At 43.7% G+C, this 72089-nt stretch overlaps 1 protein-coding gene across 1 annotated transcript; it reads left to right on the plus strand.

Moving 5' to 3' along the window:
- The first annotated feature begins 668 nt into the window (after positions 1–668).
- On the plus strand, positions 669–32116 carry Diras2 (DIRAS family GTPase 2). The gene is made up of 2 exons (XM_004668369.2): positions 669–790; positions 28353–32116. The coding sequence occupies exon 2, from the start codon at positions 28389–28391 to the stop codon at positions 28986–28988; it is 600 nt and encodes a 199-aa protein (XP_004668426.1). The 5' UTR covers positions 669–790; positions 28353–28388; the 3' UTR covers positions 28989–32116.
- Positions 32117–72089: the final 39973 nt, after the last annotated feature.

The raw sequence follows: 72089 nt of genomic DNA on the forward strand, positions 1-72089 counted from the left end.
AGGTGAATGGTTTCGAAAGAGAACCTTTGAATAGGAGCACAATGGTAGGGACACATATTTATCAGAGCACATTTGGACAATTGTAGGGAGAAACCTGCACTTCTACCTTGGAAGCAGCTCAGCACGGACACACTGCTGGCGATTCTGAGTTCATCTTTAGTTTAGATGTCATCCAAACGGATGAAAGTTCAAGAAGAAAGCAGAACTTAGTGGCCTTGGATGTGAACCCTCCCCAGCTACAGAGAAAAGGCCTTGAAACATATGAACCATCTCCAAGTCACCTGGCCAGAGGAAGAGACTGAGCTGTTGAACACCCACCCGGCCAGAAGAACGAAATTGAGCTGTGAGACCCACCTGGCCAAAAGGATAAGATTGAACTTTGAGTGGATGCACTGATTTTGCTCTGGCTCCCTATACAATGCTAAGGAGACAGCGATCAGATAAGACAGGCCTTTGGGATGTGAATCCACTGTGCTCTCCTTTTGCTAGCACTGACCACCAGCACGTTCATTTACCGAATTGTCAGGAAATTCCAGCCGTCGCCATCCGCTCCGGGCGCAGGCGGTAGGTGGCAGTCAAGGCTCCGCACGGAGCAGGCGCCATTGGAGCGGCGGTGGCTCTGGGGAGCGCAGTCCGGGGAGGCCGGGAGGAGGCCGGCGCGGGCCCGGGGCGCGCGGGCAGCTGACACAGCGTCACCGCGGGGAGCGCTCGGTCTGGGAAGCCGCGCGCGGGGGACCGAGCTGCGCTGCAGAGCGGCGAGCCAGCGGAGCGGAGCGGAGCCGGCATCCAGGTAACCGACCTCTCTGCCCGGCCCCGGGAGGGCCCCGACCGCGCGGGCCCGGGGGCTTTGGCGGGGAAAGGGCTCCCGGCTCTGAGTCGGGCGTCTGCATCCTAACCCCGGAGTTAGCAATGGGAACCAGGGAGCTGCATTTGCATCCTTGCCGGGGCGGGTGGGCACTACCTAGGCACCCTTGATGAAACATTTCTTTAAAAGAAAGAAAGAAAATCTGTATCTTACACAAGATTAGAGAGATTCCTTGAAACAGGAGTTTCCGTTTAGGAAAATCCTATGATTGCAGGTGTTTCTACGAATGCGGAAATGGGTTGAATGGATTTACCAAAAGTCAGGCTAAGATGTGGTCCAAAGTGAGAAAGATGCGGCTGTTAGAGTGTGTGGGCTTCCTGTGCTGGTCGGAGACCCGAGCCAATGTTTGATTTATTCCCCCCTTTTAAAGACAGAGCTCCGTGGTAGATAGTAGGGACCCACCGGGGCTTCCCGCTGGGAAGCACCAGCCACCAAGGGCAGCTTTGGTCCTGGATGGTAAGAATGAGGTGTTCCTGGGATGGCCTCTCTTTCCACCCTTAGCAGCCCTCCACAAATACTGCTTCTCATTTAGCGTTCCATTAGGGCTACAGGCTTTAGGAGGCAGTTACACCAGCAGCCCTGGGCAAGGGTTGCTGTTTGCTACGGTGCTGGATTAGTGTGGTATTCCGTGCTGGAATGAGCGTTCCTGCCTTCCTGAGACACAGCCCGCCTGCTTCGGAATTGATTTTGCATTCTGGCTCTTGTTATCTGTAACAGCCCCCCGCCCCCTGCATGCTGGTTTGGCATATTACAACTTTTTCAGCTTGACTTAAATAACACAAAATACTTTAAAAATACTGTTTTTAAAGGAATATTTTACGGGTAACAAGGAAAAGAAGATGCATTTTACATTCCAAATCAGTCCAAATGCACTTCTTTCCCAGTGGCATTTGGATTCCAGGAGGTGGAGTGGGAGGGAGAGAAAGAAAAAAAAAAGATGAGGATAAAATTAGAATAAATTTAATAAATTTGTCAGGGAATTATACTCTTTTTTTATGTAAACAGTTGCCAGTTTCATCTATGCTATGTCTGTATATGTAAGAGAGCCCTAAACTGGGGACCCTTTGGCCCCCAGTTCATCTCACAGAAATAGAAGAAGCCTGAGTCAAGGAAGCCTTCCCATCCCACTGGACCTTGGAGGGGGGCAACTTTAATTTGCTGCTAGTGGCTGCTCCCTGGAGAATGAAGGAGCGGGGAGAGCCGGGGCCAGCTGCTTGCAGTGGCCAGGCTAATGCTGTCCCACCTACTCTCCCTAACATGGGAATGGTGTGTATGGTTCACAGGGAAGCCTCTAGGATCTTTTCTCATGACATCTTGAGTGGGGTGGCTCCCAAGACCTGGGACATTAAGGCTGAAGGCGAGCTCTGGAAGGAGTCTTCTGCAGCTGGCTGGCCACCAGCCTTCCCAACAAAGCCATTTCAGCCTGAGGGGGGCAGAGGGGACCTGGTCACCAGCTGCATGTTGTCCTCACCCCAACCAGCACGTGCAGCTTCATAATTCATTAGAGTGAATTACTTCAGCAGTAAGTGGTGGACATGAGACAACAATTGAAACCCTTGGGAAACAATGGGCTTTTCTTTATCAAAGAGAAGTTGTACCTGTGATGACCAAAAACATATGCATCATTCCTTCTTCTCACTGGAGGTCATGGTCAATATAGTGGAAACTAACCACCCATCATGCCTTCAGCAACAAGGAACTTAATTTGTGACAAGGAGGAACATTTGGTTGTCTGGAGTGGGGAGGATGCCTGCCTTTGAGGATCAGAGAGCTCACATCTTACCACTTTGACTTGGGGAACCAGGCTGCTCATTCGCGTGCTCACTCTCAAGGTGGCTTGGATCTGTTGGTCATCTTCCTAGCTGGTGGGAGTATCGACTGTGGGTTGAAGTCTCTTCCAGGGTTGAACTGACTTCTATGACATTAATTGGTCTTACTAATGATTTCCCAAGAAAATAGCGGATCATCAAAAGGGATGATGACAGTTTTCACATTGCCAAATTTGCTGTTTGTTTAAATGTTAAATCTATTATTGTCTTTGTACACATTTAAGCACAAACTTAAAAAAAATTATATGTATGTGCAGGACACATGCATGTGCAGGTGTGCGCATGCATGCACATGCATTTAGAGGCCAGAGGACAATCTCAAGTGTCATGCTCAGGGATGCTGTCCACCTCTTTGTTTGAGACAAGGTTTCTCATTGGCCAGGGATCACCAAGTAGTCTAGACTAGATGGCCAGTGAGCCCCAGGTGTCCTCTTGTCTCTGCCTCCCCAGAGCTGAGATTACAAGTATGCACTACCCATCCAGCTTTTTAATGTGGGTTCTGGTTATTGAACTCAGGGCCTCATGCTTGCAAGCACTTTATTGAGTGAACCATCTCCCTAAGCTAAGAAATCTTGGAAGTTCTTAGAACAAAGGTTTTCTTGGTCATTTTCTTTGCTCTTACCTCTGGCAGGTTCTGGAAAGAGATTCCTTGTAGCCCTCTCCCTAGGAAAGCCAAATGTTTTCCCATAGATTAGTACTGTCCAGCAGAGACAATGAGCGAGCCACATGCATAATTAAATTGTGCTCTTTGCCACATTAGAAACGTGGAATGTAAAATAAAAATAGCCATTTAAAGAGGTAGTCAGCTTAAAATATTAATAAGATAGCTCTCTTTCCCCCCACACACTAGTGTGTGTGGGGGTGTGTGTGTACATGGATGTATGGATGTGCATGTCCCATAGCTCTCTTTTCCCCCACACACTAGTGTGTGTGTGGGTGTGTGTGTGCATGGATGTATGGATGTGCATGTCCCATGGTGTGCTTGTGGAATTCAGAGGACAACCTTGGGGTCCTCTTCTACTTTGAGACAGGCTTCTCTTGTTATTGTTTTGCTAGGTGGTCTATGAGTTTTAGGATTCTCCCTACTCTGCCTCCCATGGCTGTATGTTCATTGGGATGAGGGATGTGTGAGCCACTCTTTCTCTTGGTTTTCCTGAGTGATGGGGAGGATCAAACTTGGGTAAGCAGGCTTGCAGAGCAAGCATTTTTTTTTTTTAACCACTGAGCCATCTCCCCAACCCCTTCCATGCTAATTCTTATCTTACAATTCTGGTATAGACCATTAAACAAATTAATGAAGTAATTAAAAGCTAAAATGTTAGGATTCAATGCCAATTATAGGCTCTCAAAAATAAATATACATATAGGATCAAGTTTATATGATACACTTCTCTCCCTTTGCTATTAATTTGAGCCTGTTGTTCCTTTTCTGGCAGTAACTGAGAGGACTGGCTCAAAAACTTCTTGAGAAGTCTATGAGAATTACACAGTCTGGGTCCACTCTGCCTGGAGGTCTCTCATTGCAGAAGCAAAGGGAACAGGCATGCCTAGAGACCACTATTTTTAATATATTTTATTTATTTATTTATGAGAGAGAAAGAGAGAATGGGCATGCCAGGGCTTCTCGCCATTGCATACGAACTCCAGACACATGTGCCCCCTGTGCATCTGGCTTACGTGGATCCTGGGGAATGGAACCCGGGTCCTTAGGCTTTGCAGGCAAATGCCGTAACCCCTAAGCCATTTCCTCAGTCCTCGACACCACTATTGTTGTGCTTAGTATTACCTTCTGTCCCAGGAGGTACTGTCTTGCTTCTGCTTCAGCCAATTTTTATATTTTAATTCTTTATTGGGGAAGTGTCTGCAGACCCAGTGACAATCTCAGAAATAATCACAGGACTGTTGTCTGCTATGTGGCTGGGTACACATCATGTTTCTTTCAGTTTTATCCCTCCATGATGTATTTTCAGTGTTGATATCTACTTATTTCTATGCCATTAAATAAAGGTTGAGTGAAATTTAATGCTTTATTCTTGACCCAAGAATACTGCACCTTGAGACTGAGATATTAATATCCTTAATGGAAAGATGTCCGTTTCTTTGTCTAGTTCCCTGGGCAGGGCAGCCTATAGCCTCTGCTAGAGAGGGCATTGTCTTGGTCACATTGCTATTTGACTCAGAAATCATGATGGGAGATTGTAAAAGAGAGTAGCATTTTATGGCTAAGAATTTCAGGCAATATTTTTTTTGTAAGATAATTAATGTTCTATTTTCTGGGAAAATAAGATAATGAAGGAAATTACCATTAGTGCTTTCTCCAACACATGCCCATACCCCCTCATACAGACACATACCACAGAAACAGCCCTTCCTTGTTTAACTTCTCCAGTAGGTCAGGGGTAGATACTCATTAATCTCAAGGAGCCTATGCAAGGGAAGCTTTTTGTATCAATCACTTTCTCATTGCTCTGAACAAATACTTGACAAGAAGCAACTTGGGAAAATAACAAGGTTATTTGGCTGACAGTTCAAGAGGGTAGAGTCCATCATGGGGGTGAAGGCCTGGCGGGACTGGAAGCAGGAGCAGAGAGCTGGTCGCACCTCACAGAGTCAGGAAGCAGAGGAAGAACAGGAAGTGGGGCTAGACTAGAACACCTCAAGGTTCACCCTCAGTGAGCCACTTCCTCCAGTGAGACTCCATCTCCTAAAGGTCCCACATCTTTCCCAAATGGCATCCACCAGCTGGAGACCAAGTGTACAAACACATGAACTTATGGCCTGGGTGCAGATGGGGCACATCTTACATTTAAGCCACAACACTTTCTTTCCTGTTATCCTAAGATTTCATTTTTTGTCTTTTTGAAGCTGGGGGTTGAACTCAAGGCCTCCAGCTGAGATTTTCCTGGAGCAGCTTAGTGTCTTTTTGAGTTTGGGGTTTGCTCAGCAGGTGATGGTAAGCAGAAAGGACGTCCAGAACGTTGGCCTCATATCCCGGGCAAAGCCAGGCAGAGTCCATTAAAACCCAGACCTCAGGCTGGGGAGATTGCTCAGTGGTTAAGGTACTTGCTGCAGAGCCAGACCACTGGGGTACCCATGTAAAGGCAAATGCACAAAGTAGTCTATGCATCTGAAGTTTGTTTGCAGTGGCTGGAGACACTGGCATACCCATTCCCTATCTCTGTCTCTCTCTTCTCTATCTCTCTCTGCTTGCAAGTACATAAGTACCTATATAAAAAAGTTAAAAATACCCAGAAAATCAAAACAAAATAAAACAACAACAACAAACCCAGACAATCCAGCTCAGAGCTGGACTTGTATAGGCTTGGATTCTCTTCCCTAACATGACCACTTATGAGTGGCTGTTGTAGTCAGTTCCATGGTGTTGGGATAAACATCCAAACCAGGCACAGTTTATGGGAGGAAGGGATTAATTTCAATCTTACCAGACTAAGGGGAATTTCCATCAAATGTTGGAAGAAGCTGGCTCCCATTCATAAAACCAAGCAGAGAGACTCTACCAAACAGCCACAAGCAAGCAGAGCCAAAATTAAAACCTTTGCTGCATACCTTTAGGCCAGAATTCAGATCCACCCCAGTGACATGTCCCCCTCCCCACCATAGTAGGAGTCTTCCTGCTAGGGACTGAAGCTGCAAACTCAATTTTAATAAAACACCTGAGTCTATGGGGGATATGCATTCCCACTACCACAGTGGGTTATCTCCTTGCCATTGAAGTCTTTTGAGACCTAAAGAATAGCATTTGAAATGATCCCAAGAGGCTTAACAGATGGACAAGCATTTTGCTTTTCTTCTCTTGAGTTTTGTGCTTCTCTGTTAGGGACATCTTGGACATCTCTGGGCCCTTAAGAAAAATCATGGCTACCTGAGAAGTGCAGACATGTCTAACTCATGGCCTAAGGGCCCTACCTATCCAAGGATAGCTATGAATTTGGCCCAATACAAAACCATAAACTTAAACAATGTGAGTTTTTTTTTTTATTAGTTATGGACATACTCAATATGTAAATGGCACATGTTGGTACCATCCTTACTCTCATCCCTGCACCCCCCTCCAAAGGGGCCCTCTTTGTTGAGTTTGTTCGTTTGTTTCTTGAGGTAGTGTCTTTCTCTAGCCCCAGCTGACTTGGAATTTACTGTGTAGTCTCAGGGTGGCCTCAAACTCACAGCGATCCTCCTACCACTTCCTCCCAAATGTTGGGGATAAAGACATGAGTGACCATGCTCAACATGAGATATTTGCAATTTTTTTTTGTAACTCCAGTGTGAGGTTGTCAAGTAAGAGCTCTGAAGATGAAAGTGTCCTCTTGTAATGTCAAAATGTGGGACACTTGTGGGGGAGTGGAGGGTGGATGGAGAGAATTGGTCAATGTGCACTTAATTACAGTTAGAAGCAAGGTGTTCTTGTATGTTGTGGTATGGTAGAATGACAGTAACAGACTGTACATCTCTACAAGCTAGGAGGGTTAAGGGTTTTCACCTCAAAGAAAGGATGAATGTTTGAAGAGAGATGCTTAGCCTGATTTAAACATTATACAATATATACATATATTAATATAACACATTACCTTATGAATATATAAACCTTTTAATATATCTAGTAAAATAAACTTATGGGCTATGGAGATGGCTAGGTGGGGAAAGTGCTTGCTGCACCAGCATGAGAACCTGAGTTCAGATCACCAACCCCCACCTAAAAGCTGGGTGTGGTGACAAACACTTGTAATTCTAGCACTGGGGATGGGAGACAGGAATGATTCCTGGGGCAGGCTGGCTAGCTAGTGTAGCCAAATCAGTGAATTCCAGGTTCAGTGAGAGACTCTGTCTCAAAAAATAAGGTGGAGAGCAATAGAAGAAGATACTTGACACCTCTGGCCTCTACAAGCACATGTCCATATGTGCATGTACACCTGCCCACACATATGTGCATTCATACACACATGTGCACAGATCACAAATATGCAAAAAATAAATTTAACTTAAACGTTTTAAAGAACGAATGGGACAAGAACACACATTGCAAACCTAGTATGACTGCTTCGGTGAGGGCTATGTGAGAGTTTGGGAGCAAGAAAGGTTGAAACAATTTTGGTGACCTACATTTGAAAAGAATCTGAATTTTCTACACTATGGTAATATGGTGGTTTGAATTCCCCATAGCCTCGTGTATTTTGAGTACTTGGCCCTGAGCTGGTGGTAATTTGGGAAATTAAGAAGCCTTTGGGAGGCAAAGCCTTTCTGGAGGTATGTTACTGGGGGACGGCCTTGAGGTTTATTGGTGCAATGTACTGGGTATTTAAAGCTAGCTCACTTCCCCTATTGCTGTGACAAGATGGATGTGATGTCCTGTTATAGTTGAAACTTGCCCTTGATACTGGAAGCTGAGCTGAAATTATGCCTTTTCATCCCATAAACTGCCTTGGGCTATGTGTTTTGTCCTAGTAAGGAGGAGGTAACTGCCACAGGTGATAGCCATGTGTTTCTGTTTTGTTTCTTGGTTTATACATGAAAGTCAGTGGCTCCCTTCTTTGTCCTTCCATTCCTTTAAGCATTGGTTGAAATTCTTCCCTCTACACGAATGGTCATTTGAGAGACAGAAATAAAGCAGGTTGTTGGAGCAAGCAATTCAGCGTATAGAACAAAAATGTAACTTCGAGAGAATTTGTAATTATCTCAGAGAAGGGAAGGAGTTTCCGAAACTGAGATACTGAAAAGGGAAACATTTTTCAGTTGGATACATATGAATTTTGAATGTCTATCTAAAGTCCAACAAATAGTGGCATTAAATGATATTTATTTACAGCACATTTTAAATATATTTTATTTATTTATTTGAGAGAAAGAGAGAGAATGGGCATGCCAGGGCCTCTAGCCACTGTACATAACTCTAGATGCATGCACCCCCTTGTGCATCTGGCTTATGTGGGTCCTGGGGAATTGAACCAGGGTCTTTTGGCGTTGCAGGCAAATGCCTTAAACACTAAGCCATCCCTCCAGCCCTGCAGCACATTTTAGCTGAGTCAGCTTGCCTCAGTTTGATTTCATTTGCTGTGTTCATCAGAATCCTGATGGACTTGCTAGGCTTACTGGGCTCAAAGCACAGGGACTTGGAGATGGCGCATAGCTTAGTAATAATAACCCTTGCCTTGCATGCATGTAGTCCTGTGTTCAATCCTAAGCATGGAAAGAGAAAGCAGCAGATATGCAGATAAGCAAAGCAACGATGCAGAGCCTCTGATTCAGTGGGACCAGAGCACTGCTGACACGGTGCTGGTGATCCTCCTGGGCCCCGAGGAGTCTGAGAGTCACTGCCTTCAAACAGAAGGGGAATTGTAGTGACATTCTCACATAGCAGTAGACAACCAGAGAACATGAATTTGCAGGTTTTAAAGATCAAACTCCGATTCCTTTTATATAAAAAGATAGCTGGCTATCCTCCAATTAAGTAAGTGCTTTTAAATCAGAAATAAAAACAAATGTCTTGTTCCATCAGAAAGGACCCAGTAGTTTGACGGTACTTTGAAATGGCCAAAATACTTAGTCCATGGCAGATGGGTTGGTGGAGAGACTGGTGGTAATTTTTTTGTGAACAATGGGCAAATGTATAGCAAATTTAAAATTGAATATGCACTTTGACCCAGTCGTTCTGAATATGAGGCTTTCCTACAGATGAACTCAAAAGCATGATAAGAGATATTTATGTAAAAATGGCTGTTAACCGAGCTAAAGTCATCCCTTACGAAGTCCTGGGCACTGATGGAAAGCGAACACTGCATGGCTCTCCACAGAGCAGAGGGGCAGAGCTAGGCCGTCCTCCTGTCGGCCCCGACGGCACACTGCTAGTCGGCATTTTTCTTTCAGACTGGATGATGCCAGTGGTCCTTACCAATGGCTGCCCAAGCAGTTAGGCATGTGCTAAATAGTCCCCTTTCTGTCCAATTTATCCTCTTGCCAGAGATTATTTCTAGCAGTCGAGACAAATGTCATGTGATTAAGTTCCCATTTAGAATCATTGTGAGCCTCTGACCCCTTTGCTTTGTGTTTACAAATTGAAAAAGAACTAATTCTCTCTCTCTCTTTTACATTTTGCATTTGCAAACATAACATAGAGTTGCTTTTCTCATTAGTAACTTTTGTGGTATTTTAATTCATACAATGACATTCTGAGAAATTTCTTTTCATGAGATCTTCATCTTTTAGAAGAACTGGGGAGTTCGTCGAAAGTGATCATTTATGAAAATACAAGTCATGATTAGGGGGAAGGCATCTTTCCTTACAGTCCCAAGACAGCCAAAGGGACCCACATTTCTTATTTAGGTGTGTGTGTTTGTGTGTGTGTGTGTGTGTGTGTGTGCGTGTGTGTGATGTAAAGTATACCTGCATCTGTGCTAATACGTATGCCCCATGTGCATGCAGAGGCAAAGGAGAATGTGCAGGTGTCCTTCTATTTTTGTTCATCCTCTTGTTTCCTTGGGACAAAGTCTCACTCAACCTAGGGCTACGATTTTCACTGTTTTTTTTTTTTCAGCCAGTGAGCTGAGAGATACTGTCTTATGAACAGTGGATGGTGCCTGAGTAACAACAGCCCAAAATTGCCCTTTGGCTTCCACATGCACATACATACACCCCACAATCCACAAGCACACATGCAACCCTTCTCCCTAAACCCCCCCCCCCCAAAACTGTCCGGAACATATACTGTCAAATTTATCATAATACATTACTTTTTATCCTTATGTATTTCTATATTTCTTTTTGTTTGGCCAGTTTTAACTCTGTGATTAATTTGTGTTCCATGTCTCCCAGCACTTGTCCCTTCTTTTCTTCCTTATGATCCTCTAGACAGAGGTTCTCATTCTATAGCTGGTCACAGTTTGATACCTGTGTCTTTCTGGGCAAAGGCTGTCAGTGTATGGGCCATGACTGGACGGACATTGAGGGCTGCTAAAGTGCTTGGTTTGTGTGACATGCTCCAGGATGCCTGAAAAACAGAACTGCCAAGGATGCATTTCTCAGAACACAGACCTTCTGCCAAGTGACGGAGCTCGGTAGCGCGTGTTCCTCAGCATTTCTAGAGGCCAGAAACCTTATTTCCTTGTTTCTTCTTTCTCCCTCTTTTTTTATTGTTTTATTTTTTGAGACAAAGTTAAAAGTAGCCCAGACTGACCTTGAACTCACTACATAGCCATGGCTGACTCTAAACTTCAGAACCTTCTATCTCCACTTCCCATGTGCTGGGGTCTCAGGTGTCCACGACCAAGCTTGGTTTATGCAGTGCTGGGGACATAACCCATTGCGTCATGCATGTTAGGCAAGCAGTCTACCAAATGTGCTACATCCTCAGCCTCCTGCCTCTTTTTTGTTTTTGCATGTGTCTGTGTGTGTTTGGTGTGCATGTGTATACATGTGTGTATGTGTATAGTCACACATGTGTGGGTGCACAGACCTGTGTGTGTGGAAGCCAGAGACTGATGTTGAGTGTCTTCCTCAGTCACTCTCTACCTTACATTTTTGAGGTAAAAATCTCTTTCTGTACCTAGAGCTTACCTATTCAGTTATATTAGCTGTTGCTGAACCCCAGGGGTCCTCCTGTCTCTGCCTCTCCATCCCTGGGATTCCAGGCCTGCACCATCATGCCCAGCTTTGATGTGTGCCGAGATCCAAACTGAGGTCTTCATGGCTGCATAGCAGGCACCTGACCCAGTGAGCCATCACCCAGCCGTCAGTGTAACCGTCCTAACAGTGGACTTATGATCGTCGCCAGTTACTGCCAAGGCCACGTTCACTGTGCTCTGGCCTCCCCACTGTCACTTGAGGCCAAGTTGCCCTTGTTTTGGAACTGATTTGTCTGCGCTCTTCCTAGCAGCCAGGGCCCCTTCAAAGGCAGCTCACTGTTCTCCGGTGGCCTCCATGACATAAGCTCTGCCTCCTTTCCAGCCCCTTATCTGTGGCTTCCCTCTTTTGGACCACAGTGGCCCTCACCTTTCTCTGAGGCATCTGGAAGGGTCAAGTGTCTCCTAAAACTGAGTGGGTGGTTTCCATCTGGCTTGTCCACTTCTCTATCAGAGAGCCATGCCTGGTATTGTGGTGACTTCACTGCCATGCTAGGCAAGTGGTAACATCACCTGTGCTGGTCCCCTGCTGTTGCATCCTGGTGGCCACATTTTAGCACCCACTCAGGCCATCAAAGCAACTGTAACTACCAACGGTACGTGAATGGTGTCTGGACAGGCAGCATAGAGAACTCTGCCCACGAGTTCTTCGCTGCTCTTGCCCAAGGCAAGCTGTCTATTCCGTCTTTCTTGGGCTGTTTATTAGAAGCAAAATATTAGTTCATTCATGCCCTGAACAGATTCTCTCTTCACACTTTTTATGGGCCAAGCATTGTGCACCCCTTGGGGATATAACAGCAGCAATGAATGGAACAGAAAACAAAGCCCATATGGAGCATTTATTTATTAGAAGCAAATAGAAACTTTTTCAAAAAGCAAATTATATAGTATGCCTGAAGGGCACATGTGCTCAGGAGAACATAAAGCTGGAGATGGCTGGGAAACCAAGGACACCAAGATGGAGAGTGGGCTATATGTTGTGATGTTTTGGTCAGGGACATCCTTATTGGGAAGGTTGGTGTTTGGGCACAGGCCTGTGGGAGCCCAGCGGCTGAGTCCTGTTGATGTACGCCCATCCAGTGTAAGAGTCCTGAGACATGAACATGCCTGCCATGTTCTGGGGGTATTATTGGAATTAAATGAGCTAGAGTCAAAATGGTGGGAAACAGATATGTGTATGTAAGGGGAGACCTCTCTATAGTTTTATTCTTTTGTGTAAAAAACGTTATTTATTTACTTATTTGAGAGAAAAAAAGAGAGACTATGGGCATGTCAGAGCTTGTAGCTATTGCAAACAAACTCCAGACATATGTGTCACCTTGTGCATGTGGCTTATGTAAGTACTGGGGAGTCAAACCTGGGTCCTTAGGTTTCACAGGCAAGTGCCTTACATGCTAAGCCATCTGTCCAGCCCCTCTCTATAGCTCTCACTCTTAGGAAGACATGTCAGAGACTTGTGCATGTAAATGAACGTTCTGGCTCTCAGAGGAAATATCAGCTAGAATAACTGAAGGCCTGCAGGAAACGGGCCAGCTGGGTGGCAGCTGCAAGAAGCCAGGAAATATTTGCAGGTGTGTGGTGAGCTGGTGAGGTGATGGAGAGTGACTCCTGTCTTATGTCTTGGCCAGAGAACATGAAGATAAGGAGGGCTCCAGGGCCTGAGTACCTGGAAGGATGCTACTGACGAGCTGAGATGAAGACACTGGGGGTGGGGGCTTGTGTGCGGTGCTATGGGGAGCTCAACTTTGCCTGGTCAAAGATGGAATGTCCCCAGAGCAACCTAGCAAAGATGAAGAGGAGGCACATAGTTAGTGAGTCTACAGTTTGGGGTTGTGGTCCTGGCCATAGGTGTGTGTGGTTGGCCATATGCTGTTGGCATATGGATGATGTCTTTGGTAGTGAACACATCTGTCACCACTCACCAACTAAGTAACAGGGCAGGGGTGTGGGTGAGCCTGGTGAGGAACATGGCATCAGTCGACCCACCTCATCTGTTGTGAGAGCCTCATGCCTGGCCCTGCCTCCGTGCTGGCCCTTGTCTGCAGAGTCTTTAAAGAGGCTGCTTCTCAGTTAGGTCACACACTTACTTTCCGTTTCACAACTACCTGGTGGCTTCCCAGTCTGCTCAGAGTAAAAGCTGACCTACTGCTTATACTCCCAAGATTCCATAGGAGCTAGCTGACTCTGCTTGCCCCTATTATGACTTGCCAGTCCCATCTGTGTTTCCCCATTTCCTCCATGTACCCTGAGCATGTTGGACAGGTCCCTGCATCACCCCTGGTGTCCTATGAATGGCAGTTCTCTCCACATGGCTCCATGCTCACCTCGCCTCTGTCAAAGCTGCTAAATCACAGCTCTCAGGGATTCCTTCCCTGGCCTGCCATTACACCAGATGCCCACAACATGTTCTTGATACTGCATTCATGTGTTTTAATCAAATAATCTACATGGATGGAAACCTTCCCTTTGAAAGAATGTTATGGTGATTACAGTTGGACTTTTTAGATTTTAATTGTGTAGATGGGAGAGTGTTTTCCCTGGTGCATTTGTGTCATGTGTGGTTGTACTTTGGTATGTGACATGACTAGCTCCAGTATGCTCTGAGGAGATCGGGGTCTGCCAGTTCTCAAATTCCTCACCTAAGATTCAGCCATGCATACACAGAAGCTAGGTATACCCTCCCCTATATTTTAATCATCTCTGGATTACTTACAATATCTAAGACAATATAAATCCTGGAGCCAGGGATATGTCCTAGGCAGTAGAGTGCTTGCCTAACACGCACAAAACCCTGGGTTCCACCCCCAGCAACACATCAACCAGCTGTGGTGGTGCACACCTGAAATCCCCACAATTGAGAGACAGAGGCAGGAGTATCAAAAGCCCAAGTTCATCCTTGGCTACACATTGAGTTCAAGGTGAGTCTGGCATACATGTATGAGACACCATCAAAAAATAAGTGGGGGGCTGGGGAGATTGCTTAGTGGTTAAGGCACTTGCCTGCAAAGCCAAAGAACCCAGGTTTGATTCCCCAGGACCCATGTAAGCCAGATGCACAAAAAGTGCTCACATCTGGAGTTTGTTGCAGTGGCTGGAGGCCCTAGCATGCCCATTATCTCTCTCTCTCCTGCTCCTTGCCTCTTTCTGTATATCTCAAATGAATAAATAAAAGTGTATTAAAAATCAGTGGGGGGCTGGAGAGATGGCTTAGCCGTTAAGGAGTTTGCCTACAAAGACAAAGGACCCAGGTTCGATTCCCCAGTACTCATGTTAGCCAGATGAACAAGGGGGTGTATGCATCTGGAGTGCTTTTGTAGTGGCTGGAGGCTCTGGTGTGCCCATTATCCCTCTCTCCCTCTCTCTCTCTCTCTCTCTCTCTCTCTCTCTCTCTCTCTCTCTCTCTCTCCCTCTGTGTGTGTGTGTATCAAATAAATAAATGAAAATAAAATATTTTTAAAAAACACTGGGCAATGTAAAGACATGTAAACAGTGTTTTGTATTGTATATGGAATAGTGAAAAGCATAAAAATATCTTAGTTATTCAGGGCCAACACAGTTCAACTCCTGAAGATTGCTGATCTGAGTGTGGTTGAATACTTGGCTACCACACCCTTGAACATGGAAGGCCATCTGTTTCTCTTCTCAGAATGCTCTGTCCCTGGGATCACTGCTTTCAAAATGCTACCTTTATATTCCAGGGACGGGGGAAGTGTGCTTATTTCTAGAGCAGACCTGCTGTATAGCTTGCTGCCAGAAGTCTCTTGTCAAATTGCTAAGAACATAGAACAGTTGATCTTGGTATAAGAGAAAAGATACAACTTGCTACATGTGTTCCACACCTCATGTTCTGGCTGCAAAGTACCCACCACACTATGCTATGTCCTTGCTTTGTACACAGCGCCAGCCCTACTGATCCTATGTGTGTATTAAACACTCGTGTCCACATGCACAATTTCAAGTCGCTGTTCTCTACTCTTGGCTGACAAATGGTACAGTCACAATTCACTTGAGAGTCGGCTCCTCTCCTGTGAACACCAAGCTTAGTGTAGTTGATTTCAGTTGACGTGGCTTTCCTAGGGTTGCTCTTACCTAGAGTTCCTCATGAACTTTGTGTCCATATCATTGCTTTGAAGAGCTGACATGTCCCCCAGGACAACCTCCTTTTGTGGGCTTACCATGTATCTCCACAGTAGATGACCAATGTTCGCTGTTTCCCAAATTCTGTCATCGGGTTGGTAGGTTGAGGGGCTGGAGACGATCCCATAGTCCCTGCCTTCCTGGCATTCCAATAGAGAAGAGAGGAAGGGGAATAGTGATTGTGCAAATAATGAGAAAAGAAAACATTCCAGAATCATGCATTATTAAGATCATCATTCAATAATAAATAAATGAATCAGAGATGTATTTTAACATGTGTGCTTTTACCCTACTGCTTAACAGACTTCTCTCTGGCTCACTTCTGTGTGTGTTTTCATGTACGTGTGTATGTGTGTTTGTGGTTGGGTGCACACATGTTCATATGAAGGCCAGAGATCTGTCTTGGTTAGTTTCTTAGGAACCCAGTCCACTGCTTTTTGAAACAGGCTTTCATTGACCTGGAGCTCACAGTTAGGCTAGCAGGGTTGACCAGGGAGCCGTAGGGATCCTCCTGTCTACAGTGCAGGGATAAGAGATGCACGACACCATGTCTGACATTTTCACGTTGGTTCTGGGGATCAAACTCAGATCCTCACACTTATAATGCAAGCATTTTACCCACTGAGCTATCTCTCCAACTCCCTGGTCACTTCTAATACTGTCTAAACCTTCAGCAATTGCTTTTGCATATCTCCCTATAGGATGTGAAGAAAGAAGTTTTAATTTGATAATATATTAGAGTATATTGTTTTATAATTTTTGCCATAGCAGGAAAATCAATGTCTCTACTATGTTTTGTATTAATACTTTTAACTTTTAAAATCTTAAAACTGAGCTCTTATGTATTTTCAGAACCTCAAGTTCATCAATTTGGTGGCATCCAGAGATAAGCATCACTGTGAAACATTGCTAACGGAGCATGTGGGCCTCTGCTTCCTGCTTAGTACTTTACAGGCCTGTGGGCACCCTATGTGAGCCATGGACAGATTTTACATCTTTCACATTTTAAATCTTTTGATAATGTCTCCTGTAGCCCATGCTAGCCTCAAATTCTCTGTGTAGCCAAGAACAGCCAAGAGTAACTAATCCTTCTACCTCCGCCTCCCACATATTGGGATTACAGGCAGGCAACACCACATCCACTAAGAATCACATTGAATTAAGTAAAAATTCAAGGGTGATATGAATTGAAGTAGTATATTTAATATGTATGACATACTGGATTTCAACCTATGATTTGGGGCAGGTAGAGACCATGTACCCACCAGCATGGAGCCAGCTTGGTTTTGAGTGCTGTGGTCCCAGTGATGGCTTCACACTTTCATGAACATGATGTGCAGTGAGGACCAGGAGACAGGCATGAGTTTTAATTGGTCTTCTCTAGATCTTTTCCATTCTTACTGCGTGATGTGTAACAAGAGGAATGCCTGCTTGGCGAGCCCAGCCGTTTTTAGTCACATTGAGAACCTTTTGAAACCATGGGTTTACTATTATTGATAAAAAGTCTTTATATATACAGTGATACATGTGTGCACAACATGAGATTCCCCACTTTAACCCTAATATGAAGTTTGGTGGCACTTGTCCATTCTCACCACTAGATAGCATCATCAGGTGAGGTGGATGATCTTGTCAGCAGGGATCTAGAGTCACCTTGGAAAACAAACCTTTGGGCTGTTGTGAGGGTTTTTGTAGAGGAGGTTAGCTGAGATGGGAAAACACGCTCACTGTGGGTGTCACTTTCCTATGGGGAGAGGTCTTGGACCGAAGCCAGCACCAGCACCTAGCTCTCCCTGCCTCCTGAATGCCAGTGTCATGTGACCAGCCACCTCCTCTGTCATGCCTTCCCTTCCACAATGGATGCTGTGCCCTCAAACTGCGAGCCAAAGTAAACCCTTCCTCCCTTTGGCTGCTTCTTGTCAGGTAGCAACAAGAAAAGTAACTACCACGTTGCCCAGCCACCCTTGTCTAGAGCTCCTCATCCTGCACAGCTGCAGGTGCCCATCCAATACCTACTTACCCTAGACCCTGGGGATGGGCATGCTGCTCTCTGCCTCTGTGAGTTTGATCCCTACTACAGATATCCCACAGAAGTAGAACCACAGTGTTATGTCCTGCACCATAATGCTGCCATGACTTAGCCATGCCGTAGCACGTGTTGGAATTCCCTTTTTGTGTGTACCACTGTTTACCCATTCATTTGCCCCTGGGATTTGGATCTCTTCTGCCTCTTCATTGTGAGTAATATGGCTGTGACTGCACAAATGAGCCCTTCTAGTCCCTGCATTTCTTTTGAGCACACGCTGAGGAGTATCTGAATTCTTCAGTAATTCTATCTTTAGGGGGTTTTTTTCTAAAGAGGCTGCACAATTTTTATGTCATACCAACATTGCAAAAATGTTTCAATCTTTCTGTATCTTTGCCAACATTTCTTATTTTGGGCCTTTTTGAAATTAGTATTCTGAATGAATATGAGGTTGTACCAACTTCATCATGGATTTGATTTTAAATTTCCTAATGATGCCTTTAAGCATTTCTTCATGTGTTGTTGGCCGTTTATAAAGCATCTTTAAATGAGCTGAGGTGCATTCAGGGAGGAACAGCTGTAGTCTAGTTCTTTAGAGAAATGCCCGTGTTGGTTCTCTGTCCAGGTTCTAGCTGTTTTTTTGTTATTTAGTTGCAGAGGTTTTCTCCATACTCTAGATACTAGATCCTTTTGAGATTGTGATGTTTATTCCTGTAGATTCCTGTACAACTTTCCTCATCATATCTTTTGCTGGACTAAAGTCAGATTTAAATGAAGCTTATTTTATCTACTTGTAGGAAATTATTCAAAGAGGTCTGAATAATTAAAATCAACCTCAGTGAAGTAGGAAAAAGTTGGGGGACTCATATTCCCTATTTCAAAACTCTACCCAGAGTTATGGAAATTACAAAAATGTGGCACCTGCATGTGCAATGACATGAAGCTGGGGGAGGGGCAACACTGAAAATCCAGAAACCAATGCTCATGTTTATAGTTGATTGGCTTTTGGTAAGGCAAAGTTGTGAACACATGATGGAGGAACATCTGGACATTTCCATGTAAAAGAATGAAGTCAGATATCCAGTACAGGTATCTACTGTCTATCCATCCATCATAAAGAGGTGAATGGTAGAAAATGGCACCTGAGTTTTTATTCTTTGGAGCATTGGCCATTTCTGAAAAGAGAGAACTGAGCAGCTGGAGGCAGGGCCTGGGTATGGATGAAGGAACCATGGTGCTCTTGTGTGAGCTTGTAACTAGTCTGAGCACTCACCATGTCCTGCTTGCTCTAAAGTCCACTTTTATAAAATGGCTTTAGTCAAACTTCACCTGCTTTGTTTGTGGTGAAGCTCAGTGATGTGGATGGATCTGGGTACTTTTTCTTTTTTTTTTAATATTATACTTTATTATTTTTTTGCAAAGGAGCATGTGTGAGAGAGAATGAATGCATGAAAATGAGTGTTCCAGGTCCTCTTACCACTACAAACAAACTCCAGAAGCATGTACCACTTTGTGCATCTGGCATTACATGGCTTCTGCAGAATTGAATCTGGGCTGACAGGCTTTGGAAGCAATTTGCTTTAACTGATGAGCCATCTCCTCAGCCCTAATCTGGGCAGCTTTTATCCAAGTATATGAAGTGACCAAGACCTTGTGTCCCTACCCCCTTCCTCTTTTCCTCTCTCTGAGGAAAGACAGTCCTGTCACAAGCATACTTAAGGGAATCCTGCATCCTTCCAGATATTTCATTACCACATATGTACACAAAGTGTTTCCTTCTCCTTTGAGCCCTGTATGATTCTATAGTAGCTTTCCTTTTTCCCTTTCCTTACTGGGCAAATTTCTTTAAAGAGAAGTCTATATTTCTTGTCTAATTCGATCCATCTCCTCCATACTCATCATCCCCACACCCTTCTCAACATGACTTCTCCATTCCCTAACTTTTCTTTCTCTTTCCCTTTCCCCTTCCTGTGTGTATGTGTGTGTGTATGTATATTTGTGTGTGTGTTGGCCAGCAGTTGATTGTTTCAAGTATTACTGTCTTCTTCCTCAGTCTCTACCTTATTCTCTGAGACAAGGTCTCTCATTGAACCTAGAGCTCACCAGTTCTGTCAGTCTAACCAGCCAGCGAGCTCTGAGGATTTTCCTATCCCTTGCCACCCCAGACCTTGGATTATAGATGCATACCACCACACCAGTTTATACGTGGGTACTGGAGATCCAAACTCAGGTCTTCGTGCTTGCACAGCAAGCACTTTATTCTCGGAGTCATCTCCCCAGCCCTGGTGATTTCTTTTCCACCTACACCCTCCAGTGTGTCCTGACTGAAGCTCCATTAGTCTTACCCAGCTCCTATTCTCTAAGCTCAACCCTCACTGCCTGTCTCTTTCATATTTCAGCTCTCAGCACTGCTGTCCCTTAACTGGGGCATCTGAGGATAGAACCTATTAGACTTAGATTTTTATGAATTATTTTAAAATTTTAGATTTCATTTCTGTGATAATTTTAAATGAATAAAATCATTTAGAGTAACATGGGTAATCACCTTATGTAAGGGCACAGTGTCAACAATGGCTTAACTATCTCCTGTGTTGAGATGTCGACACCTCTGGCCCCCAGCAGGCAGCTGTGAATTCCCTTGAGCTGTGGACAGCTACATTCTATACTGCTCTTGCTTGTGGTAGAAATGTACTTGTTCATCTCATAATGGATTTGTTTGTTTCTTTCCATTGTAACTGCCGAGGTCATTTCCATTATTTTGCTGTTAGAAATAAAGTGGAGACTGTTTTATTTAGTTCTTGGCCTGTTTCTTTGTCTGTGAACTGTTTTTAGATTCAGTGGACATTAGCTAACTTGTAGGTTACTGTGTCTCTCAGTATCCTGTTTATTTTATTTTATTTTATTTTATTTTATTTTTTTTTGGTATTTTGAGGTAGAGTCTCACTCTAGCCCAGGCTGACCTGGAATTCACTATGGAGTCTCAGGATGGCCTCGAACTCATGGCAATCCTCCTAACTCTGCCTCACAAGTGCTGGGATTAAAGGCGTGCGCCACCTCACCCGGCTTTCTCAGTATCTTTTTAAGTAATGGTTTTACAGAGTTATAATTCAATTAAAATGTACCTTGTGGTGGCTTTGGTGTGGTCCCAGAACTGTGTATCTCTGCTGCTTTTTATTTTCCAGTGCCAACCAATGACATTCTGTGCCCCATATACATGCCAGTCAGCTTTCTAGGACTGTAACAAACACCTGACATAATCAATTTACAAAGAGAGAAGGTTCATTTTGATCATAAGTTTTAGGTTTCATTCCATGATCCTTAGTTTAGGCCTGTGGTAATCCAATATGACAGGAGTATATGGTAGGGCAAAAGAGATCACAGTCTCATGGTCCTGTTCAAGAACATACCCCCACTGATCCTATCAGATGGGCCTGTAGGCACTGTCTCTTAATGTTTCCACAACCTTTAACACATGGGCCTTTAAAGAACACATGAGACTCAAGCTAGAGCAATCTTCATAGCCTTGCCATTCTGACAATTCCTTGTACATGGAACCATAGTGTGTGTGTGCCCAGTGCTTGTCACATGGAATCTTGTCTTGTGAGTCCTGTGATTACTACATGGAATCATGTCGTGTGTGTCCTGTGATTGCTTTCTTCCACTGAGTGTGGTGTTTTATTGGTTCATTGATGTTACATGTATTGTGTGTCCATACTGCACTCCATTTTTATGGTTGAATAATATTTTCATGTGGAGATATACCACATCTTACTCATCTGTTAGTTGATGAGTATCTGTGCTGTTTTTACTCTGGCTAACATGGGTAACACTGCAAGGAACATTCATAGAGACTTTCTTGTGTGACTGTTTTCCTTTCAGAGGGTTAGATTCCTAGAAGGAGAATCATTAAGGTATATATAGTTTTGTTTTTAACTTCTTGAGGACATGACAGGATGTTTTCCATGGGCATTTTGACTCACAATGCATGATGTCTGTGGATTGGCTGGTAACCACTATTCAGTCTGTTTTGTTGTCTCTGTCATCCAGGTGGGTATGAAGTAGTATTGGATGTAGTTTTAGTTTTCATTTCTATAATGACTAGTGATGCTGACTGTGTTGTGAATCAGTTGTATGTCTGTGGAGAAATGTCTATTCAAGCCTTTTACTTGTTTTTACATTGTTTTTTTTTTTTTTGTAAATTGTACAAGTGTTTTATGTTGGAACTAATCCCTTATTAGATGATATATATTTTTTTTTCATCTATATTCACTCTCATTCTGTGGATTGCTTTTCTTTGTGTTTGTGTGTGTGGTATAGTGTGATGTGAGGGGTATGCATGTGTGCATAGAATGGTGTGATGTGGGGGTATGTATGTGTGTTGTATGGTGTGATATGGAGGATATGTATGTGTACATAGTATGGCGTGATGTGGGGGGTATGTATGTGTGGTATGGTGTGATGTGAGGGGCATGTATGTATGTAGTGTGGTGTGGGGGGTATGTATGTGTGGTATGGTGTGATGTGAGGGGCATGTATGTATGTAGTGTGGTGTGGGGGTATGTATGTGTGTGGTATGGTGTGATGTGAGGGGCATGTATGTATGTAGTGTGGCGTGGGGGTATGTATGTGTGTGGTATGGTGTGATCTGAGGGGCATGTATGTATGTAGTGTGGTGTTGGGGTATGTGTGTGTGTGGTATGGTGAGATGTGAGGAGCATGTATATATGTAGTGTGGTGTGGGGGTATGTGTGTGTGTGGTATGGTGAGATGTGAGGGGCATGTATGTATGTAGTGTGGTATGGTGTGATGTGAGAGGCATGTATGTATGTAGTGTGGTGTGGGGGTGTATATATGTAGTGTGGTGTGGGGGTATGTGTGTGTGTGGTATGGTGAGATGTGAGGGGCATGTATGTATGTAGTGTGGTATGGTGTGATGTGAGAGGCATGTATGTATGTAGTGTGGTGTGGGGGTATGTGTGTGTGTGGTATGGTGAGATGTGAGGGGCATGTATGTATGTAATGTGGTATGGTGTGATGTGAGAGGCATGTATGTATGTAGTGTGGTGTGGGGGTATGTGTGTGTGTGGTATGGTGAGATGTGAGGAGCATGTATATATGTAGTGTGGTGTGGGGGTATGTGTGTGTGTGGTATGGTGAGATGTGAGGGGCATGTATGTATGTAGTGTGGTATGGTGTGATGTGAGAGGCATGTATGTATGTAGTGTGGTGTGGGGATATGTATGTGTATGGTATGGTGTGATGTGAGGGGCATGTATGTATGTAGTGTGGTGTGGGGGTATGTGTGTGTGTGGTATGGTGTGATGTGAGGGGCATGTATGTATGTAGTGTGGTGTGGGGGTATGTGTGTGTGTGGTATGGTGTGATGTGAGGGGCATGTATGTATGTAGTGTGGTATAGGGATATGTATGTGTATGGTATGATATGATGTGGGGGGTATGTATGTATGTAGTGTGGTGTGGGGGTATGTGTGTGCGTGGTATGGTGTGATGTGAGGGGCATGTATGTATGTAGTGTGGTGTGGGGGTATGTGTGTCTATGGTATGTGCAGATGTGTGTGTTCCATGCTCGTATGCATGGAGGCTTAAGGAGAATGCTGAGTGTCCTACTCTGTTGCTCTCCACTCTTTCCTGAAATAAAGGCCTTCACTGGAACTGCCATGCTTGGTCACACTGTCTGGCAGCAAGCCCTAGCAGTTTATTTTCTGCTTGCCACAGGACTGGAATTTCAGGTGTGCATGGCCACACCCAGTTGTCTATGTAGGGTGCTGGGGAATTGACTCGGGTCCTTATGCTTGTGCAGTAAGTGCTCTCACCCACCGAACTATCTCCCCAGCCTCATGATTTTGTTCTCAACAGGGTCATTCAGTTGCCATGAAGCCTCTTTTGCCCAGCTTTAAGGTGTGGCCTACACTTGTGGTATTGCATCCCAAACCTCCTTTCTACCAGGGCAGCTAGATGCATGCTTGCATTTTCTCCTGAGGGTTTTATAGTCTTAGCTTCTTATACTGAGGGTCTTATATGTGTAATCATAAGAGATGTTGGCCTATACTTCTTGCATCATTTTGCCTGCTATTGCTATCAGAGTAATAATTGAGCCATGAAAAGAATAGGGAATTTTTTTTCCCTCTTCAGTGTTTTCTGGGAGAGTTTGTGAGGAATTGTATTGTTTTCTCTGGGCTTTTGTTAGAATCCATCAGTGAAGCCATCTAGGCCTGGTAAGAAGCTTTTGAGTACTAAGTTAACACCTTAGAGATTTATTTATATTTTGTATTTCTTTTACAGTCAATCTTGACAATTTGTACTTATTTCATCTGTTATCTTTTTCTAAACTGTTGGCATATAGGAATCAAGGAGTCCTTTATATCCCTTATATTCCTTTAAATTTTATTTATTTATTATTTACAAGAAGAGAAAGAGAGAGAGAGAGGGAGGGAGGGAGAGAGAAGGAAGAGAGAGAACAAGTTCTTTAGGATTTCTTGCCACTGCCAAAGAACTCCAGGTGCATGAAGCACTTTGTGTGTCTAAGTCTGCATGGGTACTGGGGAATCTAACCCAGGACATGAGGGTTTACAAGCAGGTACCTTTAAATGCTTACTTTAATCTCTCTAGCCCCAGACCTTTTATTTCTGTAATGTCAGTAGTATTGTTTCTAATCTCATTTCCAATTTTAATAATTAGTGTCATTCTAGATTTGGGCCTACTTATCTTAGCTATATATTTATTAATTTTGTTTCTGTGTTTTAAAAGTTGACTTGTTTTTACTCATGTTCTCTGAATTCTTTGTTCATTTCCACTATAAACCTAAGCCTCCTCTTTTCTGCTTTTCATCCTGATTAACGGTGCCAGCACTCATGTACTTTCTCAGATCAACCCCCAGATGATAGTTTATGCCAGCTTCCTGACGTGGTGTGAATGTTAGCTGTATTTCCTGCATTTGTTCCTTTCCATGTGGCTCTTTTCTGACCAACATGTCTTTCATCACTTTGCCATCTGGCTAACCCTGCCTCTCCCCAAGATGTTTCAAGAGGGCCAGGCAGAATGTGATGTTCCATCAGGTTCCCTGCCTCTCTCTGGCTCTCCTAAATATGTTTTCTGAGGGTCAAGCAGAATGTGACATCCACCAGGTTCCAGATTCTTCTCTCTCTCTCTCTCTCTCTCTCTCTCCGCCCCCCCACCCCCAAGATGTTTCCTGAGGGCTGGGAAGAATGTGATGTCCCACCAGGTTCCCCTGCCTTTTTCTCTCTGGCTCTCCCTAAGATGTTTGTTGAGGGCCAGGTAGAATGTTATGTCTCACCAACTTCCCCCGTCTCTCTCTGGCTCTCCTCAAGATGTTTTCTGAGGACCGGGCAGGATGTGATGTCCCACCAGATGCCCCTGCTTCTCTCTGGAACCACATCACACACCTACCACACAAAGGGTGGTGATTTCATCCAGTGCTTCACCACCATTTTCTGCTGTGAACAAACATCAAGTTGGCACAGTACCTACAAGATTCTTTCTAAGAGCTTGTGAAGTGAATGCCTGGTTCTGTGTTGGAAGGGATTATTTATAGTGTGGTATATAAAAATTATTAGAGTTGAGGGTGACTATAGTGTTATCACTGTAGGCCTGACTCACTGCACCCTGGGCTCTGGAACCTGCATGTGGCTCACTCTGGCTCCTTTTTCAGGGCCCAGCTCTTCACATCCCACATTTTATTAGCTCTCTTATGACTTTTCTCTGTCAGCACATGCTGTGATATAATTTATTTAAAAAATATGGTGTTATTATTTACTTCTATCTGCTCCACTTGCTTCTCAGTGTTGAGACAAATGAAAACCTTGTCTGAGGTCCTCGCTCATAGTTGTTTCCTGGACTCTTGCCCGGCCTGGACTCCAGCCAAAGCAAAACAGATATTTCTTTGGACAAATGAATAATGGTAGCCATGAGTACTCTGCTTTCATTTTTAGTAGTTGCTTTCTAGATTTTGTTTGCTAGTTTAATTCTTGAGACCCAAAGACCCCTTAGCAGAATTCACTGTGTGTTCTACAAACTCACGAAAAATATTCTGCTGTGACCAAAAGCTCTTTGGGTAGCGCTGGGATTGAGAACTTGCAAAGACATGCTACATTCCAGCTGGTCCCTGACCCTCAAGTCTAGACTAGGCAGTGAGGAGATTGACCTCCCAACAATGAGGGTGTTTCTCTCTCAGGATACCAGGGGACTTCAGGTCAGAGTCTATATGCCACTGATTTTTCAGAAATCTAAATTGAGGGCTATGAAGTGAAAAGTGTTTGTTGTGCATGCCTATCAACTAGAGTTCAGATCCACAACATCCACGAGAAGCTGGACACAGTAGTGCATACCTCTATGATGCCATGTTCCCAAAGCAACAGGTAGAAACAGGAGAATCCTGAAACCCGTAGGCCAGCTAATCTGTGTTCACAGCGGCAAAAAGACAAGATGACAGACTGTCTCAAACAAGGTGGAAGGTAAGCACTCACCCCCAGATTGTCCTTTGACCCTCACATGTGCAGCATGGCATGTGAATACCCACACATGCACATGCATCATACGCATAAGCACAGACACACACATGCATGTGCACACGCACACACACACACACACAGAGAGAGAGAGAGAGAAAGAGACTCTAAATCGCAGGACAGTTTATCAGCTTGGATTATCTTAATTATATCTGGAGCATTTAATATTACGAAATCAAACTCCTAAGCAGGCTCTTATAGTCATCTGTTGTTAATGAGCTTCCTGAAATCTCTTTGTTTTCTCTTTAGCAATGATGTTTCTTCAGTGTTTTGATAGGTTTGGAATTCTAAAGTACACTCTGAAACGTCTCAGAACTTACTGGAGCCAGTCTGTAAGCAGATGCGATGGTGAAATTGGAGAGGGACATTTGCAGCCTTGGATTTGGATCTGATGTTCTGTCTACACCAACCCATTTCCTTCCAATAATCTCCCAAATTAATTATGACTAATGGTTTTACTGGACGCTGAAAATGATTTTTCTCAGCAAGACTTATTATCTGTCATTCCGCATTACTCTGAAATGCTTGCCCGGGCAAAAGAACGGATTCATGTGTCACATTAACACATTGCTTGTCTATTTTAGACAATGCACATGTTGGAAGTTAGAGAGAGAGCTCAGAGATTAAACACACTTGCTCCTTGAGCTTGCCAACCAGAATACTGATTCCTAGCACCAGTGTAAAGCAAGACGTGCAGTGGCAAATCTGTCTGTAATCCCAGTGTACCTATGGCAATGGGAGGCTCTTAGGAGAATCCTGAATCTTGAGGGCTAGCTAGTCCAATCTGCCCAGTGGCCAAACAATGATGAGAGAAACCTTGCCTCAACCACCCCAAGGCTGTCCTCTGACCTCCATAGGCTCATGTGTCCATACGCGCACACACACATTCACAAATGATAATAAATAAAATTAATTTAAAAACATGGATATTGCTTAATTCTTTATGCTTCTGTATAAGACATGTTCTTCCTTGATTATGAATAGACAAAATGAAAGGAGTTTGATAGTTTGTAAATGAAGAAAACCCATTTGCACATCCTTTCTTCTGTGGGTGATGTTTGTGCTAAAGGGAAATTTGACTCAATTTCAGTGACCACCAGTAGGCGCTTACGCAACAATAATAATTGGTGACATGATTCTTAAAGATAGAGCACTCATAACTGTTTTAGATTTAATGGATGAAGCAACTATACATCTATGTTAACTTTCAACTCTACTTAACCAACATCATCTACATTTCTATAGTGCTGTGATTTGAATGTGAAAAGCCCCCAGAGACTCTTGTGTTCCCTAACTGATGGTGCTATTTGAAAGTTGGTGGAACCTAGGAGGTGGATAGGAGGTGGATCCTAGCTGAAGGAAGTGGGTCACCAAGGTGTGTGGGGAGTGAGCTTGAGGTTTTGTAGCCTGAACCCATTTCCTGTTCACCCTCCACTTCCTGATCATGCTGAAATGTTACCAGCCGGCTCCCAATCCTGCTGCCATGCCCCTCCCTAATGTCATGCATCCCCTGAAAGTGTAAATTCCAGTAAACCCCACCATGCCTTAAAACTACTTCCTGTCAGGTATGGTCATAGTAACAGGCAGAGTAACTACAGATATTCCTTGACTCGAGTGATGCCCACAATACCATGGCCAGGCCTGTCTGCAGACAGCCTGCAGGTGATCATGATGGCTCTCAATGGCTGTGTCACTGGGCAAGTAACATTCCTGGTCCCTTGCTTCTGATCATATCATCACACAATGAAGTTACCCACACCAACTCCTTGGCGAAGCTGAACATTTCATGAGCTGGTGTAAATGCTGTAAACATTTTCATGGTCTCCTCTTTCCTTGTCTCCACTCCTCGTATTTGAAAAGAAAAGAAACTATATGAATTATCAGGCCCCTTTTTGGGGGTATGCACTATTCAGGTAAAGCCATAAAGACAAGCTTTTGCTAGAGTATACAGCGGAGCATGGAGGCATTCCTCCCTCCCTTTGGTCTGACCTTTGTTCTGCCTCTGTTGGGCTCATGCTGCATCTTTCTCCTGAGCAGAGGTCTATGTGTAAGCCAACATGCTTAGGGTCAAGGTCCAGTAAGAAGAAATGGGCTGGCTTCAGTTAGCCACTTAATAGATTGATTCTCTTACGGAAAATGCGACTCTCTTGGCCAAATGAATTGGATTTAGAATTGCAGAGAGACTTAAATGAAATGGTTATCATTCTTATGTGGAAACAGTGAATGTCAATTTCATTACCTCGTTTTCGTTAGCATAAGAAGCTAGACCCATCCTTTTTCAGGTTTTTAGGTTAATTCTCTCAACTTCTTCCTTTTCTAGGTATCCCCTGATTGGTAGCTGGAGTCCATCAGCAACATGCCGGAACAAAGCAATGACTACCGGGTGGCCGTGTTTGGAGCAGGTGGTGTTGGCAAGAGCTCCCTGGTCTTGAGGTTTGTGAAAGGTACCTTCCGGGAGAGCTACATCCCAACTGTGGAAGACACCTACCGGCAGGTGATCAGCTGTGACAAGAGCATCTGCACACTGCAGATCACTGATACAACTGGGAGCCACCAGTTCCCAGCCATGCAGCGGCTGTCCATCTCCAAAGGGCATGCCTTCATCCTGGTTTACTCCATCACTAGCCGGCAGTCCCTGGAGGAACTCAAACCTATCTATGAGCAGATCTGTGAGATCAAGGGCGATGTGGAAAGCATCCCCATCATGCTGGTGGGGAACAAGTGTGATGAGAACCCCAGCCGTGAAGTGCAGAGCAGCGAGGCAGAGGCCCTGGCTCGCACCTGGAAGTGCGCCTTCATGGAGACCTCAGCCAAGCTCAACCACAACGTGAAGGAGCTCTTCCAGGAGCTGCTCAACCTGGAGAAGCGCAGGACCGTGAGCCTCCAGATCGATGGCAAAAAGAGCAAACAGCAGAAGAGGAAAGAGAAGCTGAAGGGCAAGTGTGTGCTCATGTGAACACCCTGTGTGCAGAAGGAGCGGCTGCTGTCTGGGCCTCCCCTTCCCCCTTCCCGCGTGAACCTCCCCTTGTCAGGGCAGCATGTAACAATGCCCATGTGTTAAAACATTGCATTTGGCTGGGACACACCACCACCACCAAGCCACCCTCTCTGCAGTCGCAGAACCTGCCACAGCATCCCAGGGACCTGAGGTTGGTGCAGCCCAGTCTTGAGTGGCTTAAGCCATTTGCAGGTGAGGACACTCTAGCTGTGGACATCGGAGAAGCTGAGGGGGACTGTCGTGCATGCATGTGTGAGAGCAGACTAGCCATAGCTATTGCCACCAGCCTACACCAGGCATCTCTGCTCAGAAGCCACTGATATCCTTGAGGCAGGGGCAGGCAGAGGAGGCAAGAAGATCACTTGGTCCAACTAAGATCACAGTGGATCCCATTCTGACAGTGTTAGCAGGATAAAAAAGAAACTACCCGAGCCTCCTCCGAAGGATGCCCGTTGTTCATTCTGCCACCTGACCTATGCTGACAAGAGGCACTCACCGCCTATGGGCCTCCTTAGAAGCAACACCATGTTATCCTGTGAGAGTGACTTTCCCATGCGGCAGTCTCACCAATAGCATGATGCTGCATGGGAAGCTTTTAGGTTTTGTGTGAGGATATTATGACATTGCGGAAATATTGCAATAATGTACCTGTGTGTCACTCTTTGAGAGTTTTAGGAAAACGAAGTTCCTGTCTTTTGACCTGTGAGGGCTGTAACTTCTTCCAGCCCTCAGATTTTTAAATAAAAGCAAATAAAGTAGCTATTTTTAGACTCCCCATCCCCATCCCCACGATGATTTTGTCTTAACTAACTTGATGTGTACCCAGCTGGGAAACAGCCAATCTCTAAGACCATCCCACAACCAGAAGCACATCCATTTTTCTAGACACGAGCATATATATGCCATCCTTTGCACCTAAACGAAATACTTTGAAACAGACATTGTTCACTGTGTTATTAATGATTTATCTGTATTAGAATAATATTCCTGGGAAACACCTTTACTTGATGGTAAATTCTCTCATATAAGAGCTATTCAGTGCAGCATTCACCCTAGAAGCACTGCTCTCATAACGATTGTATATTTATCCTTAATTCTTCAGACCAAATTACTGCCACTGCTATTTCTTGCATGTGGCCTGGGAGGCCGTGTGGCCCAGACAGGTTGGCTGCTCCATTCTGGGCAGACCCTCAGCTTAACCCACTCTGCCATTCTGGAGGCTGGCTGGACTTTCACTTGCTTAGCATTCCCGCTGACAGAGCCTATGGGTGAGTTCCGTTTCAGTTGGCAGACTATCTGCTGGCTAGCCTCTTCTCTCAGCCATCTTCCTGTCGCCTGCCCAGCAGGCATTGGAAACTACAGTACCATGTGAGCCTGTGGAGGGAACTTCTGGGGGCCAGGGCCCTCCTACTCAATGCTAGGCTTCCGGGCAGGCCATGTGGACACTTCCACCTCCAAAGCACACTTGTAGTCTCAAATATCCTGGTGTTTTTATTTCTTTTACCAGACCTCTCTAGTTTGATCCATTTGTTCTCATCCTCTCTGCTTTACCCAAACTCAGTGACCCTGGTGACACACTTAGTGCTCAAGAGGTGCCTGCGAGAACCACTGGGCTCTGTGACCTTACCATCTCCTTGGTCTTCTACAACAAAATCCTCCTTGTCTTTCCTGGGATTGCAGCCACACTGAGAACATAGGGATGTGACCTTGGAGCTAGCAAGGAGCTCAGAGCATTTCCAAACCCCTCAAAAGCCCCCCCTTAACCAGTTCCTTCTGGTCCAAAAGGCGATTTCACAGCACTCATGAAACCATCTAGTGATTCTCTCAAACATCAGTTTTAACTTGTTACCACATTTTCCCCTATCTCTGTTCTCAGAATTTATTAAGCTGTCATTTGGGCATGGGAGACATGGAAGAAGCAGGAGAACTCCCTGGCTGACAGGATGTATAGATTTGGGATGGTTTCCTTCCTAACAGGAAAATACTGTCTCTTCCCCACCTATCATTGGGCTTCAGTCATGGGCACCCCTTGCAAGCCGTCCTCTTCCCACTGGGCGTGAGTCAGGGTTTCCTTCAACCCTTTATGTTGGCTTTGACACTTCCTGGGGCTTAGGTCTTCATCATTGTGGGGATCTTGTAGCTACTGAAGGGTCTGGAGTCTTGCTCATTCAAACTTTGGGGTTGCTAGGATAGAAGACTGGTGAAGCTTCCATCCTGGGGCTTCATTCTGACATTGTTTTCTGAAAACTGGACCAATGATGGCAGTGGTCATCCCAGTATCATCTTTTGGGAGTTTTCCACTGACTCAGGGTTCAATTAAGGATGTAGGAGCCCTAGATTTTTATGATTCACCAAACATGGAGCTGTGGTTCTTGGGAATACATCCTACTTTATACACAGGCACAGATGTTTTTGACTCAACCCAGACCCAGTTCATTATAAAACTTGAAATATTGCTTTGAAGATAGCACTGTGGGATTAAGCATGGGGCTCCGTGAGTTCCTTTCTGCCCCCACTGGCCCCCTTTCCATCCAGTGACAAGCCATGGGCACATCCAGTGCAGCAAGACCAACACAAGAGCAATATCGAATCGTACATTCTATTTGCAAGTATATATTATATAATTTATCTTTCTGCATTTTTGAAGCATAAAATAGTAGCTTGTATGTAGATAAGCTAGTATTTATTTCAGTTTGTAATATTTAAGAAAAGTTCATTCTTTGTAGAACAAAAAATGTATTCAATATTTTAAAAACTGCACTGTAATACTTTCCCCCAAATTTGTAATGTGTTGCTCCTGCATAATTAGCTGTCTGGAACCACCCATCACTAATGGGACATGTGTTGACCATAAAGACAAATCCTAGAAAATCAGTAGTCCACAAACACTGTGTGTAGACAAGGTATTTGCAGAGCATGACTTTTCTATGTGTGAGATACCAATGTGAACATTTATATTTAAGGCATATTTATAGTTACAGTTCCATTCTTGATTCTATTTTGTTCACTCTGCGGTTATAAAAATCACCTGTGATGTTCTGAAAATCATGGAACAAATGACAATAAAGCTAAGTTATGCCACCCTGGCTGGAAGAAGGTGATGGTTCTCATTGCTGATGGTATGTCTGGCCCTGCTTCTCCGCTAGCTACATGTGTGTGCCTGTTACCAGCATATGAACATCTCGGGTTCTCTGCTGCATGGAGAGAAAAACCTTGAAGTTTCCCTAGTGGCTCCTGACACGGGGTAAAAATGAAGTTGACATTCTAGGCAGGGACAAGGGAGAGGGGAACAATGAGAAGGGGACACATGTGGCTCAAAACAGGACTGCAGGGCTGGGGAGGTGGTTCAGTCAGTAAAATGCTTGCCACACAACCTATGGACCTGAATTTGGATCCCTAGAACCCAAAGCGAAGTTGGGTGTGACAGAATGGACCTGTAATCCCAGGGCAGGGTCAGTGGTGACAGAAGACCCCCAGGGTCTTCTAGACAAATTAGTGAGCCCCAGGTTTAACAGGACATCCTGTCTCAAAAGAGAGAGAGAGAGAGAGAGTGAGCTGCTGAGGAAGATGTGTAACATTGAGATCTGGCTTCCATAGCCATGTATACACATGTTCCAGCACACGTGTGAGTCCACACACATGCAAACATGCACACATTTGCACAGCACACACACAGACAAGAATAAACAAGAATGAAAGACAAAGATCTCTCCATTTCCCCCTCTCCAGGCATTTAAATAAAGCTGTAAGGGAAGCTGCTGGCACTATCCCTGGACACAGACCTCTTGACTTTTGTGCCTGTTTCTCTACCTAACTGTGGAATACAGCTTCATTTGTCACTGGAAACACAGATCACAAACCATACAGTCCACTCTGCCTCTGAAAGGCAGGCGGTGTTTCTGTAAGAATGGGATCATTATCATCTGCAGGGTGGGCAGCACTGCTGGTTTCCTGAGCTATCTGGTCACACATTAAGAATCCAATGGAAGCAGACCGAGCCCTGCTGACTGGGTAGGATTCTGCCTGGAAGGCCCAGAGTGCGAACAGCGATCTATGCAAATACAAAATCACAGAAATGCTCCATTTCTTGAAGATGATTTAACAGCTTTCTGGCTGAGCGCTCTGCCTGCTACTCCCTGAGTCATTCCGTGTCCTCTGCGCAGAGCCTGCCTGCCCCAATTGTTATTGCTAGTTGGCTCAGGGTTTCCATTTACAGAGGTAGTCATAGTGAGCATGTAATATTAAGCCTGTGAGAGGGCATTCTTTGAGTGCGTGTGTGAGTGTGCATGTACAAATGTGCACGTGCATGTGGAGTCCAGAGGACAACCTCAGATGTCATTGCCAGGAGTACTGTTCACCCTATTTTGAGACAGGGCATTTTACTGGCTCACCAATTAGATGACACTAACTAGCCTGTGAGCCTCGGCGATCCTCCTTTCTCTACCTCCTCAGTGCTGGGGTTACACTTGGGCACCACTATACCCAGCATCTTTATGCAGGTACTGTGAATTGACCTCAGGTCCTCATGTTTGCAAGACATGACCTGGGAAGGACCTAGGCTTCTACATGTCTGTCAGGATCACAAAGGATGCTTGTACTAGTGGTCCACAGACCGCATTTTGGGGATCCAGCCTATAGTCTCCTTATTTGTCAGTGTCACTATACAATGGATGCGCTGAAGGAGATTCGAGACCTAGATCCCACTCCAGAAAGTATGACTTAGTAGTTCTGTGTGTAGCCTTGGTTTCAGTGTGCTTAAGCCATTCCAGGTAATTGCAAAATCAAATTTAAGAAGTAGGGCTAGAAAGATGCCTCAGGGTAAAAAGTTTGCTATGCAAGTATGAAGATTTGAGTTTGATCTCCAGTATTAATGTAAAAGACAGAAGTGGTGGCATTTGTGTCTGTTAATGTGAGCACTGGAGAGGTAGAGACAGGAGGATCTCCAAGGCTTTGTGGCTAGTCTAGCTGGATCTCTGAGCTCTAGATTCAGTGAGAGACCCTATTTCAAATAAGGAGGGGAGCCATTGAGAAAGACACCTGGTATGGCGCTCTGGCCTCCACACACTTGCACACACATATGCCTAAGCACACTGAACCATACAAACATTCAAACACACATATGCATTACACATACACACACAAACACACACACACACACACACACACACACACACACACACCCCAAAAATTTAAGAAGTACTGCTGTTAGGCTGTTTTAATTCCAGTTGCCTGCTGACCTCCCCTCAACCTCCTAGGATGGAGTATAAAACAGCCCTTCACATGAAAATCCTGCTTGAGCTAAAGCCACCATGGGGTTGCTTTGTAAACTAAATTCCTTTTCAGTGAATATTTCCCAGGCAGAAAACTGAATGTATAGATGAGCGAATATTGTCCTCTATAATAGTATCTACTAAGCTCAGCAGTGAGGGGGAATCTTAATTTAAGCAGAGGGCTCATGTCACCTGCTTCATCTAAGGGATGACATTGCTGCCAGTTGTTAGGTACCATTGGAGTTGGTCCTAGCCTAGCAGCTGTCTTTAGTGGGTACTGGCCCTGGCTCCTTCCTATTATGGTACACGCTTTAATCTTTGCAGCTATCCAATTCCTTCCTACCAGGGAGTACCAAAGGCCCTGCATTAATCCTTCCTTGGTTCCACAGATTGCTGCTGTCCTGGATATGATGATTGCATAGTCAGTGGCCAGAGATGCTTAAGTTCAGCACTCGCTAACAGTGGTGTGGCTGTGTCATGTGATTGCTTTGAGTCAGATCTTTGCCTGGCCAGGGCTGCATTGTACTTAACCATAGATACTGATGCTTTTATCAGCTAATGTTTCCAGATTGTTCTCATTCACTTTTTCATCTTCGCTGACATTTTTGTATTTAGAAGCCTTTAGCCATTCCAGACTGATTTGCCTAAGAGGCAGGAATCTTTCTCAGACATTTTAATGTCACTTCTTTTGTGATAGTGACCATAGTTGTCATCACCATTATCATCATCACCACCACCATCATCACTATAATCAGCATCACCAACACCATCATCACTATCATTACCATCATCCTCTTCACTATCATCACAATCATCATCACCATCACCATCATCACCACCATCATTATCATCATCACTGTCAGAACCATCACCATCATCACCATCATCATCATCACCATCATCATGATCATCATGACTCTCATCACCATGATCACCTTGACCATCATCATCACCACCATTATCACTATCAGAACCATCACCATCATCATCATCACCACTGCCATCATTATCATCACCATCATCATCATCATCACCATCACCACCATCAACATCACCATCATCACTATCATCATTATCACTAGGATGTACCCTCAAAAACAAACTCTTCCTTCTTTAAGTTGCTTTTGTAAGGTATTTTGCCACAGCAGTGAGACAGTAATATACCTCTTCTACCCCTCACAGTTTGCACTGTGTCAAGAAGCAGAGAAGAGGCTAGGTTAAGTTACAAATCACCCATTTCCAGCTGAGTTTCTATAGCTGAGAAGGGATATGGTTCCATTCTTCATGGTTTTAAGATGAAAGTTATAAACTTTGTCAGGGCCAACAAAAAGAAATATATAAGATAGAGGTGAGATGTCCCTCAAGTCTCACCCAAAGTCTATTGTTTTTGTAGTGTGTGTGATAACAACACATTAGCTTTCTAGAAGTATCTTTCATCATCATCCAGCATGCTCTGGTGCACTATGTGCTCAGCCATAGTTAACAACCTCTGAGGTTAGATATGACTTAATATCACCAGCACTCCCTTTACTACCTTAGGATGCATGAAAAAATCTCACAGAGGGCTGGAAGTGGGCAGGGTCACTGCAAAACCAGTGGCACACAGTTGCACGTGTGTGTATGTGCATGTGTGTGTGTGTGTCATAACGGCTGCATGACTTTCTATTTCTTCTGCCCAGAAAGCTCTTCTTCCTGTCCTCCTGGACCATCCATGCCATTCAACTCCTTTCCTATACTGAAGTTGTCCTTACACAACTTCCTCTGAGAAGCCTCCCCTGTTATTCAAGTTAAGAGTTCTCTCTCTTCAAAGCCCCTCTTGATTCTTGCTTGCTGGACCTTTTTGGCTTTGTGACACATCTCACTAGGCAGAAATTATTTTTGCATGCAGACTCACTTGTTTCCTACTGTGTAATCTAAAATCATGACTGCACACCCACACTAAGGTGAGCCATGCTTTGGTCAGTAAGGGCCTCATAAACATTTGCTGGGTGGGGCAGTGGGTCCCTTCCAGAGGCTCATGGTGGGCACTGCACATGCTCTCCACTTATTCCTGCTCTCCACCTTTCAGACATGGAGTAGAGTGGCACTCTTGGCATCCTTGCTGCCCTCTGGGGTCTGGCAATTTCTCTTCCTTTCTTCCTTTCCTTCTGATTCTTTCTTTTTCCCTTCCTTCCTCCCTTGCCCTCTTCCCTCCCTCTGTCCCTTCCTTCCTTCCTTCTCTCCCTGCCTCCCTCCTTCCTTTCCATATTTGTGTACAGTGTGTGTGATTCATGTGATGTGTTGTGTATGTGTGTGCATATGTCTGCACCTCCTGTGTGAGCATTCAGAGGCCAGAGAAAAATGTCTGGTGTCCTTGTCTTATTGCTCAGCCACATATTTCATCAAGACAGGGCCCCTCTCTCTCTCTCTCTCCCTCTCTCTCTCTCTCTCTCTCTCTCTCTCTCTCTCTCTCTCTCTCTCAACCTGGAGCTGCTGCCTGGTTGGAAAGCCCCACAGATTCTCCAATCTCCACCTACCATCCTACCACAGACTGGGGTTACAGATGTTCATGGCTACACACGTGGACTTTAGGGAGTTGAACTTGGTCGCTGGCCAGAGAGGCACTTGTGCTTATGTGGCAAGCACTCTTAACTGCTGAGCCATCTCCCCTCTTGGAAGAGTCTGTTGTTTTTACCACCACAGCAGCTGATGGCCATGGGAGACCCACAGTTCTCTTCTGCTGTCCCATGAAAGTGGGCAAAGCTTTTCTTGCTTGTGAACTCTTTTCACCCCAGAAATTTTTGTTGTGGTTTTGCATGTGTATGAATATGTGATATGAATGTTGGTGAATACATGTTAACATTTGGGTGAGTACACATGTGTGTGGCATGTGGAAGCCAAAGATTTAACATAGAGTGTTTCTTGATTACTCTCCACCGTATTTACTGAGTCAGGTTCTCTCACTTGAATCCAGAGGTCACTGATACAGCTGGTCCAGCTGCCAGCTTGCCCAGGAATCCCTCATCTCTGCCTCCTGAGAGCTGGGATTGTGGAGGTGGGAGAAGGGCATCTCACAACCCAGCATTTTTGCAGGTGCTAAGGATCAAACTCTCGTCCTCACACTTGAACAGCAAGCACATTACCAACTGAAGCATCTCCCTGGCCCCATCCCCAAACATTCTTACATGACCCCAGCCATATATGGATGCAAAACAGGTATACAATCAAACATTACTTGTAACAAAGAAATTTACCTTCAAACAATTCTCTGTATACACGCAATTTTACCATTTTTTAAAAGATGAAGCAAATTTGCACACTTTTGAGGTGAATGTTCTTATTTATTTTTATGAAGAGAATTAACTCTTGGATGAATATTTAATCCTATAGGATTTAGAGTATCCCCAATGTTTGAAGAATATACTGATATTTTGATTTTATAATCATCAGTGCTGAGAATGCTATTCCACAGAAATACAAATAAATTTTTGGAAATTCTGTCCTAATTGCAAGACAAAATTAATTCAATAGTTTTTATGAAACTCAAATCAGTATGTCAAAAAACAATTTTTAAAACCAAACCTTCTACTAGAATACAATCTGCAGATATGCTAATTGATACATGCTGAGGCATGATAATAGGAAACTATTGAAAAGCTTTGTCAAATGTAATTAAACTATCGTGTTTCTATAAGAGCAGAAAACTTTGCATGCAAAGTAAAAACAATGCGAGTCATACCACGCAGTACTTGCATGTGAGCGGCGGGGGGCGGGGGTGGGGAGGGAGGTCTGGGCAGTGCATCTGAATCACAGTGTGTTCAGAACCAAGGCTGTGGTGACCATGTGTTGCCACACAGGCAGCATTGTCGGAAACGCCTTGGATTCATTACATGTTTGAATTTGATTTCATATTTGGTTGCTACACATTGGGAAACTTTCCTCACCCCCACATTCAGTTACCTAACCCCATATGGAAGTTAAGAAGTTTTATTCTGGAGAGTGGTGGCTCTCTCAGTGTAGGCAGTGATGGAAACAGAGCGGCCTTCTGGCCTGTGATAGGTGCCCAGCCTACAAAGAGATCTTTGTTGTTTGTCTTTGTTGTTTTAAGCCATCAAGACTTATGGCTGTTTGTGACTGAGCCATAACCCAGCCTAACCTGGCTGGCACACTGGGTCTGGTTCATAGCTCAAAGCCTGGCACATCCTTGTTGCCAACCTTTTCCTTTTAAAATTCAAACAGCAGATGAATAAATGAAATCTATCTGGTACAAATGCAAACAGCACTTTCAAGGTTGAAATTCTTAAGAACTTTGTGTCTTTTCATATTCTTTGGTGGTTTAATATTTTAGAAAGGCATTCTTCCAAGTATGGTGGAAATTTTTGTCTTTCCAGCACTCGGGAGGCTAAGGCAGGAGGATCAAGCCTTCAAGACCAACCTGGGTTACCTAGTAAGACTATCCAAAACCAAGTCCTAGATTGTGTGCAGGCATGTGTGTGTCCATGTGTGAATGCAGTGCATGCCCTCCACAGTGCACACGGGAGGGCGGAGCACAACCTCTGTTGTGCAGGTCATAGGTCAACCTCTGGTTCTGGCCCCCGCCTCCTGCCTTGTGCTCCACCGCATGTGCCAGTGTAGCTGGCTCAGAGTGCCCGAGATTCTCCTGCCTCCACCTCCCGTCTTGCCATAGGCACACTGGGATTGCAGGTGTTGCTTCAGTGTTCAGGTTTATGTGGGCATTGAGGATCTGAACTCAGATACTCATGCCTGTGTGGCAAATGCTTTATCTCCTGAGCCATCTCTCCGACCCTCCTAGAATATTATTTTCGTCATTATTTTTATTTTTTTTTAATTTTTATTTATTTATTTATTTGAGAGTGACAGACACAGAGAGAAGGACAGATAGAGGGAGAGAGAGAGAATGGGCGCGCCAGGGCTTCCAGCCTCTGCAAACGAACTCCAGACGCGTGCGCCTCCTTGTGCATCTGGCTAATGTGGGACCTGGGGAACCGAGCCTCGAACCGGGGTCCTTAGGCTTCACAGGCAAGCGTTTAACCACTAAGCCATCTCTCCAGACCTTCGTCATTATTTTATAATATACTCCTTCTACAAAGCCATAAAACCTGTTGTGTTATACCAGCAGCAACCTTCTTCACCACACCAGGTGTTTCCCCATTTCCTGATTGCATCATTTCCTTCTGCGCTTGATTTAATGTTGTATTTTGTCACTGCAGCTCCAGAGGCCATGCATGTGTGTAAGTACATGCTATGATGTACAAGAAACAGTCACCTGAAAGCATGTTTTTTTAAAAAAAATTATCTAGGTGTCCCACTGTTGAGTGACACATGAGTACTTTTGAATACTGGTCACAGGGTGATGAAGACTCATGTAGCAGTTTGGAACCATTTATAGAAGCATTAAAAACAACATATTTTATAACCCAGTTGCCTCAATGGTGCCCTTTATTCATCTAGAAACTAATGTGCGATATGAAAGAAATAATCATGTAGAAAGATGTTCTCTGTGGCTTTAATTTAGCAGAAAATCAGAACAAATACAGAGGCGTGGCAGCATAGAATGGTATGAGCCCCTGAGGATGACATATGATTTTGGAGGTTATCTCCAGTTGCTGTCAGTGACTGAATTATAAAAGAAAACTTCAGATGGGTTCACAAAGTCAAAAATGTATTGTATATACTTTGAGAGTTTGTGTGTGTGTTATGTGCAGTGTGCATGATACATACGCACAAGTGTATAAATTCACATACTCCATGCAGAAGCCAAAGGAGGACACCAAGGGTAGTTCTCTATCACTCTTCCACTTTGTTTCTCAGACACAGTCAGTGGCACTCCCTATTTCTCAGTTAGACTGGGAGCCAGAGCGCTCCAGCAATCCTCCTGTCCCTGTCCCCCTCAGCACTGGGGTTACAGGTGTAGGTGGCCACACCTGGCTCATTACATGGGTGCTGGGACCAATCTCAGGTCCTCACACTTCGGCACAAGCGCTCTTACACATGAACACCTCCTCAGCCCAACAATGCATTTTAATGGAAAAGCTTTCTGGTTAGAGCCCAATCAAACCAGGAAATTAAATTACTCAGAGTGCTCAATTAATTGAAGACTTAATTGAGATTTCTTCAATCACCTGTAAAACAAAAATCTTTGTTGTGAGTAGGGCTGTCACTTTGTGCTGGAGGTGACCTACAGCTGTGATGGTGGCAAGAGTGAAACACTGGTTCCCTCCACAGTAGCTGGCCATTATCAAGGTACCCTTAGGATTCAGTGAGGACACAAACAGGCATAAGATGGTGCACAGAGCGAGCACTGTGTGCCACAGCAGACATCATTGTCGCTGGAGAGATTTACTCTCAGCAAATGATGGGAAAGCCAGGCTTTCTGCCCATCAGTGAGTAGTACTAATGTAAAACGTGTGATCTGGGATTATTGCACTAAAATCTCTCTCTCTCTCTCTCTCTCTCTCTCTCTGTGTGTGTGTGTGTGTGTATGGGTGTGTGCTCATATTTGTGTGGGCACACGTGTGTGTGAATATACATGCTCATGGAGGATCGAGGCTGATGTTGGGTGTCATCCTCAGTCACTCTCCACCTTATTTTTTGAGGCAGGGTCTAAGGAAGCTGAGGCTCGCAGGTTCAGATAGGCTAGCTGGGCAGCAGGCGCCAGGGATCTTCTAGTCTTCATCTTCCCAGCACACTTTCACATGGGTTCTGGGAGTCTGAGCTTTTGTCTTCCTGCTTGCATGGCAAATACTTTACCCACTGAGCTACCTCCCCAGGCCCTAGATCTTTCCTTTTAAGGTCACATTTTCACGGCTTCTTTCCACATTCTCAGAACTGTGTTGCCTCCATTCACACACACTCAAAATAGCTGCTCTCAGGAAGAGCTAAATATAGGTGATTCAACACTGCTTTTTACCTCTCTTCCAAGATCCATCATCCTGAATTCTCTGTAGAGAGTCTGAGGTGAGCCTCTGCTAGCAGTGTGATAGGAGACCATCAGGCTTCCCCTGAAGTCACAAGGATTCCTGCTCTAGCCAGCCAGGGCCAGGGGCCACTTTGTTGGTAGCTGGGGTCTTTATGAAGAAACAGTCCTATACAGCAGCAGCAGAAAGTGTGATGGGCAATGGGCACTCTCCCCCAGAAATCACCAGACAAGAGTTTGCCTGAGATTTTCTAGTTGGGTTGTAAGGAATATTTTGCCAGGTAGCACAGGGACTGGGGCTTGCTCTTGGCTTCCTCACACGGTTCTGATGGTGGACTGGTGAAGGCAATGGGGAGAAGAGAAATGCCAATTAGGTCAGTCTCTTAAACAGAAGCTGTGTAGAGCCCTGCCCAGTATCCTACACTGTCATTGTGTTTGCTGGCGTTGTTTAATATGGCTATCCCATCTATGGGAAGGGGACAAAATCACTTGTCAAAATCACCAGTTAAGTGGAGCCCTTGTCAATCATGCCATTGACTGAAAATTCCAATGGGACAAAATTCCAATGGGGATAAGAAAGAAACCCACTAAAAGGGAGGAGAGAGAAAAAGAGAAAGAGAGAAAGAGACTATGACCACTAATGGACAGGTAGACAGGCAGACAGAAAGGCAGGCAGACAGACATACAGAATTGTTTCTTCTTATTTTGTGTTCCATTTGGACCCCTACCTAACCTGATAGTACCATTGACATTGAGGGCAGATCTTCTATAGAGTTCATTGACCCAAATGCCAGTCTTTTCTGAAAACACCTTCCCTGGCACACTCAGAGTCCTGCGTGACCAATTATTTTGTCATCCATCAGTTCAGACAAGTTGACACCCCAAATACCAGCACAACTGAAAACCCCAGTTGGTTTTTCTATTAGGTTCTATTCTCATGGAATTCATGTTTTTCCTTTTGTGTATATGTGTGATGTGCATGTGCATTTATATATCCATGTGTTGGAGTAGTCATGTGGGGGGCTGAGGTAAATATCAGGCGTCTTCAGTTGCTTTCCATCTTATTTTTAAAATATGACTTATTTATTTGAAACACAGAGAGAGATAGAGAGAATGGGTGTACCAGGTCCTCCAGCCACTGCAAACGAACTCCAGATGCAAGCTCCACCTTGTGCATCTGGCTTATGTGGGTCCTAGAGAATCAAACCTGGTTCCTTTGGCTTTGCAGGCAAGTGCCTTAACTTCTAAGCCATCCCTCCAGCCCTCCACCTTATTTTTTAAGACAGACTCACGCTGAACTTGGAGTTCACTGACTCATCTAGACTGTTGAGCTAGTAAACCCCAGGGTTTCTCCTTTCTCCCTCTTCAGTGCTGGAATGATCAGCATGAGTCATCATGCCTGAATTTTATATGGGTGCTGAGGGTCCAAATCAGGTCCTCATGCCTACATGCTAATCACTTTACCTGCTGAGCAATCTCCCCAGCCTGAATCCACAATTTTTAATGAGAATGTGCATTTTCAAATTAAGCTACAATACCTTCTGTATAAGAGTAGGAATGAGGTGCTGGAGAAATGATTTAGCAGTTAAGGCACTTGTCTGTAAACCCAAAGGACCCAGGTTCAATTCCCCAGGACCCATGTAAGCCAGAAGCACAGGGTGGTGCATGCGTCTGGAGTTCCTTTGCAGTGGCTGGCAGCCCTGGCGCACTCACTCTTTCTCTCTCTTTCTTTTTTATCTCTCACTCATAAATAATAAATAAATAAATAAAATATTTTAAAAAGAGAAGGAAATGAGGCCATGCACAATTTGAGGAGGGTGGCATTTACATGCCAATCACTCCTAACATTTTAACTCATAGAACAGTTATGTTGTCCAAGTTATTTTCAATTTGCACAATATCCACCTGACTGTAGATTTGGACAAGATCAGAGGATCCAAATCTCATCAGAGAAGCTTATTTGAGAAGGTTCTGTTGAGCATGGCTTTGGAGGCAGGAAGTTTCCTACCCGATTAATAGAGGAACATAGTTTAATTCCTTGTATAGGAAAATTCTGGTAAAAGGTGGGAAAGGCTAGGGAGGTGATGCAGAAGGCAGTGTTTGAGCAGCATCCTGGCCTGGAGAGAGATTCTAGATCTGATCTGGAAGCTTGTTGCCATGGCAACTAGTGGGAGGAAGGTGGGGCCAGTTTCAAAAGAGGAATCCCTAGGTTGTATGAAGGAACAGGCATCCATGCAGTTTAATTCTACAGGAAAAATCATTAGATGACATTTAAAACTTTGTACATAATGTCTGGCTTATTATGTGACATTCAGAAAAAAAAATACCAATGCAGTTGGCAGCCATGGATACTCTGTCAAAATTTGACAAAGTTTGCATTTCCACTTCTTTCTTGACAACAACAAGATATAAAACATGGAAATATATAAAAACTAATCAGGTCCTCCATTAGTTACTTTTTCTGGCTTCTGTGACAAAATACCTAACAAAAAACAACTGGAGGGAGGAAGGCCTTATTTTCTCTTGAAGTTTAAGAAATGAGCCTACAAGGTAATAGGAGTATAGTATGGAAAGGATCATGAAACCTATTATTTGTTGCAAATAATACACGCTAATATAATGCTTGCTCGGCAAGCCCCGAAAGCCTTAGAGACAGTGTCCATGACTATTCATGTCAAAAACATCAGCTGTGTGGAAAGTACGGGTTAGCAGTTCCATACAATTCCAATAGCAAGACAGCCCAGCTGGGAGGGTAGAGGACCTGTGGATATCACCTGACCCTTTGACCAGATGTTCTCTTCTCCTTATGCTCTTTATGGAGCATCATTAGTGACAATATGACATTGGTTCACAATGGGAAAGCAGGTTGGTCAGTGAGGTGTTGAGATGAGTTGCCCTCTGGCTTAGAGTTTTATTAAGGGAGGTGTTGGCACATAGACAGCCAGGTAGCTGTGTCGTGGGGACTGGAAGCTCTGGAAGCCAGAGGGAGATGGAGGCGAGGACAGCTGGGGGAGGCAGGCTTTGGTTTGGAGGAAGAGAGAATTTCTTACTCTTAAAGGTTTCTGAGGGAGGAAGAAAGTTCCCAATCATGTGTGTTAGCTAGGAACCAGGAAGGTACTAGATAGAACCCAAGGCCATGTATGATTCAAGTGGCCTTGGGCTCTTGGCAACAGGAGCTGAGCTTGCTTCTTGTCATGCTCATAGCAACAAGCAAAGTGGAGAATTTTAGCTTGTAAGCCTTCTTGTCAGAGAGACATTGTTGCAGGTGGGTGTGGCAAACAGCACCTGTGACCCCACAGTCAACACTTGAGATAGATTGGCCAGTTCCTTGAGAAATATGCGACTTGAAGGTGAAAAGCAAGCTTGACCTACAAATTAATAAGTGTCAATGCCTAACAAAGCACATCTATGAATTGTGTAGGAAATAGATGTTATTTTTCCATTAGCAAGAATAAGTATCTATGATTTATATGATCTAGAGTATCTATAATGAGGATTTGAGATAATATCTGCAAATTTCTTAGCACACAGCAGATCATCAAAGAGTCTTGGTTTGTTTTAAATCATTCTTTCTCATTTTAGGTTCCCAAATCGGTACATTCATGTTTGACTATCCAAGAAGGATGAGCACACTCCATGTGCCATTAACACATCCCTGTGGACTCACGCCTCGCCTCCTTCCCTTGGTAACTTTGAGAAACTTCTATGAATTTAAATCATTGCCAAGTGTTCCCTGTGGACACATAGACCTGTAAACCTACATGAATACATTTGTGTTTTAATGAAGGTTGACAGAAATGGCCTTTTTCCTTATTATGCTAAAATTAATTACCCAGTTGAGGCTTTTACAAAAGAGAGCATTATACTAAAAATGAGGATGCTGGGCAGGGTGCTATAGTCCCACGTGCCATCAGTCCTCCTATTCCAAAAAACGAAGACAGCATGGCCAGGCCTGCACAAGTTAATCTGGGTCAAGATAAGTACGGGTTTGCATAGCTAGAGTCTAGCTCAGCTTGAAAAATCACAATCCACTATTTTTTGTTTTATTAACTTAAAACAACTCCATCTCTTGGGAGTGCTTCAAAAAGACCTCAGGAAGATAGGATATGTAATCTCACAAGTGTGACATGTAAAACCAATGTCAAGTTTAACAAGTCAATTTATTTTAAAAATTGAGAACTCAGGCTGGAGAAATGTCTTAGTAGTTAAGGTGCTTGCCTGCAAAGCCTAATGACCCAGGTTCCACTCCAAAACCCACGCAGGCCAGATTCACAAGATGGCACATGCGCACAAGGTGGCACATGCGACTGGAGTTTAATTGCAGTGGCTAGAGGCCCTGGCATGCCAATTCTCTCTCACACATACACACACACACACACATACACACACACACTCTCACTCTTGCTCTCTCTCCCATAAGAAATAGTATTTCCTACAGCAAGTTGCTTTTTCCCCTCTGTTTATTTGAAAGCAGAGAGATCCAGACAAAGGAGACATAGAGAGAGAATGGGTGTTCCAGGGCTTCTGGCCACTGCAATTGAACTCCAGATGCATGTGCCACATTGTGCATCTGGCTTTACATGGGTACTGGGAAATCAAACCCAGGTAATTAAGTTCTGCAGGCAAGAGCCTTAACCACTGAGCAATATCTCCAGCCCCACAAGTTGCTTTTGATGCATTGTTCAGTATTGCTTATCTCAGAAGTGAGAAAGTGTCTTTGCCCTATAAATATTTAGCACAAGGACAGCACAATATGTTTGCCCTGAAATTAATTTCATGAGAATATAATAGGAAGGATGTTGACCCAGCAGGGGAAGTTGTCCTTGCATCCTTGATCAGTGTCCTGGGCCTCTGTTGACACTTGAGATCTGAGGGTGACAGGGCACTGTCATGTTGGACTGCCTGCTGAGATGACATCTACCCATCTGTCAGGGGTACAAGGTGCTAGGCCACAGGGACTCACGTCTCCAGCGCCACCTCCCTTTTCCCCCATCTGTCAGTAGTGTGGGGTACTGGCATGGAGGAGCTGGGGTCTCCAGGGTTGTCTCCCTCCTTCCCTATCTGTGCTTTTGCTTTGCTGTCTTTGCAGGCTGATTCTATGTCTGTAAAACCTTGGCTTTCAAAGAGAGCACATTGGAGTGGGAGTGGAAACTCAATGCTTTAGGTGAGCAAATAAAATACTTTCCGTAGTCTCAGTGATATACATTGTGAAAATGGAGGCAACATTTTGCAGAACTCAGCCAAGAGCATCAGCTACAGCCATATCCCCACTCTGGGCTCAGAGGAGACATGTCATATGTGTCTGTAGGGTGAACACGGACTGGCAGCTGCTGCTGGGACTCTCTACTAGAGACATGGGAACTCACTGGTCACATGTTCAGCCCTGAGCACTTTCTCATTTCCTGTATATATCCCTGGAAACTGATTTTAGTAAGTGTTAGACCTCACCGCTGTGGAAACTTCACAAAGTCATCTTTCTCTGAAAATCAGCAACCAAAAGAGTGCCACAGAGATGCTGGAGTGCTAAGAGATGATTTCATGGGAACAAGAAGAGGATGCAGGAATGAATTTAATATAAGCAATTTTCCAGCCCCTAAACAGCCATTTTACCTCACTGTAGACTGTGAGACATCATTTTTAGAAATACAGTGATTCTAAGGTGGGGCGTGCACAACAGACCAGATGTGCTTCTGTATGTTGAGCCCTGGGCGGAAGTCATGTGGGTCTTCCTTCAGGTCTGCCCTAGCCTGGAGCTCAGCACCATGATGCAGACATGGCATTTGGCGGCAAGCTGTATTCATTCTAAGTGGCTAATCGTGCATGAAGAAGTACATGGGTGATGGCAAAGAATTCCTTCAACTTAGTTGCCTTTCTAGTAAAGATGCATTTAAATAAGCCTAAGAGAAGCAATATAATCTCATCCTCACAAATTATATCACTTCCAATTTCTTCTCTTCTCTCCCTCCACTCCCCCTCTTCTCTCCTCCTCTTTTATTTATTTTTTGAGATAGGGTCTCATGTAGCCCAGACTGACCTCAACTCACTATGTAACCAACTATAACATTCCTTGACTTTCTGACCTTCCTGCCTCCACCTTCTGACTACAGGTATGCACACCACACCTTGTCTGTGCTGTGCTAGGGATTGAACCCAGGGCCTCACACTTGCTAGGCAAGCATTCTACCATCTGAACTACATCCCCAGTCCCTAGCTGATATTCTTCTTTTAAATTAAAAGATATTTTATAATATTCTCAATCTTTATATTTCTGTCTCACAAAGAGCAGACAGGCCCTCTATCCACTGACTTAAAAACTGTGGCCTAAGAATATTCCTAGTGGAGGGAAACTAAATTGCTTCAAATTACACACAAAAAAAGTGTGTGAGTCTAAATTTGGTCGAGAGAGACTCCATTACGTACCAGAGTCTAGAACAAGAGGGAAAATAAGCGAGGGAGGGCTGGAGGGAGGTAATAGACTCTGAACAGAGCTGACTCATCCTGAAGCTGTCTTGGGCTTGGCTGTTAGGCTTGGCCACACCTCAGCTTGGGCAACTCAGCTGTGTATCTGGACACAGTGATTTTACAGTCTACCGAGGTCTTGAACTTGTGGCTCCATGACAAACTTCTAGGTCACATGGGCACTCTTAAATGAGCTTTCCTCTTGACCATCCAACAGCTACCTACAGTAAAAAGCTAATTCCAAGCAAAAGGGGCCATGGCTTGAGGATGCTCTGAAAAGCTTGAATGAAGCACTTTTGGTGATAATACGTGTCTTGTGTCTTGCACAATGTCTGAGAGCCCTGCAAGGACTCTGGCAAATACCACAAGAAATGCACCAGTGTGGCCAATGTTCACAGTGGGAGATGACCATCAGTTTAATTACAACTTTATTACTTACCATTCAATTTCTTCCCACAGAGTGCATGTTCCTTCAGGGAATACAAAAAATTATGTTCTAATTAAGGGATAATTATACATCAAATATGGAAGGGCAGAGGCCACGTATCAGTGCTCATTGCTGTGGCCGAAACCTCAGAGACATACCTCAACAATATTTGTGGCATTTTGATTAAAATGTAAAACTTTTGCCAATCTCTTTTTTATTTCAAATTAAAGAAAATATGAAAAATGTAGAGTCATTGCAGGTTTGTGGTGATTTTAAAACTTACATTTTCATTGGAATGTGTACTTTTGGGGTTTATTACATTTCTGCTTGACAACTTGTTCAATCCTAAAATCAAAGTAACATAGTTATTAAGGTATAGGACTTTTTCTTTTACTTTCTTGTTTTCTCTTTTTTTCCCTTTTCTTTTTCTATCTGCACACATACACACACACACATACACACACACACAGACGTATATTCTTTTTTTTTACCATTTTGCATCCTGGTGCATTAGTTACTTTACATCACTGTGACTAACATTTGACCTACACAACTTAAGAAAGGGAGAAATGGTGAAGGACTTGGAGCTTTGGACTAGAGAATCCTCACAATGCAGACAGCAGAGCTTAAATAGCTATTGAGTGGGAGCTTGAAAGATCAGAAGGCTGAGAGAAATGTGGACAGTTGAGCTTGACTCAGGAGGGTACAGAGGAGAAAAAAGACTTTCTCAGGAACTGGGCTAGAGGTAGTTCATGTGATATTCTGTCAGAGAAGCTGGCTGCATTCTGCCTGTATTCTGAGAGCTTGAGCAAAGTTGAATTTAAAAGTAAAGGACTAATGAGTTTGGCATAGAAACTTCCAAGGCAGAAAAGCCCTGAGTCATGGTTTCTCTTGGCTGCTCTGATTCACATCTACAGTGAGAGAGAGGAAAATACAGAGTAAAATGGTGAGAAAAATATAAAACTTGACTTGGAAGGAAATGCAAGCAAATTTAAAGTCCCAGGCCCTCAAATTGCGGCCACTTTGGCTATAATTGTTAAAGAGATTACCAATATCACAAATAAGCCAACAGCTCTGCTTTGGGGCAATAGGAAGGATGCTCTGAAGGCAAGGCCCACCCCCATTGGAGGCTCAAGCCGATAAGAATGTGAATTCTTTGGAAAGAAAAAGGTGTGAAGGGAGAATGTTGAAAGGGGTCTGGGATTCCCAGAGTCAACACTCAGAGCCTGCTACCACTGTGGTCCAAGGCCACACACATACAAACCTGGTAACAGAACTTGGCAGCAGTGCCACCTGGTACCGGTTTTAGAAGCAGGAAGAAAGGCAGATGGAGGGGGTCATAGGTTGTGCATGGTTCCAAAGGTCCACTGAGGCTCAAGCAATGTGAGACAATGTTGGGGTCCCTATAAGGAGACCTGTGAGTCAATGTTGTAGTCCCTAAAAGGAGGCCTATGAGGCAGTGTCAAGGTTTCTACAAGGAGGCCTTTGAGGCAATGTCAGGGTTCTTACAAGGAGACCTGGGAGGCTGTGTTGAGGTCCTGCAAGAAGGTCCTAGGAAGCCAGCTGTGAAGCTGTCAAGATGAGTTGCCAGTTGAATCTGCCACAAAAAACTGCAGATTCAAGGTGGATATGGTTCATGAGAAAGGCCACATAGCTAGAGGGGTAGAGCTACCCAAGATTTTTGGCACTCAGTGGAGATTGTCAAGAGTCCCAGTTACCAGACCTGGAGTTACAGGATTTTGTATATTCCATGCTTTCAGGCTTGCTTTGGTCTAGTCTTTCCTTGCTATACCCCTATTCTTCTCTTTTGGAACAGGAATGCTTATGCTATTATATATTGGAAGTATGTAACTTGTGTTTTGATTTTACAGTATTCACAGTTAAGAGACTATCTTGAATCTCAGGTGATGCTTTGGGCTTTGGACTTTTAAACAGTGGTAGAACTGGCAAAGTTTATGGGGTCTTTTAAGATTGGACTGAGTGCATCTTTCATCCTGAGAAAGCCATGAACCTACGGCAGCCAGGGTGGAATGTAGTTGTTTCATGTAACATGTTCCCCATAGACTCATAGTTTTGAATAGTTAATCCCCAGCTGGTGGAGAGATTTGGGAAGGTTGTAGAACCTTGTTAGAGGAAATATGGCAGTCGTGTCAAGCCTTGGGATGGTACAGCTTAATCCTGCTTTTGCCATTTGTGGCTCTACTTCATGCTGATATGATGATGTAGTTCCAGTTTCCTGTTCCTGCCATGCTTTCCCCATCAAGATGGACTTTCCTGGAAACTGGAAACTAAGCTGAAAACAAACCTGTTGATGACTTCAGTTGCTTTCTGTCAGGGGTTTTTGTTTCAACAATGAGAATTAACTGATACAGTGTCCAGCATCAAGTGAAAACACAGAAGGGAAACTTGAAGTGCACTGCAGAGGCACCACTTGAAAAGAGGAAGAATGCTTCAAACAATATTCAGACTGCTGAACCAAAGGGGAAATGGGCCCAACGCAGGGAACATGGAAGGTCTAGGATGCTCAGAGTGGTTAAAGGCAGTTTGGATATTTTTATGATTTGGATGTGAAATGTCTCCAAAAAGGTACATGTGTTTGAATATTTGGTCCCCAGTAAGTGATACTATTTAGGAAAGCTGTGGACACTTCAGCAGGTGGTATTAGAATGGAAGAGCCTTATAGCTCCTCTCTCCTCTCCCAACTCACTATAACCGAGACTTCAAAGGTCTCACTCAGGGGTCCAGCCAGCCTGGCTCCGTCCCTGAACCCCTAGCCCATACCCTGAATATTTCATAAGGTCTTTTCTTAACAGGGCTGTCTATTGCCTCCCCAAGGGCATTTAAGTTTTGTCTCTTCACTCTATAGTTCTCTCTTTCCTAAGTTTTGTCCTAATGTAAGGAATGTGTGTCTATTCTGTGTATGTGTGTGTGTCTCCCTTTTCATCCTCTCTCTGTATCTCTCCCTTCTATTCACTCTCCTTTTCACCCCTTCTTTCTTGGTTTCAGTACTCCGATTTACCTCTTGGCCCAATCACACCCTTCTGAACTGCTCAAAATATACTTCCATACCTCCAAGAGAAGTCATGTCTCAGTTTCTTTTACTGGACCTAACACCACCATGCCCTATTTTTATGTGGGTGCCACAGATCTGAACACAGGTTACTATGCTTGCAAACCAAGCATTTTACCTTCTGAGATCTCTCCAGTCCCTGAATGCATTTCTTTAATGGAGCTCTCAGATATGGTATGTTTTCCTGTATTCTCAGCCCCACATTCCTCTTTTCCAAACTAGTAGCAGCTACCTGGAGGACATCCAAAAATGGACTGATGGTCAGAAGCTAAGAGAAACACACACACACACACACACACACACACACACACACACACACACACACGGAGAGAGAGAGAGAGAGAGAGAGATAGAATATGAATGAATGAATGAATGCATGCATGCATGGGGTCCCACAATCCTCTTCTAAGTATATCCCCAACTTCTTCTCACTAGGACCCACCTCCTAAAGGCTCCACAACCTCCCAGATTTAGAACCAAATGTTTATCATATGTGCCATCACACAAGGATAATCCATCTAGAAAATGATCCTTAGTCATATCTGCCAAGTTTCTTTTACCATGTAGTCTAACATTCCCTGGATTTGAAGGTGAAAATCACTGGGAACATTATTTTACCTACCCCAGGGGACAAGATGTGAGTGTGGTGAGTGGTTTTTCCCATTTTCTATGTTGTAACATTGAATGACTCTGAACTCCAAGTAATCTCTGATTTCTATCTATAAAGTAGAGACGACATTTTAACCTCCTTTAATACTTTGAAATGACCTGATACAATATTTGTGAAGCCTCTGTGAAAGAAGCTAGCCCAAAATGTGAATAAATTTATAAAATTCCTGGCTCTATGACTGGAGTGCATATTAGACTAATAAATCGCTGTGGCCACAACTGCTCACTGCCAAGAAGTGACCCTGAAATTTGGATTAAACTCTTTACATGAAGTAAAATGGTTCAGTCAGTAAAATACTGGTCTTGCCAGCATGGGGAGCTGAATTTGATCACCAGAGCTCACATATAGGAGGCAGGTAGACATGGTGACACACACCTGCAACCCCAGTGCTGGGAAGGTGGAGGCAAGAGGGTCCCTGGAGCTCGCTGGCCAGACAGTCTATCTGCTTGGCAAACTCTAGCCTGAGGAGAGACTCTGTCTCAGAAAAGAGGACAATATTCCTGAGTGCTCCTGAACATAGCACCTGAGGTGGTCGTCTGGCCTCCATATATATACACACACAGGTGCACCTCTCTACATGCATTCATTAAAAATAAAAATATGCCAGACATGGTGGCACATGCCTTTAATCCAAGCACTCGGGAGGCAGAGGTAGGAGGATCACCACGAGTTTGAGGTCACCCTGAGGCTACGTGGTGAATTCTAGGTCAGCCTGAGCTAGAGTGAGACCCTACTTTGAAAAACCAAAATAAATAAATAAAAATGTTTCCTGAAAACATTGGCATCAGGTTGGAGGGAGCTCAGCTCTGGTACTACGTTTCTTCTAGCTGGTTATTTTCTGAGCACACATGTGGAAGCTGGAGGAGCCAGAGAAGACAAGGTGTGTTTTGCTCCTACTGAGGAGAATGACAAAAGACACCTTTTGATTTCTATGTCCCAGCAGAAAATATCTACCTTGTCTAACTGTCCATGTCACTTTATCCTCAGTGGAGAGACAGACAGACATCCAACCACTCACTGGCCCTAGAACGAACTTGGCCACAGAGGAGACCTAGACCTTTATCCCTTCTGCAGACAAGGGGTCAGGGCAAGAACAGGCCCTACTTCTGCTCTGGGGACACTCTGAGTTTCTGTCTTCTGTCTGTTATGGTCCTGTAAGCAGAGCCATTCTGAGACCAGACCTTTGATGCAGCTGCTTTCTGACTTCCTGATATCACAACCCTGGCTACCAAATCTTCCCTGGGGAAGGGTGAGGCAGATATGGTCTCTAAAGATGGTCTCCACATTCTAAAGTCTGGACACTGGAGATATACTTACTTATGTGAGTAAGGGACTTTGCAGAGGAGCTTAAATTAAGAACTTTGAGATGTGGGGTTGATCCTGGCTTACCAGCTCCAACATCCTCAGCCAAGGTAAACATGGCCAGCTGTGTTCAGAGGGGACTGGACTGGGAAGTGCAGACAGATGCAGCCTTGTGGACTTTGAGACCATGACAGGGGCCTAGCCGAAACCTGCCAGCAGCCTCTAGTCACCAGGAATGTGAGGGAACGGTGAAGGCGTGGACTCTTCACTAGAGCCTGCAAAGTGATTATCCATCATTCCTGTCCTGGGCTATATCTTCTGATGCTGATCCGGGATATGTCTGAAGCCAAAAATAGGCAGATTAGGCAGAGAAAGAAGAGTTGTAGCTATAGTAGACATTGCAATTTCAGTGTGTTAGTAAGCAGAAACTGTTTTACCTAATAATCTCTATCAGTCCTCTGTCAAAAGTACGGAGATAATGGCCAAAACTAACTAAAATAAAGCTGAAACTGCCATGAGAAAACTCTAGGACACAGAATTCACAGTGATATTACTTATGCTAGTGAGTAAAGTAATTAAATTACTTACAAGATGGAATAGTCAGTGCAGGATACGACAACCCTTTGCTAGAGCTAAATTCTAGGGAGGTTGTCGTGCTCAGAAGAGCTGGACTGTGTGATTGTCCTGTGTAACTTTACTGGCAAAAGGGTGTGTTAGGTGTGCAGTCTTTTTTATCTCAGCATATGTGCCATTGTAGTCTCATCAGTAGAAAGCAGAAGGATATCCACTATCCATAGTAAAGGCATGTGAATTCCAATAGATGCCCTTAAAACTTGGATGAACTTTTTCATAATTATTATTCCAGGTCATGAATGTGAGTTTGAATAAACAAACCAGATCTCTGTGGAAACCATATGTTTCTTTAGCTGTATTGAAATTTATCGAGGAAGTTAGGTAGCCATCTATTCCAATCTGGAGAAGTAAAACTGATTCACTTGATTAAGAATGGGGGACCCAAAGATGAGGCAGGCTAAAGGAGGGAACTGGTGCTGAGAAGACAAAGTTAGAGAGTTTGATAGGAGTTATTTTAAAGGATTTAGGCACTTTCTTACCCCTTTGAATATGGGAAGACATTAGACATAGTCAGGCAAAAGGATGTAAACATTAAAAAGGCTTATGAGGAAAAAAAAAATCAATGGTGATGTTTCCCCTGCCCAGCTGATGGGATGTAGTCACTCTTTACCAATGGTCATTTGATAATGTGGCTTGGGTTGGAGAGATGGCTCAGTGGTTAAAGGCATTTTCTTGCAAAGCCTGATGGCCCAGGTTCAATTTTCCAGTACCCATATAAAGATAGATGTACAAAGTGAATTCATCTGGAGTTCATTTGCACCAGCAAAAGACCTTAGTGTGCCCATTTTTTTTCTCTCTCTCTCTTTCTGCTTACAAATAAATAAACATTTTTGAAAAATGATTGGAATAAACTATGCAAGAGTCACCGAGCCGGTCGCGATGGTCTAAAACTAGCCTTCGCTGAACTCTGTCTGAAGAACTTTCCATTAATTACCTCAATGAGCTAAACAAACCACCCCAGACTTGGGCAAGGTGATCAGCCTCTCTGGACCTAGAACTGTCCTTGGCCCATGGCGGCATGTCAGTGAGTAACACTCCTTTTTCCTCATCTGCCTCAATTCTCGGAGTGAGAACGGGGAGTGAGTGCCTCCAGTTCAAGCTGGTAAAGGAGTTTACGGGCGCACATCAGTTTCACCAGGCAATGACTCAAGCTGGTGAAAATGACCTGCCAGGAGTGTCCTTCTCCTCTGTCACCCACGTTAGCTAAGAAGAGGACATGCTTCTTGTCGATTCGGGCTAAGAGAAAGCTTTCTGTAGTCATTTATTTTCTTGTTTCTGTGACAAAAGCTCTGACTCACAGCTCAAGGTTGCAGCCCATCTTGGTGGGGAAGGCACGGCAGCAGGAGCATGAAGCAGCTGGTCACCTTGTGTCCATAGTTATGAAGCAGAGAGCTATGAATGTGGGTGCTCAGCTGGATCTCTCCTTCTTATTTAGTCTAGGACCCCAACCCACGGGGCTGTTCTGCCCACATTTAGGGTGGGTCTTCCTACCTCAGCTAACCTAATCTAGAAACTCCCTCACAGACATGCCCAGAAGTTTGTCTACCAGGTGGTTGTAGATCCAATCAAGTTGACAATCACATGAACTATTAGTTTCCCTCCATGCTTTATGGATGTCCTTAAAGGCTATGGCTTCTCATTGAGCAATCCTCCCATTGTTGGACATGATCATTAGCATACTAAACAGCTTCAGCAAGGTTAGGCAAGTGGACATGAGGATTTTATTTGACAAAATATTCCTTTCTGATCATTTTCTCATCTTTTAATGAGTATGACTGCAAGGACATTTCACAAATTGTTTATTAATAATATTTTTCATGATAAAAATATACTCTAAAAGTGGAAGGGGCTAGGGAGATGGCTCAGCGGTTAAAGTACTTGTCTATAAAGCCTAACAAGCAGAGCTTGATTCCCCAGTACCCACATAATGCCAGATGCACAAGGTGGCACATATGTCTAGAGTTCATTTACAGTGGCTGGAGATCCTGGCATGAACTTCTCTTTCTCTGTGCGGGCCTTGGTGTCACACCTTGAATTCTAACACTCAAGAGGCCCAGGTAGGAGGATCACTGAGTTTGAGGCCAGCCTGAGACTACATAGTGAATTCCAGGTCAGCCTGGCCTGGGAAGAGACACTAGTCAAACAATCTAAACAAAAAGAAGTAGAATTAAGTGGGGCTGTTTTGTTACATCAATATTTCCTGGCTGTCCATCTGTGTTCAGGCTACACACAAGATCTTGCGTTTTACTCCTTGTGCTGGAGACCTCACCATGGGGAGTGGGGAGGAAGGTCATTCTGCTTGCTGCTGGGGTATGAGCTTCTGGAGTCCAAAGGAAGTCTGTGTGGAGATGAGTGGGGAGGGCTGATGGGGCACCAGCCTCTAGAGTATGAAGAAAGCCTGTGTGGAGGCAGATGGGAAGGGCTGCTGCTCCGACTGATGCATGAGCTCTCTTAGAGGCTGTTTGGGATGGAGTGGCGTGCAACACAGATTCACAGCAGATGTTCTGGGACACTTGATCTGTAATGTTCCCAAAAGCCCATATGCTCCTGGGTCTCCTGGGATGAAGACACATCAGGAGAAGGATCCTAGTGGTAGGCCCTTATTCATCAGGGGTAAACTCTCAGAGGATTGTGGGACCCCACCTCCGAGTACCCAGCCTGCAGCCATTGTTGAGCTATTCAGACTGTATCATGGAAGACAATCTATTCATTTCCTTTATAACATGTGTTCGTTCTGTTGGCTGTGTTCTTCTAGAGAATATTGACTAATATCAGCAGGTTCCCAGACCTGTTTAGGTCCTGGACTTCTAGGACACTGGGCCAGAAGAGCAGGCTCCTATAAGGGCAGCTGGGCTCAAAGATCTATAAGAAGGCAAATGAAGCCACCTTTGATCCCTGCGTGCACTAGGGTCCTGTTAGGAAGTGTTTATGGACCTTTGGCAGGGCTGTTTGCCTAGGGTTAGACCTATGGCTCCATAGATCAACCCACAGACAAAAGGACAGGAACCTCCAATGGAGCCCCCACCATGTCCTCAACTACAAGAAGCCATACAGAACTGGCTAGTGGCCCTACAGACCCAGCAAGACAAAACACCAATAAATGAAGTTAGAGGGACCCTGGAGGAGTTTGGGATGAGTCACACTATAACTCTTAAGAAGTAAAGGTCACATGATCAGTAGCAGAGCCCACCTTGCCTGGACAGTGAAAGGTGAACATCTGGGCATGAGACCAATCTTGTCTCACAGGTCAGGCATCAGGGTTGGACGCCTGGACCGTAGAGAATAAGATGGTTGTTTCTATCTTGTGACCTTGGAGGTAGAATTTTCACTGCAGGGACCCCATCACAGAGGACAGAAAGTAGAGCCATGAGGTCACCAGAGGTACTCTCTGGCTTTTAGGCCCCACAGCTTTGTCTATTTGACCCTCCCATCCCCTCACCAGATCCATTACCCTGTTTTGTTTGCCTGTCTAAACCACTTTGACTTGGGAATTTATAGCACTGGTCTCTGAAGAATTTCTGATTATTGCTACAGGCTGGTTCAATGGAGGGCCTGCAAGAGTCAAACCCTAGGGAAACTTCCCCAGTGTGTTTCTTGTGGACTCTTTTGTGTGTGTGTGCATGTGTGTGTGTGAGAGAGAAAGAGAGGGAGAGAGAAAGAGAGAGAGAGAAAAAGAGAGTGGGGGGAGCTGATGCAAGAACCCGGGACACTGTGGACTGTGGGGATTTGGCTATTGGCTACTGCTCTGCACACCATGGACGGGCTCTGCACAGTGTGAAATGTGAGTAGTTAGTTGGGCACCAGGCCTCTGCTCAGCCCACTCTGACATGGACACCCAGGCCACCCTGCAGCATACGTTGGAATGTATATGGTAGCTCAGGCATGCAGGCCCCTGGGTGATGATTTGCTTACCCAGGCCTCTAAGCAGCTCATTGTGTACTGTGTGGGTACTTGTGCACCCAGGCTTCTATGCAGGACACTGCACTGAAGGTGGTGCCTGGCACCCAGGCCCCTTGCAGCACACCATAGATTTGCTGGTTAGTTATTCACTGTGGCAGAGCACTTTGTACAGTTGGAGAGTACCCATCTCTGGCTGTGCTAGGGACAGCAAGCTGAATGGAGATCCTCTCTACTAGGGAAGCATTTGAGGGGCCATCAGACCCCTGTTCTGGGCAGCCATGCGGACATGGCTGCACACAGCACTGTCTCAGCAGGCTGTACACGCATCCAGCTGGGTTTCAAAGGCCTAGTCTTCCCTCATGTCCTCATTTTCTGTAAATATGACTGGGAAGGAAAACTTCAGCCTACATTGCTTGACATTGCCAAATAAATGTTCAGCAATGTTGGCTGGGAAAGTTGACAGTGGAGCCCACTGGCAAGCCTGGAATCCTGAGCTGCACAGTCTTCTCCACAGGAACCTCCTCAGCCTACCGCCGACTGAGCCTGGGGCAGGCTGGCAGAGCGGATGTCCCAGGCTCTGAAGTCCCAGGGCCACCCAAGAGGGCAGAAGAAGCTTCTAGGCATATGCAGAAGGTAACAGCAAAGACATCAGCCCTTCCTCCTGCTTCACGCACTATTCTCATTCTCTAGCTGCCCTCGGAATCAGGACAGCACAGAACCTCCTTGTTTATTGCTTCTAGCTTGCTGGGAGTGATTCTAGCCAACCTCGTTGCTAGACAAACTGTTGTGTTCTCCCTGAACAAAACTTCTGGCTCTTTTATCCAATCAATGTGGATTCCCTGCCAATAGTCAATGACTTGGGCATCTGTCTTTATCAACAGAAGTATGGAGAGGGAAAAAGAGGTTTGGGAGGAATGGAATAGGGAGATCCATGACTCTGGTTTCCTTCACCCCTTTTTATGGGAGTTCCACTAGTGTCCTGGAGGCAGAAGGGAGTTAGAAGATCCCTGTGGGGCCCCAGGTCTCTGCACTGAGCTGATCAGGGGTCCAGAGGACAGTCCTGGGTAAGAATATTCAAGCTCCAACTGCTCTGAACACACCGTAGGGATGGATTTAAGATCCACTTCCATTGATATCTCCTCCAGCAGGGGGCTGGAGATTTACATTGCAAGCTTAATCAGAAATGTCTCAGGCTATGGGAGTCATATATTCACAAACTACCAAAATGAGGGTTCAACTTCTTTTTGGGGTCTAATACATACTTTGTGCCTATCCTCAATTAACTTATGCCAGATTTATTTTTTTTTTAACCATCATTGCTGGAACTTAATGAACATGTCTTGAATTTGGCCATTGTGTTTTAGTTTTAATTTTATTATTGGTTTTTGTTGAGACATGATAGCTGTATATTTTCATGGGGTGTGCTATGATAATTTGGTGTTTATATACAATGCACAATGATAAAATCATTGTAATGATGTTTCCATCATATGAAGCATGTATTGCTATGTATTGGGAACTTTCTTATTCTTTCTGGTACCCTGAAATATTTCAGTGTGTCCCAACCAATAGTTACCTGGATGTACTGTAGAAATCCAGAACTAGTTTCTTCTCTCTAATTCTGTATTTCTCACCTAATTCCCTTCCATTCCTCTCTACCCTTCCTAGACTCTAGTGACCACAGTTCCATTTATGTCCTATGAAGCCAACATTTCCATTCCCACAGATGGGTGAGGCCATGTGAGTATTGTCTTTCTGTGTCTGGATCATTTCACTTAACATATTCACAATGGTGCTGTTGGCTGGATTTTATTCTTTATTGTGGCTAGTAATCATATTCTACTGTACAAATATACCACATTTTTAAGTCATGCTTGAAGATTGATTCATGAACAGCATTTCAACAATGTGGAATTCCTTTCACCTTCCACTCAGGCCCAGAAAAATAAACAAACAAACAAACAAAAACACTGCTAGAACTTCAGTGCACCTTAAATTCTTCAGGACACACTTGCCTGTTGCCTGCAAGATAGCCATGGACACCCTCTTACGTTAGCCCCTTTCTTCCTTGTGTGCTTAGTCTTTTCATCTAGGTAAACATTTCTGAATTCATGATTTTACTTTGGTTTGATTTGGAACTGCACATAAGTACAGTGAAATAATTTATTCTTTTGCCTCTGTTTTTTGTTTTTCCCCTCAAGGTCTCCCAACACATCTGTGGACTAGTTCCCTTCTTGCTGCAGGGGTGAAACACCCCACAAAAAACAGCTTATGGGAGGCATGGGTTTGTTTCAGGTTTATGGCTCCGAGGGGTTTCATCGCAGTGAGGAAAGCATAGTATGAGCAGGAAGCTAGCTCATATCTCTGGGTGAAAGTAGTCTCTTCTACTGGGCTTTCAGCTGGGCTATAGAACCCCAAAGCCTGCCTCTAGCAACACCTCCCCCAGCAAGGCTCCACCTCCCAAGCTGCCATCATCAAAGCAGATCTTTGCAACTGCAACTCACTCAAACCAGCACATGGTGTCATGAGTGTGGTAAGGGTCTTTCTTTTCTTTCTGGCCTTTTTGGTATGTGCGTGGTGTGAGGTGTGCATATAGCATATACACATGTATGCAGATGCACGTGGCCCATGTGTGCATATGCAGAGGCCAGAGAAGGACATGTGATATCCTCTATGGCTCTTGTGCCTTATTTCCCTGAGACAAAAAAATCTCTAACTGAACCTGAGCTCACCAGGATCCCCAGTGATCCTCCTGTCTCTACCCCTCTCAGTGCTGGGCACACATTATAGGTGTGTGTCTGGGTACTGGGAATCAAACTAGGTCCTCATGCTTGTGTGGCAAGCACTCTCACCTGCTGAGCTATCTTCCAGATCCAAGGCCTTGATCTTTATTGCTGTGGGAGACTTTATATTAAGTACATATAACAGGGAGTTTATTTGTTTTAATGATTTTGATTTCTACTGTTTTTGCTTTGAAACCGGTTAAGGAGAATGTAAACTGATCTATTCTGAAATGTGTCTTTTGGAACCTATTTTCTCAATTTCTGTTGGGTATGGCTTTCACAGTGGAATTTTAGGGTCTCCAGATATGAGTATATTTTCAGGTTTTCTATATAAAGCTGGACCAGTCCATATATACACCTGTGTGTGAGAGAGTCCAGGGGTGTCACACCTTCACATGTTATTTGTTCTTTTCTTTCTATGATATGCTTTGGACATGGCGATATCTTATTGTTATTAATTACATTTTTATGGCTGCTGAGTTTAAAGATCCATTATATATCAACATTTCATCTTACTTCAAATTAAAACACTTTACTTTTTCACTAGCAACACTGTAATAAGAATTCCTGTTGTATAACTTTCTTTTTTGATTTGTTTTGAGACAAAGCCCAGGATGAAAGTCACAATGTAACAGGATGAATTTGGACTCCTGGTCCTCTTGGTGTATAATTTTATGTGTGCTAATATGTGTCTCAGTTTATACAACCACCACCGCAATCAGGGCTGCCCCATCATGCTAAAATATTCCATCCGTTATATTTCTCCTTGTAGCTATACCCATCCCTCCTAATTGCTCATGTATTTTCTGTATATATGGTTTTGTCTTTTCCACAGTAGCGTATGTTTAAGCTGCATGTGATACATGACTTTTCTTAGTAGCTGCATCAGGATTTTTCTTTGTCTTCAGTTCGCATGCAGTGTCTGCCATGGAGGGAGACCTCTGTCTCCCCTTGAGATCTCACCAGTGAGTTCCTCCATGTGCTTCATACCTCCTGCTCTTCTCCTCTGATTCCTGGCACCCTTTCCTTCCAGCAGGTCATTCAACTTTTTTTTTTTTTTTTTTTTTTTTACCTTAACCAAGCATAAACATACACAGAACATCCCTCCACCTCCATCAGTCTCTCCTGGGAGTCATCTGAGTGCACTGGGACCCTCTGCCTTTCATCCTGATGGGCATTTCCAGTTGCCTGTGCAACAGCCCCTGCAAAGATCCTGCCTTGTTTTCATGCCCCCTCCTTTACTTAGAAAAGAAACCCCTTTCTGTGCAAATCTGGGGTGGGAAAGACCTCTGTGATTGCTGGGCTCTCCTTGTAGCAATTGTCTTCATTTCTAATTAAAACCTTATGTCAATCCAGGCTGGCACTTTTTGATAAATTTATACTTTTGAAAATTTTGACACTTTTGACAAAGTTGGGAATTTTCAGTTACTGTTTCTTCAGATAGTCTTTTTATTTTGATTTTTAAAAATACTTTATTTATTTATTTGCAATGAGAAATAGAGAAAGAGAGTATGGGTATGCTAGGATCTCCAGCGGCTGCAAACACACTCTGGATGAATGTGGCACTTTGTGCATCAGGCTTACACGGGTAGTGAGAAATCAAACCTGGGTCATTAGGTTTGGTAGGTAAGCACCTTAACTGCTGAGCCATCTCTCTAGTCCTTCTTCAGATATTTTGCTCCTACGATGCACTTTCTTCCTTGCTTTTGGTATCCCTGTGGCTGGCATACTAAGCTCTGTGGTATCATTCCAAGGGTACTCTAGGCTCCATTCATCTCCTTTTTATACCTTTGCTCTCTCTTTGGCATAAATGACACAACTGGAATTGTCAGATTTCCTCACTCTTCCTTCCTTCCCTTCTCTACTCTGCTGCTATTGAGCATTTTTAATTTTGTGATTGTTTATTTTATTTCTATGTGTGTATTGTTCAATGTGTGTATATATGTTTGTATATGTGTGGACACGTGTATGTTAGCATGTGAGTGTGTATGCATGCATGTGGAACCAGAGGTCAACATCAGGGGTCTGCTTCAGTCATTCTATACCTTATTGTTTTAATTTTTAGAAATTGTTAACTGTTATTTTTATTTGAGAGAGAGAGAGAAGAGCATGCCAGGGACTCCAGCCCCTGCAAACAAACTCCAGATGCATGTGCCACCTTGTGCATCTGGCTTATGTGGGTCTTGGGGAATAGAACCTTGGCCCTATGGCTTTGTAGGCAAGTGCCTTAACCTTTAAGCCATCTCTTCAGCCTAATATCTTATTGTTTTTTAGACAAAGCCTCTCACTGTGCTTAGAGTTCACCCTCAGGATTCTCCTGTCTCTGCCTTCCCAGCACTGGAGTGTCAGGCACACACCACTATCCAGCTTTCACACGGTGCTGGGATCTGAACTCAGGTCCTCATGCTTGCATGGGACGCATCTTACACACTGATCCATCTCTCCAGCCCTACATTAACTTTCTCAAAATGTTATGTATGTATATGTATGTAAGTATGGATGTGTATTATGTGTGTGTATGTATGTGTGGGTGTATATTATACGTGTGTCTGTGTATGTATGTGTGTATGTGTATTATGTGTAGATGTATATATGTATGGATGTGTATTATGTATGGGGGTATACACTTGGCATGGCACACACACAAAGGTCTGAGAACAGACTGGGATGTTCTCTCAACTTGCTTGAGACAGGGTCATTCTTATTTTTGCCACTGTGTTTGACAGTCTGGCTGGCCTGCAAGCTTCTGGGTTCTCCTAGCTGCACCTCCCATTTCCACGGGTGCATTGGGATTACAGACACATAAGGCACTTTGCCTCTGCCTTCTCATGGGAGCTGGGGAATCTAACTCAGGGCAGCAGTCTTATAAGCAAGCACTTTTAAATGCTGAGCCATGTTTCCAGCTTCAGATATACGCTGCATCTGGTTTCTTCAGCCAGGTTAACATTAAAGAGCATTCTCCGAATACATATAAAGTCTTTTCCACTACTAGTGGAATCACCTTCGATACACTCTTACACAAAATGTCAAACTAAATCATAGCACTTGGGAGGCAGATGTAGGAAGATGTCCAAGAGTTTGAGACCACCTTGAGACTACATAGTGAATTCCAAGACAGCCTGAGCTAGAGTGAGAACCCACCTCGAAAAATTTTTTTAAAAAGTCAAACTAGCTATTCTTTAATATTGAATATTGATAAAAGAGACAGTGAGCATCCCTTTAGGAGGCTCAATATAATGGTGCCAGGATGTTGGCCTTGGATTGCTATGTCTCTGACACTTTCCTTCTAGGTTTCTGACATTGAGGGAAACAGTGGAGTGTAGATCTGATCATTCAGAGACAGTTCTGTTGTTATAGCAAACTAATTGGCATGAGGAATTTGTGACATAAAATCTGTCACATTCTTATACCACATGCTCCTGGCCTTACACAGAAATCCAGGAGGATGAAGGGACCTGCACTTCTGGTACAGCTGGGAAAGACATCACTAAGGTGGCACCTGGAAGGCCACAGAAATTCCAGCACCTGTCCATAGCATCAGGAGTAAATGGATCATTACCAGCTTCTTTGATGTTTAGTGGCTTGCTTACTTGTTACTGTTAGACGAATAGAAGACATGCTCCTTTTGTAGACACTTCTGGAGTAGGCTCAGTCATGTCCTTTCCAGATTATTGCTCCAGAGACATGATTTTTAAATCGCTGCTGGTTCTTTTCTTATTGGAAACATAGAAGAACATGAAAGGCATGGCTTTTACTGGTGTACAAGATCGTGCTAAACTTTCTTTTGCTTGGGATTCCATGGGCGGAGAGGATTTCAACTGTAACATATGAGGATATTAAATACAGGTCCTGAGGGGTGTTACTGGTAACATCCAGTGTTCTTATACTTTTTATAGCCACAAGCATGGCATAATTATGGTTTATTAACGGTGATGATGTCAATACTATGTCAGTTACTTAAAAGCATTTTAATTCAGGACAGAATGGTGGATGTTTTCCTTCCTAATCTGCTTAAAGTGGACATAGCAATTATGATGGATGACAGAATTCTCCACCTGGCAGTCATGGTTGCCATGGTGATGACCGTGTGGGCCAGAAGTGCTGTGACTCACGAGTTTTCTCTGCTTGATTTCCCCATCTCCAAAGGGGAGCTTGTGTGCATTTGGTTGAGGGCTGCCTCCCAGGCCTGCTGTTATCCTCTTGTTATCTTCGGAGCTGCCAGTTTGGAGGGAGCTATAGAGAGTGTGGAGGTACCTTATTAAAAGCCATTTCTCCACATAAAAGGGTGGGTAATCTGTTTTGCTCACACACAATTTGCAGAAAAACAAAGAAAATCTGATTTCATATCGTGGATACAGGGGTTGTTGTGGCCCAGCTACTGAGGCATGACTCATATCTGTTCTCCACGATAAAATCAAAGCCAATGTGCACGTCTTACATCCTGGGCTATGTTCAGTCACGACAGCAATTGCAAAGCAAAAGAAAGAAATGTAGTTTTGATAAATTTTAAGACTTCTGAGTTATGGAGTAGTAGTATATATTTTTTAAAATATTATCAGTTCAGAGAAGATGTGTGGATACTTTGAAGTTAAGATTCAGTGCCTGACGCCTTCAGTTGCCAGCCCCAAGAGCTCCAGAATATTACTGAATTGCTTTGTGACTTGACTATTTATTATGAAGAAAGAAAAGGTACAAAACTCTAAGACTGAAATGAGGAATATTTGTGAAGTTGTGATCTATGGATAAATCTCTTTCTGTAAGGGTTACATTTTAAGGTCCCAGCAGATGCCTGAAATGGAAACTAGACCTCCACATATGTGTGCATTGTATGAGAGAGCTTAATTTATCAATTAGGCAAAATGAGAGATTAGATAAGTACATAATAATAGAGTACAAAAATTATAACTGTGTATTGAAATAGAGGTTATACAAAATCCATGAATTTTTTTCTGGAAATTCCCATTTAATGTTTTTGGGCATAGATGATCAGAGAACTGGAAGAATATGAAACAGTGAAGTCTGCATTTTAAGAACATCAATTATCCTTTCCTAGAGACCACGTAACATTTAACGTACTTCCTACACAATGAGTATCCACAAATGTTCCCCCTCCCATGACTAAAGTGTCATGGTTCCCAAGAGTGAGGTAGTTGGGTTTCTATGGGTTCCCTGGGGGAACCATTTCCCCTCATACTTTGTTTCCCAGCCTATCTCCCAGTCCTCCCAATGCAGCTTGATGGAGGTACACTTGGGAAAGAAGCTGTGTTCGGAAGTTTTCATTTGGATGGGGACCTCATCCCACCACACAGAGATGAAGGCTTCCTTGTCTAGTGACAGGAGTGCAGCTCTTCTGCTGACAGAAACATTTCCTCTAGGGTCTGACCCTAGATCTTCTGGGTCAGTGCTTGCCAGGACCCTTGACAGAAGGTGGATCCCTCACTCTTACTTCTGTCTCTTCACTTCTCATGACAGGGGATGCTCAGGGGGCAAGGATTTCCCACTGTGACTTCTCAGAACACGATCTCTGTTGTTAAAGGTTTATCAGTTGGGGAACTTCATAAAATTGGAAAGCTTTTGCAATGATGCCATTTTATTAGATGGAGTTATTTTAAAATTATAGATGTCAGGGCTGGAGAGATGGCTTACAGTTAAGGTGTTTGCCTGTGAAGCCTAAGGACCCAGGTTTGATTCCCCAGTACCTACCTAAGCTATATGAACATAGTGGCACACACATCTGGAGTTCATTTGCAGTGGCTGAGGGAAGGCCCAGCCATGCCCATTCTCTCTCTATATATATATACCCCTCTCTCAAATAAATAACTAAAAATAAAATATTTAAAAATTATAGTTATTAAATTGTATTTGTCCAGTTATTATATAATTTAAGATGGCCAGTGTCTTCCTAAGTGATCAAGTTGTGTTTTAATGGATCAACAAATGTGTTCTTATGTGGCAATAAGATGGGAGGCTAAGACATCCAGGCTTGGTGTGAGCATATCAGAAAAGAGTGGAGTCATGATTTGTACAAGGCACGTAAGCAATGGCAGATGGCCTGGGGAGGTTTACAGGGACACTGACAAATTTCCAAAGTGAGTCTAGTCCAATAACACCAGGATCCACAGATTCTAGATAATCACATTTGCCACACTTTGTTATTCCTTTTTAGTCATATTTTTAGTCATATTTTAGCTAGCATACAAAATAATGGGTTTCATCGTGACATTTTCTTATATATGTATCATCATATTTTGTTCATATTACTCATTACTCTCCCCTGCCACCCTTCGACTCCCACTGGCCCCTTTCTTACTCTTAAATAGTCCCCTTCACCTTTCATGTCATGCATAGATATACATTTAAATGATATAGATAATATAGGTGTAGATATAAACATTTCAATCCAAGTTCTGCATAGGAGAAACAATGCAATGCTTATATTTCTTCCCACAACTACCATCTCTTGTTCCCTTTTATTTGGACCCTTTTCCCCCCTGCAGATAGTCTCAGGTAGGTCTACTTTCCTGTCACACACACATGTACATACGTACACACACACATACACACACACATACCCCGTGCTTTGAACCTAGTTTCCATTTATAAAACAAACATGATATTCAATAATTCTTAAGAGAAAAAAAATACTATTTTTTTTAACTTTTTGCACATGTGTGCATGTGTGAGTGCCAGGGTCTCTTGCCACTGCAAATGAATACAAGATTCTTGATCCACTTTTTGTATTCAGCTTATATGGGAGGCTTGGGAATTGAACTCAGACCAGCTGACTTTGCAGACAAGCACTTTAACAGCTAAGCCATCATCCCATCCCAGAAATATTTTATTGACAGTTTTCATACATGTACATAGTGTGTTTTGATTATAATCCCCTCCTGTTACTTTCTTTTGTCCCCCTTTCCCACCTGTCCACTAGCCCCCTTCTTTTTTCTAACAGGTTCCTCTTCTGTTTAGATGCCCTCCATCTACTATTCATGATGGGCTCAATCTTGTAGAGGTCCACTTCATGCCCAAAAGACAGAGTTCCAAAGCACTCCCTCCACTATCCTCTGGTTCTTATATTCTTTCCACCCCTTCTTCCACAAAGTTCTTTGAGCCTTGGAGGGCATGACAGATGTCTCATTCAGTGCTGAACACTCAGCAGACACTTATTTTTAGCGGTGACAAATTTTAAGCCTCCCAAGCAATTGCCACAAACTGTACAAAGAGGCTTCTCGGGCCTAAGGTGAGAGCTGCATTAACCTATGGGCATAAATGTAAACAGTTAGAGAACAATTTGATGGTCACAACACATCTATTTAACCAAAAAGCAGTAGTAGCTTCCCTCCTAGGGCATTTCTACTTGTTTTTCAGTACCAGGCATGAATTCCCTCCCATAGAGTGGGTCTCAAACCCAATTAGAGAGCAGTTGATTACCCACATAAGAGTTATGCCAATATTGTACCAGTGGACACATCTTGCTTAGAAACATTACAAGCTTCATGAATGTTACTTGTTCATCCCTCATGTGTTACCTCCATGAGGCTGATGACACTTCTAAGGACAATTTGCAGTCCTAAAATGACCAGGGATGTTCAGTATTCTTATTTTCTTTTCAAGTCTTCCTTTCATTTTTGCATTCAGTATTTTTTCAACTTAGTGGCCTTTTCTTTTATGATTCTATTTTGTTACATGTATGAATGTGGGTGTGGACTCCAAGGATTGACGACGGGTGTCTTCCTCAGTCATTCTCCACCTTATTTTTGAGATAGGGTCTCTCAGTGAACCTAGAGCTCACTGATGTGGCTAGATTTAATAGCCAGTGAGCCCTGGGGATCCTCCTGTCTCCACCACCTGAGTGCTGGGATTGTAGACACATGTCATTGCACCCAGCTTTTACATGATTGCTGGGGATCCAAATTCAGGTCTCCATGCTTGTGTGGCAAGCCCTTTACCTACTGAGCCATCTCCTCAGCCCCTATTCTGATTTTTTGTTTAATTGAGAACATATGCAATTTGGTCATATTCCCACCTGATTATACACTTATGTCACTTTCCCCTGCCCATATTCCACTGAGGGACGTTCTCAATGGGGTTGTCAATAATCACTATGGGATCATGGAGGCATCAGTCAGTCTCTCTGTGTGTGTGCATGCGTGCATGCGTGTGTGTGTGTGTGTGTGTGTGTGTGTGTGTGTGTGTGTGTATTTGGGAGGGGATAGTGCCTCAGAATACACCTTCCTGCCCCGTGACTCTTACCTTATTTCTGTTCCTTCTTCCACAATGTTCCTTGAGCCTTGGGAGGCATATTAGAAATTTCCTTTAGTGCAAAGCTCTCAGCTGCCTCTGATCTTCTGTTTTGATGAATTTTGAGTCTACCCCATGTCTACTGCCATCTCCATGGAGGAAGTCCCCTGGCTTGCAGTGAGAGCAGCCCTCATATTTAATCTTCCACTTACTCTGTCATGTTCCCTTGGTTCTGGTGGGTATGAAGGAGATGCCTTATGGTAGGCAGTCAGATTTCTTGTCAATCTATTGGGTCTTAGGTCTCCCTGGTATTGGTTGACATCTACATCTCCTGCTCAGCTTAGTCTACACTGCCCTGGGCAGGGGTACAGGCTATTCTGTTTACAAGTACAAATCTCATAAATAAATGGACACCTAGTGCCAGGGTTTCAGCCCATTTACTTCCTAGAATTCTTTATTCTTAAAAATATTTAAGATTCTAAAGTGATTTTTATTTTGTTGTTTATCACATCTGTCATAGTTTCCATGTTGGATATAAAAACCAGATCTTTGAAACGTTATAAATATACTTGAAATTCAATTTCTAGTATATATATTTTTATTTGCTTATTTCACATGTAAGGATGGGAGCGCCAGGGTCTCTTGCTATTGCAAATGAAGATCAGATGCTTATGGCACTTTTTGTATCTAGCTTACATGGGTAGCTTGGGAATTCAACCTGGACCAGTAAGCTTTGAAAGCAAGAAAGTGCCTTTAACCATTGAGCAATTTTCTCAGCCCCATATACACGCTTTTACAAGTCAACTAACTTTATTTGCCTAGAAATATAGTGAGAAGAGTCAGCCACATTGTTTTCTTTGCAAATATCTTCCATGTTGGACTTAAAGGAATTTGATTCTGACATAGCCTTCTATGCTCAGTTTGCTTCGATATATTAGTTGAAGCATATGACAAAATTCTGGCTCCATTAATAGAGTATTTGGTTGCCTTGTCAGCAAATTATGGATGTCCTTCTTTGATGTTATACTAAACTCAACAAGTAGTAGTTTTATAAAGTTCAGCTGTAACAGGAAAACTGTCCTCATTTGAATTAAAATCTATTGGTCCAGTTTGTGTTTTCAATGGATCATTAACCCATGTCTGACACTAACATCACACAGAAGTCACTTAAAACATTTCTTTACTAAGGCAGATATTCCAAATGTTGACATATTTAACATAAAAATTACATCCATTAACATCTTGTTGTTCATCTCACCAGGAGATCGGCTTTGGATTTAGGAAGCTGTCACACACACAGTGGCAGATTCAAGTGCAACTGCCTCCATGGATTCAACCAAATACTGGCTTAAAATAGTTCAGAAAAAGTATCAGTCCTATACCTGTACAGACATTTTCCTATCATTATTTCCTTCACAATGGAAGGTAACAACCAAAGGGCATCTGCGTGTTGGGTACCATAGGCCATCTAGAGAAGGTTTGAAGCTCATAGGAGGATGTGTGTGGATTGTACAGCGTCATTTCACATGAGACTTCAATGTCCACAGAGTAGGGCACTTGTGGTGGGTCCTCAGACTCATCCCCCATGGGTACTGTATGACAATGGTGTTTGTAAATTCCGATTTTCATCTGAAAGCTAAAATTTGACCATTGTTGGCAAATAATATCAGTTATTTTCTCTGAGCTGCATGAAGGGCCACTTTATTCAATTTTGGGACAATGTCTACAAAGACCTAAATTTGGTTAGTTGGTCTAGCAGATTTTCTAGCAAGGCAAATGGGGTTCTGAGAAAAAAAAAATGCCACATTTCAGTTCACAAACTCCAATGGCACATGTGATGTTCTCATGACAGTCCTCATGCCTGTGTGCAGCACAGACAGTCCTGTGGACACTTCTCATCACATGATACTAGAGGCATATATACCTCTGGGTTGAGACTGCTTCACATTAGAACCCTTTGTTATCTTATGTAGAGCATTCTTTGGCAGTAAGGCACTCATCTGAACACAAGTACCCAGAGGGGTGCGTATCTAAGATTCCCTTGGTGACAAAACCCAGCTGTGGCCCCCCAGCTATATGTGGTACCATCACTGAAAATGTCAATGTAGTAGGAAGGCAAATGACACACTCATGTCACTATGAAAATAGTTTTGGTCCCCTAATTTTTGGATGCCTCTGGCAGCCCCAGACCACATATTGAGAATTGGTAATTTGGCTCAATTTTTCCACTTCTGCTTCAATTACATAATTAGGACAACCCACTTACATATCAGTGATGGTGTAAGATTAAGTGATTGAGATCCTAGAGAAAATTGTCATCACATGCTGGGGACATTCTCAGTATATCAAGTGCTTACTGAGGACCAGAGTTCACATCCCAGCACCTATGGGATGACAGGAAAATGTATTAGGCTTAGCTAATGTTTTTTATTATGATGACAAACCCTCCGCCTCTAACTAATCTTCTGTCTTGTCACTAATATATTAAAGGCAAAGATTTTAGAATTATTCAATTTCCAACATGGACGAGCATGTTTTCAAAACACCTTTTCACCAGTGTTATGGCTGCAACTATAGCTTTAACTAAATCTATCAGGAAAAGCAAATCAAAGTGTTTGAGTTGATGTTGACTTTGCACCAAATGGTCTCACCTAAATTATAACTGTCATAAACTATTTGGGTAACTTGCCTTCTTTCTCTTCCTTGGAAATGCAGTTAAGTGACACTTTACGTGAGTGCTGGGGATCACACTTTGGTCAGAAGGCTTGTGGAACCAGCACCTTTAACCACTGAGCCTCGTGGGATATTTCTAACTGTATATCTTAGTTCTCCTTTCATCTGTTATGTGCATGCCTCTTTGAGTCTACTTATGAATTGATAAGTCCAGTGGAGCTTTGCTTATATTTCCAACAAAAGGTTTCAGTTTGGGTAATATTTTCTTTTACATGGTTGTTCTTTAATCCATCTATTGATTTCTTTTTTTTATTCATTCTATGATATAACATTTCTACCAAAACATAATTTTCCCCTATTTGTTTAGCTGAATTCTTGGGTTTTCCCATACTTGCTCTGAAGTGACATCATGAATATCTGTCATGATTTCCAAACTTCAATGTCCTTATCATCTAGAATTTTAGGCACTTCACAAGGTCCCTTTTATTTATTTATTTATTTTTAAATCACATTTATCAAGTTAATTTTCACACACATAACCATACACAGAAATAAGGTGCCAACGCTTTTTGGGTTTTATTTAAGAAAGTTTAGGTCATGAATATATCCTATATTCTACAAGCTTGATGAGTATAACTGTTCCTATGATGCCTTTAGCCCATCTGGAACTTACTTCTGTCTGCTTTGATGTAGAAATCATTTTATTTCTTCCTTT

The sequence above is a fragment of the Jaculus jaculus genome, chromosome 12 (assembly GCF_020740685.1).
Source record: "Jaculus jaculus isolate mJacJac1 chromosome 12, mJacJac1.mat.Y.cur, whole genome shotgun sequence".
Taxonomy (NCBI): Eukaryota; Metazoa; Chordata; class Mammalia; order Rodentia; family Dipodidae; genus Jaculus; species Jaculus jaculus.

What these genes read in the sequence shown, in the direction of transcription:
- Diras2 (XM_004668369.2), top strand. Translation starts at nt 28,389, where the DNA reads ATGCCGGAACAAAGCAATGACTACCGGGTGGCCGTGTTTGGAGCAGGT.